This window comes from Hibiscus syriacus, unplaced genomic scaffold (assembly GCF_006381635.1).
Source record: "Hibiscus syriacus cultivar Baekdansim isolate YM2019G1 unplaced genomic scaffold, ASM638163v2 tig00004004_pilon, whole genome shotgun sequence".
Classification (NCBI taxonomy): domain Eukaryota; kingdom Viridiplantae; phylum Streptophyta; class Magnoliopsida; order Malvales; family Malvaceae; genus Hibiscus; species Hibiscus syriacus.
Genome location: NW_024061991.1, coordinates 471,562 through 532,663, shown reverse-complemented (window position 1 = coordinate 532,663; position 61,102 = coordinate 471,562). Strand labels below are relative to the sequence as shown.

General features: G+C 35.3%; 8 protein-coding genes, 1 long non-coding RNA gene and 4 pseudogenes across 10 annotated transcripts; 6 read left to right on the top strand and 7 right to left on the bottom strand.

Moving 5' to 3' along the window:
* Positions 1–4,080: 4,080 nt before the first annotated feature.
* LOC120185520 lies at positions 4,081–7,782 on the bottom strand (annotated as a pseudogene).
* A 305-nt stretch (positions 7,783–8,087) lies between these two features.
* On the bottom strand, positions 8,088–10,710 carry LOC120185995. 2 transcript variants are annotated; one of them, XM_039190062.1, is made up of 3 exons: positions 10,354–10,710; positions 9,284–9,513; positions 8,088–8,401 (listed from the first exon to the last, which is right to left on the bottom strand). In XM_039190062.1, exons 1-3 carry the CDS (start codon positions 10,588–10,590, stop codon positions 8,218–8,220), a joined length of 651 nt encoding a protein of 216 aa, XP_039045993.1. In that variant the 5' UTR covers positions 10,591–10,710; the 3' UTR covers positions 8,088–8,217. The 2 variants fall into 2 exon arrangements, with proteins under 2 accessions (XP_039045993.1, XP_039046000.1); XM_039190069.1 differs by having other exon boundaries at positions 9,284–9,510.
* Positions 10,711–14,393: 3,683 nt separating this feature from the next.
* Positions 14,394–18,375, top strand: LOC120186008. Its single transcript, XR_005522173.1, has 3 exons — positions 14,394–14,724; positions 17,759–18,042; positions 18,163–18,375. It is a non-coding gene; the product is annotated as an uncharacterized LOC120186008 (long non-coding RNA).
* A 1,521-nt stretch (positions 18,376–19,896) lies between these two features.
* Positions 19,897–23,248, bottom strand: LOC120185510 (cucurbitadienol 11-hydroxylase-like). The gene is made up of 8 exons (XM_039189710.1): positions 22,712–23,248; positions 22,477–22,629; positions 22,157–22,402; positions 20,978–21,079; positions 20,805–20,883; positions 20,622–20,728; positions 20,099–20,226; positions 19,897–20,005 (listed from the first exon to the last, which is right to left on the bottom strand). Exons 1-8 carry the CDS (start codon positions 23,246–23,248, stop codon positions 19,897–19,899), a joined length of 1,461 nt encoding a protein of 486 aa, XP_039045641.1.
* A 1,940-nt stretch (positions 23,249–25,188) lies between these two features.
* On the bottom strand, positions 25,189–26,385 carry LOC120185503 (annotated as a pseudogene).
* A 224-nt stretch (positions 26,386–26,609) lies between these two features.
* On the bottom strand, positions 26,610–28,433 carry LOC120185978 (pentatricopeptide repeat-containing protein At2g01860-like). The gene has a single exon (XM_039190043.1). It carries the CDS (start codon positions 28,242–28,244, stop codon positions 26,721–26,723), a length of 1,524 nt encoding a protein of 507 aa, XP_039045974.1. The 5' UTR covers positions 28,245–28,433; the 3' UTR covers positions 26,610–26,720.
* Positions 28,434–29,540: 1,107 nt separating this feature from the next.
* On the top strand, positions 29,541–32,645 carry LOC120185492 (MLO-like protein 9). Its single transcript, XM_039189695.1, has 15 exons — positions 29,541–29,662; positions 29,751–29,812; positions 29,900–30,183; positions 30,300–30,416; positions 30,518–30,575; positions 30,660–30,751; positions 30,857–30,931; positions 31,017–31,105; positions 31,184–31,233; positions 31,368–31,408; positions 31,495–31,668; positions 31,767–31,802; positions 31,884–31,951; positions 32,054–32,114; positions 32,187–32,645. Exons 1-15 carry the CDS (start codon positions 29,541–29,543, stop codon positions 32,406–32,408), a joined length of 1,551 nt encoding a protein of 516 aa, XP_039045626.1. The 3' UTR covers positions 32,409–32,645.
* A 650-nt stretch (positions 32,646–33,295) lies between these two features.
* Positions 33,296–34,836, top strand: LOC120185987 (F-box protein SKIP23-like). Its single transcript, XM_039190053.1, has one exon. The coding sequence runs from the start codon at positions 33,450–33,452 to the stop codon at positions 34,638–34,640; it is 1,191 nt and encodes a 396-aa protein (XP_039045984.1). The 5' UTR covers positions 33,296–33,449; the 3' UTR covers positions 34,641–34,836.
* Positions 34,837–37,331: 2,495 nt separating this feature from the next.
* LOC120185967 lies at positions 37,332–45,530 on the bottom strand (annotated as a pseudogene).
* A 1,953-nt stretch (positions 45,531–47,483) lies between these two features.
* On the top strand, positions 47,484–48,334 carry LOC120185724 (annotated as a pseudogene).
* Positions 48,335–50,670: 2,336 nt separating this feature from the next.
* Positions 50,671–52,747, top strand: LOC120185956 (calcium-dependent protein kinase 29-like). Its single transcript, XM_039190028.1, has 8 exons — positions 50,671–50,955; positions 51,198–51,341; positions 51,548–51,700; positions 51,820–51,935; positions 52,051–52,221; positions 52,312–52,439; positions 52,518–52,617; positions 52,697–52,747. Exons 1-7 carry the CDS (start codon positions 50,724–50,726, stop codon positions 52,588–52,590), a joined length of 1,017 nt encoding a protein of 338 aa, XP_039045959.1. The 5' UTR covers positions 50,671–50,723; the 3' UTR covers positions 52,591–52,617; positions 52,697–52,747.
* Positions 52,748–54,278: 1,531 nt separating this feature from the next.
* LOC120185945 (CO(2)-response secreted protease-like) lies at positions 54,279–57,323 on the top strand. Its single transcript, XM_039190022.1, is given in 10 exon segments — positions 54,279–54,352; positions 54,448–54,707; positions 54,871–54,982; positions 55,059–55,298; positions 55,300–55,576; positions 55,653–55,753; positions 55,843–56,085; positions 56,176–56,290; positions 56,375–56,585; positions 56,682–57,323. Coding segments are annotated over 10 exon segments (2,202 nt in total). The 3' UTR covers positions 57,251–57,323.
* Positions 57,324–57,585: 262 nt separating this feature from the next.
* Positions 57,586–58,260, bottom strand: LOC120185481 (GDSL esterase/lipase EXL3-like). Its single transcript, XM_039189686.1, has 3 exons — positions 58,080–58,260; positions 57,711–57,841; positions 57,586–57,618 (listed from the first exon to the last, which is right to left on the bottom strand). Exons 1-3 carry the CDS (start codon positions 58,258–58,260, stop codon positions 57,586–57,588), a joined length of 345 nt encoding a protein of 114 aa, XP_039045617.1.
* Positions 58,261–61,102: the final 2,842 nt, after the last annotated feature.

Below are 61,102 nucleotides of genomic sequence, written 5' to 3'. Positions count from 1 at the left end.
ACTCTAACTAGTTTCTATTATATCCATTTTGGGAGGAAAAAGTTCTCGGTAAGAATGTAAATGGAGACTGTATGCTCTTTGAGGCCAATGATTGCTAAAATTCTAATTAGCTTCTGAAACAAGGGGAAGAGGAAACATGAACTAGCAAACATACAATAAAATCACTGGAAAGCAAGGCACTGTTATCCTACTAGCTAAAGCTTACTAAAGGAACTGGAAGACAAAAAGAAGAAAAAGTTCAAATTCAAAGCTAAAGTGGAAAGGGGTTTTATAAACAGCAAAAGGGCAACATTAAGTACTTTTCCATTAGCGAACAGCAAAAAAAGAATACTTGGGAAAAAGAAAAGCTAGACCCTTTCAGCACTACAAATAAAGGAGAAATTTCGTAGCTATATTATGATAACTAAGACATCAGTTTCACAAGATTTCAGAGTCTCTCCTTCAAGTGAGTTTTTTTATCCTTTTGTTTCTTATAAGAGGGTAGAGTAGTTAAACCATCTAAAACTGCATTGCGCAAGAAACGAGGTGGAAAACACGAAAATGAAAGGCACATTTGGGCAAAAACAACCCCCAAAACAAGTGGTTTTCAACAAAAAAAATGAGAACTTGGAGAGCATAAAGAAGCCCACAAATTGTGAATTACCATTTACTAAAGAAATTTGAGTTGGTGTAAAAAATATATATAACATTCGAGGGACTGCGCATATCTACAGGCTTGATTCAATAATGAAACAAAAATGTACCTTTTTATAAAAAAAATGAATTTCAGAAGAAGAGAGGGAAGAATGAAACCTGGGGAGACAACTTCCAAATCCAAATGAGGACTTTATACAGTCTCGCTATTTTCTTAATAATACAATTTTGCAAGTTTATGTACGTTGAAGTTTGTCTGAATTAAAATGAAAGTGAGCTAACTTAAAAAATCTATCAACAATTAACCAGATGAAATCATTTTCATTGATGACAAATTCGGTCACGAAGTTCATTTTGATCATTTCTCATTTTAATTGGAACAATTCAATAGGTTAAAGCAGTCCAATAGGAATTTGATGTTAAACCTTACTCGCTAACAAGACACTTAGAAATGAATTTGATAATGGTATTTTTCACGTCAGGCTATATTGGATTCCTCCTTAATTGGAAATATTCTAGAAAATTCTAGAGTTTTATGGAGAAGTGTAGAATTTTCTAGAATATTTCGGAGAATTTTATAGAAGTGTAGAACTCTCTAGAAGCTTGTGGAAGAGTGTGGAATCCTCTAGTTATTTTGGAGATGTGTGGAACCTTATGGAAGAGTATGGAAGAATATGGAAGGGAGAGTGTAGAGCTTCTTAGAGTGTGGGGAGCATTCTAAATAATTAATATCCACATTGGATGTAAGTAATCTCCACCATTCATTGTGGAAGTGGAGTAAAATAAATAGGAGTGAGTGACTTCATTACTAAATATCCAAAAAAATCCAAAAATCCAAAAGTACTACCACTTATTAGAGTGAGAAACTAGAGAGTTAGAGAGCCTCTTTGAGAAAAGAGAGATAGCTTGGGAAGTCTTTATCCTCAAGCTTGAGTGAGCCACGAAGTGTGAGTCAAATTTTGTGAACACATCCTTGTAATCCTACTATTCTTTTATATAGTGGAAGAATCTCCAAATTGGTAAGAATGTCATATTTTTGCTCGATGATTAGGTCTGCAAATTTGATTGCAAAAATCGAAGAAGTTTATCGAAATCGATAGAGAAATTCGAATTGAAATCTTTATTCTGATCATGAATAGTGATCACACGGTAAAATAGATACCAAGTTTTTTTGTGGAAAAATCATTTTGAAAAAAAATAAAACTACAGGCAGAATAAGAAAATTTTCACTAATGTCGAAAATAGAAGAATACAAGAGGATTTTCAAAAACAACTTCTAACTCTAACTTTTAATACATATTTATAAACATAGTTACTTTTAACTAACATAAAAGTAAATATGTTTTCTAATTTTTTAAATTTTCTAATAATTTTATAATTTTATTGATTTAAAACAAATTAATTTCGAGGCACTCTAGCATCATTTGATTTGCAACTTTATTTTATATTTTAGGGTAAATTACACATTTAATATTTAAATTATTACTTTTTTGTTTTAATATATGAATTTTTTTTCTTTTCAAAATCATTCATAATGTTTAGTTTATATTTCAATTTAGTACCCCTCCGTTAAAAAAATAACAAAAATGCTGATATTATATATTTTTTTTATTTTTTCAATGATGAAGTGACATTACCCTAGGATGATACGTCAATATCACCATTAAATTTTTAACGACAGTATACCATAGCATAAATTAAGTTTTGGTATGGATTTAAAAAAATAAAAATTTAAATACTAAAATGAATCAAAAGTTGAAAACTTAAATACTGAAAGTATAGTTTACACTGTATTTTATTTCAATAGCTTTGTTTTAAAAGGTTAGGACTCCACTTTTGTAATATTTAATTTACATAATCTTTTGCAACCATTATGAATTATATTATTAGTTTTAAATTAAATTAAGGGTTCGTTTGTTTAACTGAAAACGTTTTTCGGAAAATATTTTTCGTAAAATGAATTAAATTTTTTAAAAAACATTTTTTGAAAAACGTTTTATGACATTTGGAAGATATTGTTTAAACCCTTTTCCACTAGTTGATGATTTTTTTAAAAATTATTATTAAAAAATATTAAATACAATAAATAATATTATTTATCAAACTTAATGTTATTATTTTTAAAATATTAAAATAATTTATTTATTATTAAAATTATTTTTATAATTTTATTAATAAAAAATATTAGTATTGGTATATTTTTTGAAATAAAAATATTATAACTTATTATATTATTAAAGTAATAGTGTTATATTAAAATATTAATTTGTATATTTTAAATATCTTTATTAAAATATTATTAGATTATTATATTAATATTAAATATATAAATAATATTATTCATTATTAATAATTTAATATTATTTATATGAAATTAATAAAAATATAAATTTATTATATTTATTATATATTATTAAAATAAAAATATAATATCTTATATTATTAATATAATTGATTATTTTATTATAATATTAAAAATATTATATTATATTATTAGAATATTAATAAATATATTTTAAATGTTTTAATAAATATTTTGATTAAAATGATATTAAAATATTTTTAATATAAATTCATAAAATAAAATTATTTTGAGTATTTATTCTTTGAAGTGAAAAGTTCGGAAAATAACTTACGGAAAATCAGACCTTAAGTCATTTTCCAAAAAGCACAATGAAAATTTTGTCGATCAAAAAAATATTTTAAGTTTATCAATCAGTTTTCCTCCAGCCAAACATTGAAAAATAAAAACAAAATTCCAAAAAAATGTTTTACATCAAACAAACAACCCTAAATGCAAGTGATGACTACCTTTAAATGTTTGCATATCAGGTTGACATTTGTATCAATTGTCGGTAACTTCGATATTTAATTTAAATGAATACAAACAAAAACACATAATTTTAAATAACCGAACAGAAATACAATTTTCAATTGTTTAACCAAGCATAAACATGCTTTGAACTAGAAACTAACAAGATGGACTTTAAGCTCGGTTAATTTGGTAATGCTAACACCAAGATAATCTAAATACGAAAACAATACAATCAAGTGCGAACACGATGTACCCAAATCAAATAACAAGAAAGAGGTAACATGTTAAAGTTTTCTCTTTCCACGTCTTCCACTGTAAATCAAGCAGCCTTGATGAAGATTGAACGGGCATTGGTGTTGATAAGCCAACGGATTCTGGGATGTCAAGATTGACTCTCATCGATTCGCCTGCCACTGTTCGCTTCATATCAATCTCGTAATAATGCTGAACTTGAAGTTTTACTTTGTCAATCTGCTTCCGCACGAAATAAAATGGTAAGTACCTTTAACCGATTAACGAGCCGCCTATCACTATAAGCATACGAGTCAAAAAGTGATTACAAGTTCAATATGAGGACCTGCAAAGCAAGTATACCTGTCAAAACAGACAGAACCCATATCTGAGTTGGGATATCACCAAGCTTCTTCGCCAAAGTGAGCGAGGATCTTAGGATCTTCTGGCTTGTCCAGTGTCATGCAGCAAGTGACAAATTCCCAAGAATGGTCAAAAACTGAGACTAGGTGAAGGTTTCCCATTGAACATGAGCAATCTGCAAACCTGGCCAGTCGATATCTGCGTCAAAGTTGTAACTAGAAAGAAAAACACTATACCATAAAATTAATTTAAACATTCTATAATGAACGGGAGACTATCTCTTATTTTTTTCGTTTTTTAGGTAATAATAAATTTTAGTCCGTTAAATAAGTTAATATATCAGTAGTAAAAGTTGTCTTTAACCTGAAATACTGAAACATAGGAAATACAACTTTAAACATAGATATCATCTGAAGCATAATGAAAACGAGATTCCCTATTCTAGAGAAAACTGTTCATTGCATTGGGTTTAGAGCATATGCCAATGCTCTGAGATAGTAATGGGGGAAAGATTAAGTAGTAAGAAGTAACAGGTCTTTTCAAATATACAAAATTGTTTAGCATCACCTTTGGACAGACTCAAATAGATGCTATAGCTATTACAGAACATGGATTATAGAAATGCTTGAAAACGGAAATTGGGTTGTTTCAAATGCCACATAAGACATGATGGACCGAATTACCTAAACCAAACAGTCAACTATCTCTCAGTTAAAATGAGACTAATCAAATCAGAAGCTCACCGTGCTTCCTGTAGGTCTTGTTGCTTCATCAATAGAAGGCCATAAGCAAAAAGGATGTTTGCTTCCTCTCGAATTCCAACAAAGAAATTCTTCATTCTGTAAACTGGTTCAATTAAATCAAGAGCCTACATTGCAATATAAATATCAGTAACTCCACAAGATAAACTAAATTACAGTTTTCAGCAACAATAAATTTTGTAGCCAGCAACTACTTCACCTGTGAAGATGATTCAGCATCACCAATGCAGAAGTATGAAATGGCTGCATAAGCTTGGCACATGATTTGCATTGATTTGCTCTCAGTTATCTGAACATGCGAAACAAAGTAGCCACTTTAAATTTCACAAATATTCATCTGGAAAACATGACAGAAGTAAAGTAAATTAGATGAAATCGGCTATAACAGATGAGCTTGCTTATATAAATTAGCATTTGACCATCCACCACTATTTTCAAAAGCAACAATTAAAATATGGAACTTGTACCTGGTGCCAAGTTAAACAGCATACCTTTGCAGATTCTACATAGTGAAAAGGTGCTTCATTATAACAACCAACAGAATGGGAATATTGCCCCCTAAGCATCTCAATGATGACCTCACAAGCCTGTAATATTGTTGGAAGTGCATAAACCAGTTCTTCATTTGCACCAATGCCTGTAAGATTAAAATGCAATCTTAGTAATTCAAATTCAAGAATTACTGATACAAGTTCCTGGCATGGAGAACATTAAGAAGCATTCTGCCAATCTAAAAGGTTAAATTGTACAGCACAGAGCATTTATGAGTCTAATCGAAAATGATAATCTTGTACAGGAAAAAGTCTGAGAAAGTCTCTCTACATGTTTCTGTACATAAAATACAAATAGAGGGTGGACAAAATAAGTATACAAGGCATATACCAAATTGTTTGAAGGAAATCACCATGATGCTCACTAAAGGCAAACAAATTAACATATTGTATATATGTACTCTTACAGTCTACAACAGTGATTTTCACTTTTCAATAAACATAAAATGGCAACTAACTATAGTCAATTCAACTTAGCTTAGAGAAGAGAGAGTCGGAACTGAAAGTCAAGGATCCTTCTTTTCTTTTCTTTTTCTATTTTTCATGATAAGCAAAGTCAAGGGCCCTTCAAACCTTGATAAATATTAAAAATATAAAATAAATCACATATACATGCATGCATATACTTTGTGATAACTAATCAAATTGTTCATTAAGGTGCTACCTAAATGGGGTGGGAAAGTATACCACACCCACAGCTGACTCAAAACAAAAAACTGGCAAGGGTTTTAGAGAGAAGCAGACAGTTCATTGGCAATAATTGGAAGCATAAAAATACCTCTTGAGCTGAAGAAATTCAGAACGTGTGAGCTCCACAGCAACTTTATTCTCAAGGAACTGCATCAATAGCATTAACTATACACCAGCCATCCATATTGCTGAGTGTTGCAAATCCACTTCTACTCAAGCAAAATCAAGAAAGTTAACAGTAAGAAATTGAAAATCACTTCAGGAAGACAAATGCAAGGTCTAAAAATAAGAAAAAAACTAACCTCTCACATTATCAGTTACCCCAAGCCTGACCAGTTCCTCTGCAATAAACAGCAATGCTTAGATTATAAGCATCCATCAATCATAAAGTTTAAGGGGCTACATAGGAACTCCACTTTTCTCTTTGAAATTTCCTTTTGGACGGCCAAAGATGATGATATAAGATGAACAAGAGCATAGAGAGCACTTTTTGGCAGTCATTCCCCATTAAAGGGAGGTGGTGTGAGGAAAAGCTTATCTTTCAACGCCCGTTTGACATTTCCAAAATATGTGGGTTTGAGGGAATCATTTCCAGCTGAAATCTGTTGGTTCATATTCTTGGAATCTTGTTTCATAGCAGCATCCAACTTATCCACGTGTTTGACAGCATTCTTGTAATCAGAGACACGAAGTCGATAGAATATATGCAGAAGCTCACTGTAGAAGAGTATGCCCAAGCAGTGGGCTCTCTTTGATAGGAAAAAGGAATTAGTACACCATATAGTATATAATCACAGATTAAAAAAGAAACAAAAATGAAAAACAAGACTTGGTAAATCTTAACTGACCTTATCTATGGGTAGTCTCCCAGACCTGATCACATCGCTGAAGACCTCGCTCAACCTCGTTCGCAGTTTGATCATCCCATTGCATAAGGAGACGGACATGCAGAATAGAAGCCACGAAGAACATCTGAAGCTCCGGATAAAATATTTGAGTAGCGGTTACATAACCTGATTCTAAAGTGGAGATTGAGTTCTGGTAGTCCCCTTCAATAATCAGAGCGTTTGCCAGCTGAGAGTTGAAGTTGCAACACCATAACTTCGCCGACACGCTACAAGTTCAAAGAGTGTTTAACACAAGTAATTTACCCTAGCAGATTAAGTACTAGTAAAAGAAATAGCATTAAACAAGAAAACCAAAGAGCAAGCATACTCGGCAGCCGCCGCGGAAGTAAGGTGAAGAGCCTAGTACAAGATCTGTTTCTGAGGAGGGATGCCCCAACGAGATGGTAGCACTGGCTGAGCAGTGAGTAGGTCCGGCACTTCAAGTCGAAGCAAGATGGTATGGAATTGAGGAGCAATTGTGAGCGTTCGAGGTGGTACTTAGCATGGTTAACGTTGTGCGAGTGGCGCAGCAGAGAGTAGCTATGCGGATCGAGTCTTCACTTCAAGCACTTCACCGCCTTCCCTGTCTCTCTCTTCTTCTCATGGTAATCTGCTAGTCCCCACAACCCTTCAGCTACTGCTTTCATTCCCCGGTTTTCACCATCTTCGAACCAAGATTAACCCGGTTCTACTTCACGACAAATCAGGAGAAAGAGAAAATAGAAATGAATTGAATCGCAATAAAACTCATGCTGAATCTCCCAATCCCAAATCCGAATTCTTCGCTCCTGTTCCAAATCTAACAAGTCAAAAACTCAGCTACCAAGTCGAATGGGCTCTTACCAACTTTTTCAAATAAAAAACGACAGCCCGATTGTAGGGTTTTAAATATATGGGCCGCCTTAGTCTGGTGCACTATAAAACCAGTGCTATTAAAAAAAGAAAATTTATATTAATAATCTTTATAAATATAATCAATTACCAAATTGGTCTAGCGGATACAACATAGATTTAAAGATAATAATATCATCCGAACTCGATAGGTTCCGATCCAACTCAACCTAATAGGCATATTTCTTATTTTGAAAAATAGAGTTTTAGACTAGTTTTTGATGCTGGAGGTTAAGATATTAGCTTCGTAGCTGTTGCAACCGAGAAATTAAAATTTTCGAATTGTCTGTATCGAGTACCAAATCGTACGCAAAATAGACAACCACATGAATCTCTCATTAGTTATAGAAAAAATTGTAGCTAAAACAACATTCCATAGCCAAAAATGCTATACTTCAAACTTTAACTCCATTTGGCAAGAAGGGCTCCCACCATCCAAATTCATATTTGGGATAGGGTGCCACCCAGTTTTCTGGCTTCTCAAACTCCAGCATTGTAGGATTTGAGGCTAAAGCTTCTTCAAGACTGTCAGCTTCATAGCTATTAGATAAAACTCTGTCCAACCTCAATTTCATAAACCTACCAGCAAAAAAGATGCAACTTACAAATAACATATATAACACAAAGCCAGTAGGGACTTGCCTGCTATACCAATATCTTAATACCATGCTAATTAAAACTATGGCCAAGTCATATTGATAAAAGGTTCAGAAATCATTTGAGATGTATTCCATATAATAACCACGGGGATGAGTGTTTTCAAGCCATTCATAAACTATGATGCACTTTTTCCTACAAGGTCAAAACTAAAACTATCCACCTCTGTGGGCAGAGGCGAAACGTTGGACGGACCTGTTGGGGCCATGGTCCCCCATAAGTTTAGACCTTTTAAATGTCCCCCACCCCCAGCAAATAATGTTGAGCATGATTTATGTATCACCAGACAATGTCACAAAGGATTCAACTATACACGATGTAAGGGTATTTCTGTACTTGCACCATTCTAGGTTTACTGTCTCCTAGAAGAAGTCCTAACCAAGGTGGCATCTATAATGAAACTTAGCAAATTATGGTTGTGTAATACTAGTCTTTCAATATTCAGGTTTTATGCAGTAGGCACATGGGAAGAAGATGTTGAGTTCCGCTACTAACCGTGGTATATGTTTTATTTTTCCTTTTAGTATGATCCGGCATGCAAGATTATGATTTAAGTATCACCAGATAATGTCACAAAGGATTCAACTGTCCACGAATTAAGTGTACATCTGTACTTGCACCATTCTTGGTTTACTGTCTACTGGAAGAAGTCCTAACCAGGTGGCAGGTATAATGAAAACTAGCAAATTATAGTAGCGTAATACTAGTCTTTCAATATTCAGGTTTTATGCAGTAGGCACATGGGAAGAAGATGAAGAAAACTGAAGCTAAAATAAAAACAAATATTTTGGGTTCAAGTCTTACGTAATCCAAGGGCCGTTAGTAGAAACCAGAGCAACAGCGGGCCTGTGCAACCTCTTTGTAATGTCAGGAAATTTTTCCAAGAACTTGGGCTCGATTAAAAGCCAGAAATCCTGTTCTTTATCGTGTTCTCCATAGAACCTAAGCCTCTCAAACAAGAGCTCCTTGAAGTGTTCCTCTTCATCCATGAACTTTGCATTCGCAACAACAAAATGGTACTTTTGCGCTTGTTGCTGTATAGGAAGAATTTCAGAACCGTAAAGCAACTAATAACAGCAGAAAATTCTCTTTAACAATACCATTCTAAACAGAAAACCAGCATTGTCTCTAGGCACTCCTTTTTTTATTAGTATTGTTTTATTTTTACACCACTATGAAACTTTTAATAAATAGAGCATGATTTCCAAGAAGATCTTCGTCACCACGATGAAAGAAAAAAAAATACAACGAGACTCATTTTGCTTGATTGGCAATTAATTGGATCCTCATTTTAACACTAAGCATCTATCTAGCAGAGGACACATTTTGATCTTCTATCCAATTACTTAATCATGAAAGATTACCGGCTTTAGGAAACTAATGTGGTTAAACAATACCCGGAGACAACTAGAATTGGAATATATGAATTGTGAACCACATTGTTTCTCCTCATTGCTGCTTGTTAAAGCTAGACTAGAGTGCAGTATGCATGGCTACATAAGATTAGAATGGTAATTGGCTTGGCATGAACACTATTACTAACATGGATGGACCCAAGGGGCCGACCAAAAAATTTCAAATTATCATATATTTTAATTTTTTTCTTTATATTTTGTATTAATAATATATTTTCGTCCCTAGAATTTTATAATTTAGCTGTCTCCTTAAATTTTAAAAGTTGATTCTAACATAAAATGATAAAATCTTGTGTCTCTCTAAATTTACTGAGGCAAACGGAGTAGCAGTTTACTTTATCTACACAGTCGGTAATGGACAGAAACATAGCAGTATATCATGAATCAAAATACCCAATTACACCAACTATTTGATATTTGATAGACGGTGGAGAAGAAACAATAGATACAAGAGATTACCTTCTCGGGACTGAGCTGGTCTGAGTCAACTGCAGCAACTGCTGTCCTAAAGGATGGTGCCGTCCTGGAAGTTGAAGTGAAGGAGCTCTTAACCAACAACTGGGCGCGGTTGCTGTTGCTGCCTCTGGGAAACGCTAAGGCTTTGGCGGCGCCATCATTGCCGCGTTGTGCGGTGAAAGGTGCTGGAGCACTACCCGGACCAAGTGTTAAACTTGCAGCACTGAGCGCACCTAACATTTCCTTCTCTTCGATATGCCTATCGGACAAGAGTAGCAGCTGCAATCGGATTCTTCTTTTGTAAGAAAAAAAAAGTTGTTACTTTGCGGAGGGAAGAACAAGATTTTGGAAATCCATTGGCCAATTAGTATGTCTCACAAGACAACCTTATCTTGTTACCTTTGCTACTTAAGTTACTTAACAAGACCCACGTAGGATGCAATAATTGGGGGGAAATTTTTATTTTTACCATCCACTGTTATCCATTCTCATTTTCTTTCCTTTTTCATCTTGACCATCAATTTTTTTTTTAGAGAAAATCACCTCAGTGACCAAAAATGCCTTATAATATACGATTTTAACCAACTTTTTTTTGATTTGCCAAAATGACCAACAAAATCGCAACGCGATATCAAAACCGCAACGCGATTTAGAAAAGCGCAACGTTGAAAAGAAGATCGCAACGCGATCATCCAAGAATCGCAATGCGATTCATAAAATCGCAATGCGATCTTCCAAGAATCGCAACGCGATTCAGAGAATCGCAACGCGATTCAGAGAATCGCAACGCGATCTTCCAAGAATCGCAACGCGATTCAGAGAATCGCAACGCGATTTAGAAAATGAGTAAATTCTTTCAAAAGCTGTTGCATTTGTTTCTTAAGAATTTTCTCTAAAAAGATAGTATCCGCGCGTACGTGTCGAAGACACGTATTACCACGACCACGACCACGACCACGACCACGACCACGACCACGACCACGACCACGACCACGACCACGACCACGACCACGACCACGACCACGACCACGACCACGACCACGACACGACACGACACGACACGACACGACACGACACGACCCGACCCGACCCGACCCGACCCGACCCGACCCGAGACGAGACGGCGGCGGCGGCGGCGCGCGAGAGTCCCCCTTGTTCTCTTTCACTCAACAAGGAAATGGGAAATCCAAGCCTTAAATACACTTCCCAATAGTGTTTCCAATACTATGTGGGATTGAGCATTACTCAACACTTCAAAGAAAATATAGCAATTTTTGTAGCATGTTTCCCGCTTAATCCATATTTAAAAATATTAAAACATTTTATCATATTAAAACTATATGTATAAGTTTGAATTGAAATGTAGATATCTACAACTCTTTTAATTCTCTTGATAAAATGTTTTAATATTTTTAGATATGGATTAAGTGGGAAAATACTACAAAAATTGCTATATTTTCTTTGAAGTGTTGAGTAATGCTCAATCCCACATAGTATTGGAAACACTATTGGGAAGTGTATTTAAGGCTTGGATTTCCCATTTCCTTGTTGAGTGAAAGAGAACAAGGGGGACTCTCGCGCGCCGCCGCCGCCGTCTCGTCTCGGGTCGTGGTCGTGGTCGTGGTCGTGGTCGTGGTCGTGGTCGTGGTCGTGGTCGTGGTCGTGGTCGTGGTCGTGGTCGTGGTAATACGTGTCTTCGACACGTCCGCGCGGATACTATCTTTTTAGAGAAAATTCTTAAGAAAGAAACAAATGCAACAGCTTTTGAAAGAATTTACTCATTTTATTAATCGCGTTGCGATTCTTGGAATCGCGTTGCGATTTTCTTAATCGCGTTGCGATTCTTGGAATCGCGTTGCGATTTTCTTAATCGCGTTGCGATTCTTGGAATCGCGTTGCGATTTTCTGAATCGCATTGCGATTCTTGGAAGATCGCGTTGCGATTCTCTTAATCGCATTGCGATTCTTGGAATATCGCGTTGCGATTTTCTTTTGACCGTTGCGATTTTCTTTTCAACGTTGCGATTTTCTTAATCGCGTTGCGATTTTGATATCGCGTTGCGATTTTGTTGGTCATTTTCGCAAATCACAAAAAAGTTGGTTAAAATCGTATATTATAAGTCATTTTCGGTCACTGACGCTTTTTTCTCTTTTTTTTATTATGTTAATTATATCATTTAACTATTTAAATTATTCAATCAAATCACAAACATTTAACATTTAACGAGAATATGACGTTACAATTAAAAATTTTGATATAATTATACATTTGGACCTTGTTACTTACACAAGGTGTTAATTTGATTTTAATTTTATTTAATTCAATAAATTTAATCTTCTATTTAGATTGTGACATATGTCGATCTCTAATTGAATAGTTAAATTTATTTTAATTTAGTTAATTAAATAAAATTTATTTTCCTCATATGAAAAGATGGAACTTGTGACTCTCAAATTATGTTAGAGGAATTAGAAATAGGAGCGCCTGAATTGTCAAGCTTATGACCAGCCAATTATTGGATGGTTTGCTTTATACAACATACAATATATATATATATATATATATTTTGTATATTGATCACTCCCAATATCTCTCGAAACACTCAGGTAGTGTTTGGTTGGCATGAATTTTTTGGAATTGGTGGGGAATTGGAATTCAATTCCTTTGTTGGGGGGAATTGAAATTTAACCATACTACCCTCATCAATCTTTTGGTAAAATGGTTATCCCTTGGTAAGATAGTAGGCTGCCCCCAACACTAGGTTGAGAGCAGCTTCCGTAGGAGATCTCCGAATTATGAAATGTCCTCCATGAGACTCGATCCCACGACCTCAAGGTTAAGAATCGTGTGCTTTACCAACTGAGCTGGATGGCTTTTGGTAACTTATTCATATATTGAATAAATTTTTTTTTATTATTTCGGGTCGGGTTTCTAATTCATATATTCGGGTCGGGTCGGGTGAAACTTTATTTTGGTCGGGTCGGGCTTTTTTAAGTGTGATATTCGGGTCGGGTCGAGTTCGAGTTTAGAGTGAAAAATAACCGACCCGAATATATATATAATTTTACCTTATATATTTAGGAATAATTACAATAATACCCCTCTATATATAATTTTTTTTCAATTAAGTCACTGTTTTTATTGAATAAAAATAATTTTATTATTATTTCGGGTCGGGTCGGGTCGGATTTCTAATTCATATATTAGGGTCGGGTCGGGTCGGGTCTGGTCTGGTGAAACTTTATTTTGTTTGGGTCGGGTCGGGTTTTTTAAGTGTGATATTCGGGTTCGGGTTTAGGGTGAAAAAAACCGAACCCGACCCGAAAAAAAATATAATTTTACCTTATATATTTAGGAATAATTACAATAATACCCCTATATATATAATTTTTTTCAATTAAGTCAATGTTTTTATTGAATAAAAATAATTTTTTTTATTATTTCATGTCGTGCCGGGTCGGGTTTCTAATTCATATATTGAATAAAAATAGTTTTTGGTATATTTTTTGGTAACTAATTAACATACTCCGATTGGAATGTATCGAAATATTATTCTATCTTTTGGTAACTTATTAACATATTTTGATTGCGATGATTTTAACTTATGATGTTTATTAGCATGATTTTTATAATTTATTGAAATGAATAATCAATCAATAAAATGAAATTTTAATATTTTTATAATATATTACTACATGTAAGTTGTAAAACAAACTAAAATAAAGCAAAAAAATAAGAAAGACAATTCTGTCATTTTATATTACTGAAATCAAATTCATCTAACATGTCTGCGAACTAAACAGAATATGAAATTAGATTCCAATTCCATTTTCTACCAACCAAACAATAAAGGCCACCTCAATTTAAGGCCCTGAAACTGTAAAGGGATTGTTTGGGTTGGAACTTGGAAGGGTGATCTAACGTGGGCTTCTTTATCCCAGAATTCCAACGTAAAGTGTGTAGAGATTGGCCCATTTTATTATTGGTCTCGTTGTACAAGTACTCAAGCCATTGCACAGTTCAATGGAAAACCCCTCAAACCCTTTCTTTTCCTCCATCTTCCCTCCAAACACTGACGCGACGCAACGCAACGCAACGAACCAACTCCCATCTCCATCGATCATTGATGCTCTTCCTTCCCTTTCTCTATCTCCAATTCGTACCTTATGTAACTCTATAACATTTTAAATTTCTTTTTGGGCTTCAAAGCCAAACAAAAGTTTTAAACGGAAAGGGGGGGGGGGGAAGACGAAGGCTAGCGATGATAACGCGATCAAATTTAGCAGAGCAGTTGAGGGAGTATCATATTCGATCTGACCACGATTGGGCCTCCGTTTCGTTATTCTCATCAACGTCTAACCTTACATCTCCAGGTAAACCTAATTCTTTGATTTACTTTTTTTAGTTTTTGCTTTTTCAGAAACCTGTTTTTAAAATTTAGGCCTTTTTTTCATATTTGATCCAATAGCAATATTTTTGTGATTAACGAGCTTGTAATGAAATGTGTTCCATATGATCTTCAATATAATCATTACCGGATTAGCTAGATAAGCTAGGTTTTATAGCATATTTAGGTTAAAAAGTCAGCAGGAGCTTATTATTATGGTATTTTTTTCTTAATTTCTTTTGGTAAATCCGCATTTTTAGTTGTTTCCACCTCAATCTGCCAATATATGTACACATGGTTCATGCTACTATTATCTTGCTAACCCCTGCTTTTTATATTTTCAGGCTTAATATAAAAATAAGTAATCAAACTAAATACTAAGTTAATTTTAGTTGTCTAAAGAAATTTCACTATCTGGCGTTTTAAAATTTTAAACCGACACTGCCGCTTTTAATTTTTTTAAAATTTTATTTTAAAAAAATTAAATATATACTTAAAATATATCTCAAATTTAGTTAAAATTACCAAAAAAAAATTAAAACCTTAAAATCTTTAATTTCAAACCTCCATTATCAGTCATTGCCGGTCACAACCACTGCTGCCGCTGCCGACCAATCACCCACTACCGTTGTTCGATCATTGCCGCCTAAATCAAACCCCTTTGAATCTCAATGTTACCTCGACAATGGTATTGCCATGGAGTTCAAAAGAATATACAGTGGTCCATCTTACATCCAACTTGAAGCTGGAAACTGACCTTGGCAATGGATATGAATTTCCTCCCCCCCCCTTTTTCATTCTCAAGTGCTAAGATATGAATCTAAACAGATAATATTAAGGAAATTGAGGAAATATCTCTGGTGAAGACAATGAAGCTCAAATATCGGCCTCCAATCTGCGATGTTATAAAATGGAAGCAACTAAGAAAAATATGCAGACTGAAAAATATCGGGGGGTTTTCGTACATATGAAAAAAACTAGTACTATACAAAAATTGATTATATGACTTATATCAGATCAAGAGAGCAATATGTCTATCTGTCCTTCCAACTTAAAGAATTTGAACAGACTCATAATAAGCAAAGCAAAAACCTTGGTTCGAATGGCATCCCCTCTTAGTTTCATGGAAACTGAGAGGCAATGATCAGGTTTTGGTATTTGGCAAACGGTGGCGATGGCAATGTGTGGGTGATTGGTTGGCGACGGTGGCAGCAGCAGTGGTGACCGGCGATGACTGGTTAAGAAATCGAATCGAGCTTGAGTCGAGTCTATTCGAGTTGAATATTTATTGAATTTTGATCGAGTCAATGTCGAATAGCTCGCGATCTGTCCATTCTCATTTACAGTCCTAATCATTGGTGAGGGAACTAACTTTATGATTGTAGGAGTGCATTTGTGTACTTGAATCTTGTCATTTACTCAACTATGATTACTGAGTACCATTTGTATCTTTGGGCTTTTTATGGCTGTTATCAAAGATCTATAAGAGCAGATTGCTGTCCATATGGTGATTGGTGCATTATAGAATTGTTTGGATTTTGCTCAAATGTTGGGCTTGTGGGCTTAGGCTAGGAGTCCCTTTCTATTCAAATGCTAGCTTACATTAAGAAGTGATGTTGTACTGGTTTGAAAATAATAGTCAATTGGCTCTGAACCAATTCTTTGCAACATACATGCATTAAGATTTTTGGGATACTTATGCCTGAAAATATTCATGGCCAATATGTTTGTGCTAAGGCCTAGTTCCAACAAGTTTTGACATGTTTGTAAGGTTATAATTTACATTAGTAAATTGCATGAGTCAGGTATTGTCAATCTTTTTTTTGGAAAAAATAAAATAACTTAATTTCTAGAATATTTGTAGTTTCATTAGTATCCATTCTTTTGGTTTTCTTTTGACTATTTGTTCTTCTCTGTCTCGGAATAAGACATTTCTAAACATTGTGCTTTGTGTACTGTTTTGCTGATGTAGGGTGGATGTTGTTGTCTTTGTTATATGGGAACTTGTTATTTTAGCTTTCCTGGTTTTCTCAGCCGTTTGTTAATACTTTAGGCATATGCAATTGGCCTTTATTCCATTATGCATAACAGTGCTATTGCTTCTCTGCATGAAAATCACAAATTATGTGAGATTGGCTAGGAAAAAGAAGAGACGCATGCTCCTTCCATTATCTACGTAGAACTATACCAAGCATGAATTTACTTAAAAAGGACTAACTTTGTTGTGTAAATTTGAGACTTATTGACCATTGCATTTGACCTGCTTCCTCTGGTCTATTGAAATATGTAATCGTGCCTAGAGCAAGTTTAAGAAATCTGATTTGATATGATCACCTCAAATGGCCGGCGAACCACTGTGAGTAATGGTTTGATGAGGAAAGTGGGTATAGTATACTTGAACTTGTAGCAGTCAGTTTTAACAAATGGTGTCTTTCTCACTACCCTTGTGCTGTATGCAGCATTGTGAGAAACTATAGTGAAGAATAGTTAATTTTGTTATGTTTTGACCTGACTATAGTTTATTCGACACCAGAGGGTTGAAATGGGCGTATGTGAGTGATTGAAACATTTTTCCATGTTTTCTCAAACAGTTTGTAAGATGATTTCAAATGTATTTCTAGCAATACACGAGTTTTGATATGTATTTACCATTCCCTAGTGTTTTTCCCCCTGAACAATATTATAAATCCGTTATATTAATTAATGTATGCCGTTTGATTTAGTTTATGTTGTATAGTCTCGTCTCGTCACAATTTTTTAATGATTTAAATCATCACATGCGAAAAAAAAGATTTGATTAGAGTTACTTTCGGATTTCTACTTTTATTAAATCCTTCAATCAGATCAAACAATGCTTCTTTCAATTAAGATTTAGATTAAACTTATCCTGAAGAAAGAGTAAAGTTTAATTTGCTAAATTATGTGATGCAAGCAAGACTATAGTAGACATTATTATATAAAATTTATTAAATTATATGTTATGCAACCTTGTTAAAAGTTCAGTGCCATTTTCTTTTCAGCTCTCTTTAAGTTAGCGAGGACAAAGCCGAACCGAGTGACTGACCTCAAAAGCTGGAAAAAGTAAACGGGAGGGATTCAATTGAAAGCTGTTATGCCATCAGCTAAACAGGCTGGTATCAACCATTTATGATTTCCATTCCCCAGGCATTGAGGTTATTTAACCATCAACTGCTAAAACAATGGCAGAAACACTTGATGCCTCTGTCTCAAGGGACAATTAATGTAACACCAATAATCTGCAGAGCAGCGCGGATCCCAAGTTCATTTCCATCAAGAAACGCAGGTATTTGAAATTAATATTACTAGCCAATCCGCACACATGCATAACACCCAAATATCACCATGACCAACTTTATTTACCTATCATATTCATTTTTATTTATTGATCTAACACCGTTTGCAGGAAGACGTGGCAAAAATCACCCTGACCAACTTTATTTACCTGTCATATACCTTTTCATATTTATTTACTGATCTAACACCGTTTGCATGAAGGCACGACCCATGTACCGTGTTTTACGTTGATTTGGTTTCACGTGGGATAAGACGTGGCCCATGCACCGCGCCTTATAAAACGTGTAAAAAATCGGGTGTTAGTTTTGTAAATACTTTTAAAATGGTGCCTAATATGTAATTAATTTCTGTTAGGGTTATATTGTGTAAAAACATCAACTTTATTTATTATTTTTGTGTGAAAAAAAATTATACATTAAAATCCTTAAATATTTTTTTACAAATTATTTTATAACTCGATAAATTTTGATTTTTTCATAAAATTACACCATACTTATAATTTAGTATATGAAAACTTTGAGGGTCAGTATTTTAAAATATGAATAATTTTATGAAAGTTTTATAACTAGTATTTTTTTTACAAAATGATAATGATGATGGTAATAAATATTTTATAATTTAAAAAATTATAATTTTTATATATTTTTGAAAAATCTATTGACTTTTAAAATTAATTGTTTAAAATATAAAAAAATATTAAAATAAACTTGTAATTACAATTGAAGGATCAAATGAATTATTATTCATTAATTATTATTTTTAACAACAGTTAATAATGTTTATTCATTTTTAATAAAATTATTTAGATTTTTGCATGAAATTATACAATATGTATAATTTAGTATAGAAAAATTTTGATGGTAAATATTTTAAAATATCAATAATTTTATAAAATTTTTATAACCATTATTTATTTTACAAAATGATGATGATGATGATGATAAGTATTTTATAATTTAAAAAATTATAAATTTTAGATATTTTTAAAAAATTTATTGACTTTTAAAATTAATTGTTTAAAAATATAAAAAATATTAAAATAAACTTTTAATTACAATTGAGAGATCAAATGAATTATTATTTTAACAACAGTTAATAATGTTTATTCATTTTTAATAAAATTATTTGATTTTGCATGAAATTACATAATACATATAATCTAGTATAGGAAAATTTTTAGGGTAAATATTTTAATAATGTTTATTCATTTTTAATAAATTTATTTTTTAACTTTACATTCTTTTTTTATTGAATTTTATTCATTTTTAATTCCTTTTTTATTGCATTTTTGTTGATTTTTTAAAAAGTGAATAATAATTCATTTAATCTCTTAATTGTAATTAAAATTTTATTTTAATATTTTTATATTTTTAAACAATTAATTTTAAAAGTCAATAAACATTATTAAATGTTGTTAAAAATAATATCACACAAAAAAATAAATAAATAAAGTTGACGTTTTTATACAAATATTACCACAATAGAAATTAATTATATATTAGGCATCATTTTAAAATATTTATAAAATTAGCATCCGATTTTTACACGTTTAACAAGGCGTGGTGTATGGGCCTCGCCTTCTGCCATGTGACGTAAGGCACGGTGGATGAGTCGTACCTTCTTGCAAATGGTGTTATCGGTAAATAAAGATAAAAGTGTATCGGACAGATAAATAAAGTGTGTCAGGGTGATTTTTAGGTGTTATCGCCCCGCACACATGGTGTATTTATAGCGAATGATTATTACATGGTGGGAATATCCAACAACACTTGATAAGTAAGTCTATAATATTGGGATTATTTCTAAGATAATCATCGAGTCGATCGACTGCCGGACTTGCTCCTTATTCTTCGATGTTTGATGCATGTTTTGGTGAAACGCTAACGTAGAAACCATCGGCAAATCCTAGAGTGGGCGAACGAACCACGTCTCCTCCCTTGATCTTTGTCCACCTGACCCAAATTTACATTTTCTTTTCAGGCTGATACTTCCGTAACGAATTGATTAACAGGTACATACATATATATATATAATGGTAAATATACCTGTATTTGGTGACCAAGACATGTAAAAATACAGCCATCAGGACCTTGCTGAAATCTGCTCCTGCACATGTCCTACCGCCTCCTCCAAACGCCATGAAATTTTTGGCCTTGGCATTGCTTCCCGTGTTCTTAAAAAAGATACAATGACAAAATTACCCCCAACATTTACACAAATATTCACTTTGAGTTCTATTCTTCTTTTTAGAACATTTTAGTCTAAATGTTTTAATTTTTCTGTCAAAACATACCATGTTAGACGAGAATCGTTAGTTGACTAACAATTAACACATGTTGTTGATGTGACATTTCACATGTGTTATCGAGTCTCATGCATCCAAAGTGATGATATGGCATATATCATGTCACCAATTAAGCACATGCGAAAATACCACGTAAGTAACATGTGTTGATCGTCAATTAATATGTAAACGTTGAGGGATTAAAATATTCTAAAAAATAGACCAAAATAATTATTTGAATAAACGTTGGACTAATTTCATCATTATATCAAAAATAAATATACCTTCCATCTTGAAGGGTCGAAGGTAAGAGGATCTTCAAAGGTGTTGGGATTAAGATGTTGAGCTGCAGACACAACCATAATAGCCCAACCTCTCGGTATTGTGTATCCTGCAAATTAATAAATGCCAAAAATTAATATTTTAATAATTTAATTGAAGAAATATGTGTGTTGGTAGATAATTACCGTTAACATGAATGTCTTTTATAACCCTTCTTAAGATCCCAGGAGCAACATTTGCTAGTCTCAGCGACTCATTGACCACCTTTTATGCACAAAATTGCATGAATTAAACATGATAAAACTTAATTAAAGGGAAAAAGAAATTAAAATTAACTAAGGGATATGATGAGACTAACGTCATGAGTAAAATTCATGGATCTGTAATCTTCCCATACAAGTCCATCTGTACCTCCAGGATTGCCACCTCTTCTCTTATTAAGAATTTCCTCGTGCTCCTCCTACTCAATAGTTTCTTAAATGATAAATAAATTCAAGTATAATTTCACCTCTAATTAATTTTAAAAAATTATTTTCTATATTAAAGTGAGTAAAATTCTATCTAATTTAAAATAATTTGAAATTTTGAGTTAATAGAGTTGAGTTGAATTTTGAAATTTGAATAATTTAAATAAATCGAGTTATAAATTTATGTAAATACCATTTTCATAATTAATAAATACAAAAATATACAAATTAATCCCTCTCAACAAAATTTATAAAAAATAAAAAAAAATTATATATATACAAAGGTTTAAAATAATTAAAAATTATATGAAAAAATATTTAAAAACGTTAGATTGTAAAAAAGTCCTAAATGATAAATTCGAGGCCTTAAAATGCATTATTAAATTTAGAAATCTTATTTTTCTCTTATTTTGTTTGTATATGATCTTAAATTTATATATTGTAATTTAAATTTTAGTCATATTATTGATTAGATTTTAATTTGATCTATTAGATAATATAACTTGAACAAATTTATTTGACTCGAATTTTATTTCACTCTATTTGATTAAAAAAATTACATTGAGATAGAATAGTATAATATATTTTGTCAATTCCACTAGCTCAATTTTTTTTGAATAATCATCCTCTAATCGAATTATACTATTATAATTTGAGTTTCATGTTACACATTCAATGATATAATCACTTTAATTACTAAAACATCTTATAAAAATAATTAAATTAAGTATATAAAAATAAAATAAAAATTATCAACTTTGTACTATGAAAAATTGAGTCTTAATTCAATTTCATCTATAAACTATAAGATAATGTGTGTTTGATTTGTTGGTTGAAATTCACATCTTGTTACATGTTACAACAATAATGATGTCAATCAAATTAAGACTTAATTTTTTAATAAAAAGAAAAGAGAAAAACACTATGTAAGAATCAAATTCAATGTCGGATGTCAACCAAAGCTTAATCTTAAATGGAATCCAATTTATCATTGCAGGCTGCATCAATTACTAGATAAAAGAAAAGATTAGATGTTAATCAAGTATCATATATGTTGATAACGTACGTACCGTAAGTTGTTGTAGCAAAGAAGGATGTTCAGATAAATAGTTGATGGCCAAGGCAACAGTGGAAGAAATAGTCTCAAAGCTGGCCAGGAGGATTCCAAAAAGAACATGACTAGCAAACTCCTTGGTCATGAATGTTTCTGTCCTCATGTCTTCCACCATTTCGTCCACAAAATCTCCTTGGGAATTTGACCTTTTCATCCTCTCTTCCACTATTTTACTTATTACTTTCATCACCTTCTGCTGCCTCTGCATTATTTTTACATGTATATGAATTTCGATTTTGTTGTGGGAATAATTTGCTTTCTTTCTTGAATGATTACCTGTCTACATCTATAGAACGCAGTGCCGGGTATTCGTAAAGGAAATGACATCAGTCCTTCCAGAAAGTTTGATAAATTCCCCACTATATTATCGTCCGATGATCTTTCAGGATCATAACTAAGCATGTGCTTTGCAGTAAACTCAAATATCATCTGCAAATGTTTGTTTATGGTAATTATAGTATTTTATTTGGTGAAAGTAGTAGAATTACTGATTAGAAATAAGTAAACTTACAGCAGCGGTTTGGTCTTTAAGTTGTACATTAGGCTGCTTAGCCCACTCCTGCAATCCACGGTTTATGGCACATTCTAGTTGAGGCAGCAGCCTGGTTTTAAGCGTTTCAACGCCGAAGTGGCTCATGACAAGGTGCCTCAGATATTTGTGGACGTGGCCACTTGCTGCTGTTGTATCTTGGCGAAGCAGCTTCGCGAAGGAATCCATGTACCACATCTCAACTAGTTTACCTTCTTGTCGGAACACGAAGTCATTGAAATCGGGATCCGTCGACACCACTATCGATCGACCTGCTATGCTTGTTTTGAACAGCGGACCGTACCTGTTCATTCTTTTCCTTACAAAAGGATGGATGTCTATGGAGTTGGCCGTGACAATAAAACTAAGGGTCTCCCCTAGGAGTGGGAGCCCCATCGAACCTGGAGGCAGTATTCCTTTACATTTAGGGTTCCTCCACCTATAAATCCACCTGATTGTCTCACTAATACTTATCACGAGTATCGAAATGGCGAAAAACCAACCCGACATCATCATCATCAACTTGATTAACTCGAAATATTTAATGTTAAGGATGCGAGACTGGTACATTATATATAGTTTCGGTTTTATGAGGAAAAGTAATTGGTCCTAACTTATATAGACTAACTCCATTATCTTTATGCTCAACGCCAGAAATCTTCATTTGGAAGAATTATTTTCATAGAATGGACATAGAAAGTTATGTTCGTCCACTGGAAAAAAATAACACAACAGAAAAAGAAAAATGCCAGGTTCATCGAATCCTGGCACTGGGAAAGCCCTAAGAAAATCATCCCACGACTTTTTTACTCTTAGAAGAAAAAATGTGATTAGTGTAATCGGTATGCATGAAGTTTATTCGAGTCATTTTTTTCTCAAGATAACATTAAATGGAATGACGTTAAGACGGATTCGAGATTTTAAATCAAAAGAGATAAAATTGTAAAATTTTATAAAGTCTACTTATAAAATTCTAGAAGAGTTATAATAATTATCAATAAAAATATAAAAAATAAATTATATGAAAATTTGACTGCCTATGTGCCTGAAAAAAGTTGGAAGAGGTTGTTAAAGGGTTAAACCATTGACTGATATAAACTGAAGATCAAGTTCTTTGTTATTTTAAGTGATTTCTTTTAGTCTTTAGTACATTTTACAACTAGTTATTAAAAAAATGAGTTTTACATTATTTTTAATGCACATTTTTTATGAAATAAAGTTTTTGCAAGATTCTTTTGTAGGCAATGGAAAGAAAAGTGGATTCGGAGAAAGCAAAATAAAAGAAAAGCTAGAAACTGAAGCAGGACGCCGCCAAGGAAGACCAGGATACTCGAGTCATGACGCTGACCATCGGAGAGGATTGTTTCATGGACACATGAGACAGATTGTGAGTTATTTGAATTCAGTTCAATTAAAGTTTGGTTATTACTCAAATTAAATGGACTAAACTTAAATTCTTAACGAGTCGAAGTAAGCTACTCGATACTCAACTCGAAAAGTTCACGAACGACTAAAAAAATATAATATATTAAATTTTTAAATAAATTATTAGTAATATTGACATTTATATATTGTTTTCCTTTGTTAAAAATACAATATAAAATTTTCATTTATTTAAGGTTTATGTTCAAATTCGAGTTTAATCTTCAATCGAGCTAGGCCTAAAAATATTTTAAATTCATCTTTTTTTCGAACTTGAAAATAATTTAACCCGGAAATACAAAAATATCATGAACATACTTCGACAAAAATATTATGAACAAACTTATACTACCTATTTCTCTTTGATCCAACCGGCAACTGTGATAAAAAAAAAAAGAATCATCAACAACAAAGTTTTTTTTTATTGTTGATTTCTAGGTGTAGTGTAAAAGGATCGATTGATCTATAATACAGATTTATATTAAATATTTCAAATTATGCTCAAATTTTATATTAGTTTCAAAATTTTGAAATATTTTGAACTAGTCTATAAACTATCAATTTTATTTTAACATATCCTTCGGTTAGTTTAGTAAATTATTTGAGCACTAAATGTCAACCCAAGTTGGAAGTGTATCCTATTCAAAATTTATAGACCAAACGTTAAATACGTGTGCACATATTGTATGGACAGTTTGAATTTGTCATCAAAATCTAATATGTTTTTTTAACATATTAGACCTAAAGTGTCTATATATACGATGTCTAAAATTTGATTCATGTGTTTTAAATATGCATCGCAACATAACCAAGTTGGCATTTCATGCTCAAGAAGTTTACTAAACTAACAAAATGGTATGTTTAAAATGATATTGATAGTTTGGAGACTAACTTGATACACACAGCAGCAGAAATGGCAACTGCATAGCTCAAGCAACGCCGACAATACTGTCTTCGCATTGAAGGATAGGCCGGTAGCACAGAAAACATCAGAATTCAGTGATAGAATATATTCAGCTACTCTGTTCAATTATTACTTACCCACGGAACCAACTTTTGCCCTTCATGATTCCTAGACTCCTAGTAATGTCTATTGCCCTGCGTCCCGCTATCAACTCCAGTAGTGCCACACCAAAACTATATATGTCAGACATGGGAGTTAATTTCCCCCTCATGGCGTACTCCGGGGCACAATATCCATAAGTTCCCATCACCCCAGTTGAAACATGAGTCTTGTCACACACAGGTCTGAATTTTGCTAAGCCGAAGTCAACAGTTTTGGGTTGAAATCATTATTATCCAGCAAAATATTTGCAGACTTCAAGTCACGATAAATGACTGGTAGATTGGCCTTGCAATGTAGATATTTGATTCCTCGGGAAGCAGCGAGAGCAATCTTTATACATTTCTCCCAACTCGGAGGCTCTTGACCAGGTTCTAGATCTGCAAACATATTTAATTGGTGACATTTGAGGAATGAGAATTATTTTTGTGTTTCTTTTCTTACAACAAAACCATCTGCAACAGTTCCTTTACATAAGAGAATACTCTGATCAACACTACATGAAACATCCAAGCCAAATTACATAAATACAACGGGATAAAACAAGGTGAAATACATCCAACTTGGTGCCAAATTCTAAATATTTGCATTTCCAGTTCCAATTTCTAGGCATGCTAGATATACAGTTGAACATGAATACCACCCCAACAAGGCAACAACTACATGAGAAATCAGGGGAGCACAAATGATAGGTAAGTAATCCTTTTCTGCTTATTAACCTCAGGACTACAAGATCGACAATAAAAAGAAAACTTGAATGAAAACCAGCATTCTTCAGTAGTAAACAAGTAAAGGCATGCCCTAAGGATATACAGGGAAGCGAAAAGTCTACAACATAAAGAGGGACACCATAAAAGGAAAAAAGATTCAGTAGATAATGCGGAAGTAAAAGGATTACGTATTCAATAAAACTCTACACCTAATAAAAAGGGGAAAAATTACCAAAAAGATGATCTTCCAAGCTACCCATTGGCATGTATTCATAAACCAAGAGCCTCTGATCTCCAGCAGAACAATAGCCTATCAAGGTGAGCAGATTAACATTGTGTAGCAGGCTCAGCATAAGAACCCCCACAATGAATTCCTGATTGCCCTGAAGACCGTCATGAGTAAGTAGTTTAACAGAAACAACCTGTTTTTTTATCACAATAAATTGAACCAGAGTCAAATTTAAAATTTACAACAGATTCTGGAACATGGTAAGAGATATGAAAGAAGAGAAAAATAAAAAGGAAGTAAAGCAAATAAAAACGTTAATAGTGGAACAAGAAAATTACTACCGATTCGTACAGGATTACAAACGAAGAGAATAGATTAGGATAATGAGAAGGCTATAATAATAATCATAGAGAAAACAAGACTATTATGGGAATTGAATTAATGAGCTAAATTTATCGAGACCCTTAGGGGCCAGATTAATAAATGAGATTTATGTCACAATGCACAGGAAACACCAATTTATACATATATTCTAAGATATAATAAGCATGAAAATGGTGAAGTAAATTAATACCTAAATTCATAATCTAAAATGTCTTTCTCCAGTTGTGACAAAATTGACAAGGTTTCTTTATCCAATGAAAACCCCGCCATCTTCGCCTCCTTACAAACCTCCTTACACTTGCTCACTCTCCCTGAAACCATATACATATTAATAATGTCTCGATACATGTCGTATGTTGGAGAGAAACCAGCTTCCTTGAGTTTGGAAAAATATCTCACAGCTCTCGACACATCTTCCAGGCAAATAAAAAGCTTTATTGCTACACGATAAGCAGGAAGATCCAAGAGACATTCCCTGGCCTCCATTTCCCAAACAACAGCTAATGCTTCCCTGTATTTCTTCTCGGAATAACGACTATGAAGCAGTGTTGTGTACATCACCACACTCGGCTCACGCCCTGATTGCTTGAACCAGTTAAACAAACTCTCCACAATCTCAAACTTCCCATGCCTAACGCAGACCTTCATGATCGCTGTACAGTCCTGCTGACTCAAATTCAAATCATCTCTTTCTCCAAGATCATCCAGTGAGTCCACTACAAGCATGTGTTCATCAGGATTCTTTCCATGCTCCAATATTAACTTGGCGTAAATGCTTGGATCCAGCACTCTTTTACTTTGCTTAGCAACTGAAAAGAGCTTCCAAGCAAGGTTCAAGCTTCTACCCTTGATGAACCCTTTCACCATCGCCTCAATCAGACTACGATTCGCGGAGATAGTGAACTTCTCCAAGTTGATGGGCAGTTTTAATTCACGCGTCCTAGCCAATACTTCAACAGTCGAAGTCAAAATCCTATCGTCCGGGTACAACTGAGGCAGCTTCAGAGCCCAACAGAAAGTTTGCAGAGCTCTTTGTGGAAGACCCATGTGACCCAATTCTCGAATTGTCATTGACAACGAACCCTTAAGCAAAAAAGGAGCCCACTTATTGAGGACTGCAGACACATCGTCATCGGAAGCCAGGTCTTTAATCTCTCTGGCTAAGCCAATAAGAAAGGTCGGGTTCTTGTATAATTGTTTGGATACAGAAGCGCGAGAGGAGGATACCTCAGGAGAAGCCGACTTAACGTGTTTCTTTGGCGTAGGAAATCCAAGTGGCCGTAGCTTGTAAGGAAGTGGGAGAGGAAGAGGCCTCTCTCTGCCTAATTTTCCAGGCTTTTGAGGGATCCTTCCCTGAAAAAGTGACGATATTGCTTCAATCTCATATGATTCCCAAACAGGATCAATATTAACACGATCTTCTTGTTCTTCTTTTTCTTCAGGGGATTCATTGTGATCGTCAATTGAATTTATTTGTTCAGCGTCCGTGGGCGTGTCGGTTCCATTTGTAGGTTTCTGCAAGAACAAGTTGACGCCAAAGTCAGGAGGAAGTTTGGTGCGACGCGGATAACGGCGATTCTTGGGTAGCTTCCTATAGCAAATTCTTGTGTTAGGATGCGCCAGGGTAGTAACACAAATTCTCTTTTGTACCTTTCCTTTCAGATTCATGAAAGGATATGTGGTGATGGATGACAACATGCAATCCATTTTTTTAGTATTAGCGTTGTTTGTGGAATGAAACTTGTGCAGCAAAAAGGGGATGTTTCAATGTCTAAGGGGACTTTCTTCGAACGGTTTATCGGCGTCGAAAGTTACTCACTCAGAAACTCATTGGAAGCTCTACGGTCGTAGGCTTGAGAGCTGAACCGAATGAAACTATATAAAGGTTTCGCAGGAGGAGATTTGGCATCGTTCTATCCTCAATTGAACCAACTATAATCGGCAGTGTGAGCCTGCGGCGTCCTGCGTGGTTGCTTTATGTATCGCTTCTGGGCTGGGGCAAGCCCAGGGTCTTAGACGGATGTACTAATATCGACTATGAAATTGAGGCACTGTGAACCTTACACCATTTGTATATTTTTTATTTGATTATGAAATTGTCACATCGTTAAAATAAATAGTATAACATATTAAACTAATAAATAATATTCTATTTGATCCCTTGATTATAATTAAAAATTTATTTTATATTTTATAATATTTTTAAATAGTAATTTAAAAAAATCACATGATTAAAAATATTAGGGAAAGTGATTCACATAATTCAAATATTTATTTTGCTTTTTTTTAGTAATTTAGACGGATAAAATTTGAACAAATAAATGAAAACTAAAATATTAAAATTAGAGTACGCCTATCAACTATCAATTATCAATTGATAAGGTGAAATAGAATATTTGGTCTCTTAAATAACATGTAGGTTTTGAATTCCACGTTATGAATTAAATAAATTAATTTTGAAGGATCAGTTTTAAAATATTTGATATAGATTAATATAAATAGAATATATGATTATAAAAAAACTATTTTTAATATGAACTTTCCTTGTTGAGCTTTATTTTCTCAATTTAATACTTCAATTCAAATCCTGTGTGGAATAACAATCTGGGGAGATAAGAGGCTACAGGCTCGTGAGTAGTAAAGAGTAACAAAATTACGAGCTGCAAGGCGTTAAAAGGGTGAAGATGTAGAGGCAAGAGCGGATTTGGATGATCAACCGCCACTTGTCAACGTCAATACCGTTGGTTTTACAAGGAAAACGAATGAATCCTCAGTGGCAGATGAAAATTTATAATGATTCCATATGTCGAGTTTAGGGTGAAACTTAATTGGGTGTCTGGTTTACGAATAAAGCTAATGGATATACGGGTGCATGCTAAATTAAGCGGCACCATAGGTTTTCCAATTTTCCTTTTCATTTTCTTTCCCTATGAATAAATAAAAAGGAATCATATTATCTTATTTGAATCGATAATTGTAAAATCTATAATATAAATAAAATAAATGAGTGGAGGAGGAGTCTCCGGCAGGGAGCTTGATCAGACTCCCACCTGGGCTGTGGCGGTGGTTGTTGCTTTGATCATCCTCATTTCTATCGCTCTTGAAAAGATTCTCCACACAGTTGGACATGCATGTCATCTTCTGCGTTTTTGATTTGTTTGTCTTTGCCTTTTTATTCATAGTAATGAAATAAAACAATTTCATTTCATCATTGCAGGTATTCGAACATAAAAAAAAGGAGGCTTTATTAGAGGCTCTTGAAAAAGTTAAAGGCGGTAATTAAAATCAATCACATTTCTTCTGCTCAAACTCATAATTTATTTCTGCTTCTTCTACAACATTATTATTGTTTTTGTTGGCAGAACTTATGGTGCTGGGATTCATTTCTTTGCTCCTGACATTCGGGCAGAGTTATATCTCCAAAATCTGTATACCAGAGGAGGTCGCTGATACAATGTTGTTTTGCCCCAAAAGACATGCGGAATCGGCCCACGGTCAAGGTGGCCATGGTGATCATAAGGAAGAGGGTCATGGTGATCATCATGAAGAGGGTGCCAGAGGTGAGGAACATCATCGGAGACTGCTTTTTTATGATGATGCGCGTAGATTTTTATCAGGTCATGACAACACTGCAGCTTGCGACAAAGTAAGTAGTGCATATCTTCAATAACATATATATATATATATATATATGTATGTATTAGGGTTGAATTCGTTGCATCCAACTTTGAGACTAAAGCAGTTGTAAATGATGAACTGTAGGGGTACGTGCCACTTATATCAGTGCATGCATTGCATCAGTTGCACATTTTCATTTTCTTTTTAGCAGTTTTTCACGTGGCGTATAGCGCCACCACGATGATGCTGGGAAGATTAAAGGTTGCTGGTTATCCTTTCACTTTCTTGAGATTTCTCTCTATCTTTTATTAATCATATATAGGTGTAGTGTTCCTGAATCTCTTATTATTTATGCATTGCAGACACGAGGCTGGAAGGAGTGGGAACGGGAGTGCATCAATAGTCTTAATGAACTTAACGGTATAATAACACTAGTTAATATACATACATACAGCATGCATGCATTCCGACTGATTAAAATTGCTGTATTGCTTGGTAATTTAGATCCTTCAAGATTTAGGCTCACTCACGAGACATCTTTTGTGAGAGACCACACCAGAGGTGCCTGGACAAAAACAAAATTCTCCTTTTATTTCGTAAGAATTAATCAACTCTTCATTTTTTTTTTCCAGTTTTGTTTACCAGCTTAAAGGTTTAAAACAAAACGATGAGATTATAGGAATGAATGAACTTTTTTCCAGGTATGCATGTGGCGACAATTCTTCAGGTCTGTTACCAAGGCTGATTATTCTACGATGCGTCACGGATTCGTCAGTGTGAGTTTCCTCTGCTCAACTTCATTTTTGTTATTTATTTCTCCATCTGTTGCAACAGTTATAATGCCTTCGAATTGATATATAGGTTCATTTAACACCTGGGAGTAAGTTCGACTTTCAAAAATATATCAAAAAATCATTAGAAGATGACTTCAAGGTGGTCGTCGGGATTACGTGAGTTTCTTTTTCTGTAACTTTTACCGGTGGTGCTCTCATCTTTCATTTCTCTACTAATACTGGTGGTGCTTGCAGTCCAGCATTATGGGGTTTGGCAGTGCTCTTTCTCCTTTTTGACGTCCATGGTTAATTCCTGTCTTTTACTTTTTACAGACATACATACTGGATCTTGCCCTGTTTTTTACCCCTCTGTATTTATTTGTTTTATTCCTCTTATGCAAATATATTCATTCATGCATGTTTTTTTTTATGCTTTCAGGTTGGCATATTATGACTTTCATGTCCATGTTGCCTTTAGTGGTAACACATTGTCCATGAAAACTTAAATCCCCATTTATGAATTTTGTTATATTACGTAAATGACCACCTTTTTTTTATTATTAAAGTTAACTTTAGCAGTTGGAACCAAGCTTCAAGCAATTATAGCACGAATGGCACTGGAAATAGTAGAAAAACACGCAGTTATACAAGGGATGCCTCTTGTGCAAGTCTCTGACAAGCATTTTTGGTTCGCTTATCCTCCCTTGTGCCTTCATCTTATCCACTATGTCTTGTTTCAGGTTTGTTTTGCACACCCTTCTCTTCCTTCTGATCATTGTCATAATTGGCAACGCCTTATATTCTGACATTCTTTACTGTATGTATGTGTCATCTTCAGAATGCATTCGAGATCACGTATTTCTTTTGGATATGGGTAATTTTATTGTTCTTCATATTACGACAACGCCTACAACAGGTGAAACCAATGTTTCTAACCATCTCTTCTAATATACAGTATGAGTTCGGCCTGAAATCATGCTTTCATGAGGATTTTACACTTATAACCATAAGAGTTTGTCTTGGGTAAGTTAACTGAATTAGGAATGTATATTAATAAACAAATAAATATGTGAATTCATATGTATTTTGCTGCACATATGATGATGAAGGGTGAATTTTTGACAGGGTGGTAGTCCAATTCATATGCAGCTACATCACACTTCCACTCTATGCCCTTGTTACTCAGGTAAATCCGACCCTAACACCCTAAACCCTAAACCAAGTCATGCCGATGTTTGATTGACCGTTGAATTTGCAGATGGGGTCGACCATGAAGAGGTCAATCTTCGACGAGCAAACTTCCAAGGCCCTAAAGCAGTGGCACAAGAAGGCTGCCCAGAAGACTGATCTTGGCCACGGTCATGAGAATGGACATGGTCATGATCATAGACATGGCCATGACCATGGGAAGAAAGAATCCTCTCATCATGAAGAAAAAGGAGAAGAACATGGCGCTGAGGGTGCTACACCAGCACATTGACGCTCTGGCTCTGGTGAGGCCACCCATCAGGATACCAATGCTGATCGAACAGTATAAAAGCTTTAGGCCACAACAACTACCTGCTAGATTAACACAAACTACATCTATTAATTAATTCCTTACTCGTTTAATTCATGTTATTGTAACCAATGGAAGCCTTTTTTTGTAATGTACTATTCACATAATACTGTCATGTAGTGTTAATGCATACGTTGGGTTACATCAGAATTAGTAAGAGATGAAACCCAACTAATTGCTTGTAGTTATGATTTTTGTCAATGAAAGTCTTCAAAAAATTACCCGTTATCTAGCATGAACAAGCAAATAAGTAGGAATCTGTATATAGCTTATCGATAACACCAGCTCCAAATTCATCGCCAAAGCTTGCTTTCTCAAGGTAATAAGCTACCCTATTACTCTTAACGCCAGATTTGCAAATCTATTTGCCAAAAGTATGCATTCTTCTTCACCAGAGCTAGGGACCTATTATAAGCACTCTGGTCCTTGATCATATTAACCACATTAGCAGAATCCAACTCATACCTCATTTAGAGAATTATAACTTTCTGAAATTACTAGTCTAATAAATTATACTATTTTGTTATAATTATCCAAATTCAGACTTCATTTCTCTCATTTACAAGATCTACAAAAGTTAATATTTTACTCTAATTGATCTGGTACTTTATGAAGTTTAAAAGTTTATTTGGATGAGCATGTAAAATTGACCCGATGATTTTTTTTTCAATTTATTGTATATTTTTAAATTATTGAACTGTTGAGTGTTGACGATAAACTTCAACAATTTCATGTAATTAAACTATTTTTTTTTTTCATTTTCGTAAAGCAGAGGTGTGAAAGTCAAATTAAACCAAATTTCTTTATATGGTTTAGAATCAGACTCTTCATGACAACCACCCGATTATCCAAAGAAATCGTATTTCCGACTGAATATTGTAAACCCAAATTTTCATCTCTCCCAAAATCCCTCTGATCTGCGAGAAAAATTTGTTTCCAGTTCTATCCATAAATACAACAAAGATGGTGGGTGTGGCTGACTGGACAAAACTCCCGCCAGAACTCCTGGAATCCATCTCCGAATACCTGAAACTCTACTCCGATTACATCAGTTGCCGAGCGGTTTGCCGCAGCTGGCGGTCCTCAATCCCTAAAACCCCCTTACGTCTCCCTCCTCAGCTCCCCTGGCTCATGCTCCCTCCTTCTCAATCCCACCAATGCCTACGCGCCTTCTACGACCTTTCCGCCAATAAACTCCGATTCCTCTCCGTCCCCGAATCGTCCAACCCTAATAAACGCCACTGCGGCTCTTCCCACGGCTGGCTCGTTATCCTTGACGAATCCCCTTCTGTTCTCCTCTTAAACCCCCTCTCCCGAGCCAAACTCCACCTCCCTCCTCTCTCTTCTTTCCCCAACGTCCACAGCTTTAACTACTCCCACATCGGCAAGGAATACTCCTTCCTCTCCCCTTCCGGTGATCGCTACACTCGTAATTTGCGCCAAATGCGAGACTCAGTTAAAAAAATCGTGCTTTCCGCCAATCCTTCCAAGGAGTTACGTTTCGTTGCAGTGGCGATTCTTAATCAAACCGGCGAGTTATTTTACTGCAGAAACAGCGATGATTATTGGCGCTTTATCCCAGGTACCCAATCTTATTCCGAAGATGTCATTTATTGTAAGGGGTTGTTTTACGCTGTGAATAAACATGGAGGAATTGTAATCTGTGATGTTCACCATGATTCGCCCCGGGTTTCCTTTGTCCAAATACCGACACAATTGGTCGGTGATATGCAATATTTGATCAATTCTGGAGATGAACTATTACTCGTTACCCGTCACCTTGATCTTGAATTCAATTTCGAGCCTGATCAGCCCTATTTGGTCTATAGGACGAAGCGATTCCAGGTTTCTAGGCTAGTTTGGAGTGGGCCTCATTGGGAAAGAGTGCAAAGTTTGCATGATAAGATGGTTTTTATTGGTGAAAATTCTTCATTATCGTTGTCAGCTACGGATTTTACAGGTTGTATGGGGGATTGCATATATTTCACAGATGATTACTCTGAAAGTAACTATGATGGTGCTTTTGGGGAACATGATATTGGTATTTACAAGCTATGGGATGGGAGCATTGAGCCATTGCCCTGTTATCCACGAAATTCTCTCTTTAGATTGCGTTGGCCTACACCACTTTGGGTTACACCTAGTCCATGCTAATGCGACTTGAATGGAATATACATGAAAGTGATCCCGTCGCTATGTTTTTTTTGGAAAAATCTGCATATAAAATGTGGTCTTCTGTTGAACGATTAATGCCTGTCTGGTTGTGATGATTAAGATGTTTGTATAGATATGAATATCAGCAAACTATTATTGCTTTTGTGAGACCCTATAGATACATGAAAGTGCTTCCTTTGCTTTGTTTATTTAGAAAAATCTGCATATAAAATGTGGTCGTCTGTTGAATGATCAATGTCTGTCTATTTGTGCCGTTTAAGATGTTTGTGTAGATATGAATTTCAGCAAACTATTATCGCTTTTGTGAGACCTTATAGATTTTAATATCATTGTAATTTTATCTGAAACGTATTACTTTGATAATATCCATGAACCGTATAGCATGGCATGAGCATATATTAATGTATGAATGGTTGTGATGATAAGGTTTCTAATAGGATGTGAAAATGTCTGTGTTTAAGGCAAAGCAAGGCATGGAAATGTTAGACCTTCAAAATTACTCGATACCTGAAAGTCTGTGATGGGAGAGAGCCTAAACCAGGAATCTTCTAGGCAATTTCTAGTAGCAGTTTAACACGTGGTTTCTGCGGTTAGAAGATGGGACAAAAGCTATTTTTCTCTCATCTCACATTTACAACAAATAATATTTTAGACTTGTTTCTTGTATCCCCTAAATTAGTACTAAACGTTACGGCCAACTTTGGAAGGTTATATTGATTACCAATGTGATCAAAAATTAATTCAAAATTTTTAACACATGAATTCAGATTTACAAATAATTTATATAGTTATCATCACTTTATCAAAAAATATTTTATCAATTTATAATTTAAATTAGAGACTTTGATCCTAACTTTCTAAAATATCTGAAAGGAAAAAATTAAAGGGTGAGCAATAGAGCTTAGTGTAGTCAACAGATAAACATAGTATTCAGGAAAATCAACAAACATAATCATAGTATGAGTCATAATATTCAAAATATGAAAATGTAAATACACTCATACATTGTACACCGTCCGAAGAGTAAGTTCCTATAACCACTCTCTACTTCACACCATTTGATGTGGGGTCTGTCACAAAAGTAGAGGCCACTTGATCCTATGTGAAATTCACCCCATCGGTGAACACACTGAACTTCTCCTATCAATCCCAACCCAATATTTCATTGCATCAAATATGCATATCCGAATTCTGATCTGATCCGATTGTAAAAACATTTACATAAATTTCAAAAACCGAATGGATAGCATAAATTCCAAAGTCGATCTATAACATGCGTCACATAATATGTTTATCCGAATTGAATTTAATACAATAATGTCACAAAACAATCACGCTTCAAATCAATTTTTAATCAATCAAACAATTATTACAAAACAAAATTTAGCACCAGATAGAGACACACAAAGATTCAAATACATCACCACAACATTGATCAAAAATTAATTATTCCAGATTCAACAAAAAAAAACTATTAAACTGAATTAAAACGGTTGTAGCACAGTAAAACACACACCTTAAATCATATAACAATAAATATACTAACGTGTAAAGACATTTATGGTTGAAATCTTGAGTCGAAAATTTAGTGGAGAGAGGCCACACGGTTTTAAAAAAACTAACTAAATTAATAGTCAAATAAAAATAAAAAAAATGATCGAATTATTAAATAAGATACGACAAAGATTCAGTCAAATAAAAAATAATTTTAATATTTGATTGATAAAAGCAATATAAAAGAGGTTTAAAAAGATATGTGTTATTATGAACACGAATATTAATTGGATGAACAGTGACAACGACACTCACGTGTATATTTTTTATCACTTATTATTCAATGTAGATAAAGACAGACTGGTATAAAAACTTTTTACTAAACTAATATTTCATTAACGTGTGATAGAAGCTATTTTTTGCATTATATCATTTTACCGATAAGGGGACTTACGTTGGTAACCTTGATGACAAGAATAGGATCAAAAAGATCAACCTTTATACAAAAGAGTCTCAATCCAAATCCTGACTCTTCACAATATAGCAGCACATTTCAAAACAAAATCTAATGCCCATAAGACCCATTGGGCATGCTCCACCATAGCGGCAACACCGGCGGCCATCGGGCCATAAGTTTAGGCCCAAATCAAAGGACACTGACCCAATTCTCAGCCCTTAACTTTCTTGTCTCGTCTTCGGCTCCATCCATTTGAAGGATGCTCGCTTACATGCGAAGATGCGCGAGTTTAACCATCCATTCGATGCTCGTTTCTAGAAGCGACGTTGTCTTCATCCAGCGATTTTAACATGAAGGTCCGGACACCTTGGAAACTTGACAGACACGTGGTGAAGTAGGAGAAATCCCTAGATGATGAGGAAGAAGTGTCGCTGAATCGACAGCGTCTCACCAGCACTCTACGAGAGGCGCTGGGTCTCTAACGCGACATCCTTCGAGCTTCCTGACTCTTCATGTGGAACGATCACGGTAATGATTGTGCTTTGGTTTTGTATTGATAATGAATCAAGTATGTGTTAGTCTTGTTCAATCGAAGATTGTGCATATGAATTTTGAATTCCATATCCATAAGTTTCATTTGTTTGTGTCTTGGCTGAAATCAATTTCAATAAACGATGAATTTAAAATTATGAAGATGCATAGAGTCTGAAGTTTGACCTTTTCCAGTTAGTTCTTCATCTGTCTTGAATTCCCCTTTTCATCATGGCCACGAATTCCTCATAATTGATCCTCTCGTCCTGTCCATTAAAATCAAGTGAAGCAAAGAAAGCAACAGAAAGATAGACAATTTTCTTAAATAAGAAGCGAAACTAAAACCTTATCAGTATCAACATCCTCGATAACTTAATCAATGGTAGCCTCGTCTCCCATTCCATACTGCATCATAGCTTGGCTTAGTTCATCTCTTGTAATAAACCTGAATTAAAGAAGACAAAGTCTGTTGTTCAATCAAGTATTGTTCAAAACTGGAAAGGCAGTAGTGCAACACACTAACCCACTGTTATCCTTGTCAAAGAACTTAAAGGCCTCGACTATATTTTCTTCCCTCTCAAGCCTATGTCGATGCATTGTTGCAGTTATGAATTCAATGTAATCAATGGTTCCACTGCTGTCAACATCAGCCTGACAAAATAAGGTTTAGGCTTGTTTCATTCTTATGTTAATGGGAATATAGGTGGAAAGGAGGGACCATATAGTTGGATAAAATCTTACAGCTTCCATAAGTTGTTTTATTTCTGGCTCAGTTAACTTCGATCCCAATCGAGCTAATCCATCTCTGAGTTCGTCTGGTGTTATTGTACCACTTCTATCGGTGTCGATGTTTTTAAACATATGTTTCAGGCCCTTGATCTCTTCTTCTGATGATAGGCTTTCTGCTATCACCTTCCGGAAATCGAATTTACAGATGAAGATATCACTTGGTGGGAAAATAAATGAAGTTTTTGCTTTTATGGACGACTAAAATTGTAACATGAAAAACCAGAGGCGTAGGCCATACCTTTAGGGCCAGTTTTTTTAGCTTGTTCATTATTCTGAACTGCTTTAACCTACTAAGAACAGCAGTATTGATAGGTTTGTCGGATGCATCACTGCCCTCCTTCATCCATGGATGGTCTGGTTCATATACACAAAATGGACCCGATGTTCAATGTTGCCAATTCAATTCTTCCCTTTTTCCATTATCTTGAAGGGATTTGCCTAATAAAATTTCCAGAAACATTAACTTTTTTTACCTAGGGCTTCAGTAGATGTAATCCGTTTCTTGGGGCACCTTGCCAACATCTTCCTGATAAGATCCTTTGCACCTTCAGATATAGATGGCCATGGCTGGCTTTTTAAGTCGAGGTTACCTTCTAAAATTGCTTTGAAGATTTCTTTATCTGTCTCTGCAATAAAATCATTCATCAACATTAGAAGAGATATCAGAACCAAAAGCAAAACTAAGCCAATCCTTTCCATATGAAAGTTTCCCTAGAGCTATGCTGGAACATCTTTGTGTTTCCCTAAAGCTGTCTTGTTGTAACAGAAATCTATATTGGATTAATGAAGAATGTATACAAATATAAGTAAATAAAATTTTCATGTAAAATACCTCCGTAAAATGGAGGCACCCCTCTAAGAAGAATGTATAAAATGACACCGGCGCTCCACACATCTATCTCCTTGCCATATCTCCGGTTTAATACCTCCGGTGCAACATAATATGCACTTCCGACAAGCTCCCTATACATTGTGCCTGAAATATTTGGTAAACTTTAGGTGCTCTGTTTAGATTCTTGATTTCACGCAAATGAAATTCCATAAAGAAATGAGGCATAAATAGGTCGACTTCAAGTGTTTTGCTTTTCTTTTTATTTTTCTTTGTAATAGCAATTTCACAATCATGAAAAAGAAAACATAAAGAGCTCAATACATAAGAAAATAAGTCCTAAGTTATGCATAGTAATATCAAAGGGTAGCAATAGAAACAGAACTAACCTTCCTCAATGAAAATGGAGAGTCCGAAATCTGTGGCCTTTATCGGAGAATTCTCATCCTTGTTAACCAGCAAGAAATTTGCAGGCTTCAAGTCCCTATGCATAACCCCCATAAAATGACAGGCGTGCACCACATTCACTATCTGCCTGAAAATAGAAGCCGCTTGACGTTCCGAATAACTCCCTTTGGCTATGATCCGATCAAAAAGCTCGCCACCCCAGCACAGTTCCATCACCAGATGCACATTCTTCCCATCTTCATAAGCACCTTTGAATTCCACAATATTCGGTTGCCCTTGTTAGGTGCTGTAGTAGTGAAACCTCTCTTCTAACATCCTCTCTGTCCTTTTCAGTGGTTAGTTTACTTGTTGAAATGGATTTGCAGGTGTATTTTCGTCCCGTTGCCTTGTGTCACGATGGAAGGGGAGTTAGGGTTTGAAGGTTTTAATTTGGGGAAAAATCGAAGAAGGAAGTTGGGGAATCATCAGCAGAAAGGGGGAGAGGAGAGAAAGGAATTAGGGATTGAAGGGGATTAGGGATTGAAGTTTTATCTGAAGAGGGAAAGGCAAAAATAAGGACAGGAGAATGGGTCATATGGGATTGGGTATGGGTTAATAAGGTAACTGGGCTTTATTACTTAGACCCAATTAATATATCAGTAGGCTTATGAGTTAAAGGGTGGGGCAGGTCTGGATCTAAGTCAGAAGTGAGAGGGATGGAAGGGTGAGTCATCATTTTAGACGGTTAATTTGTTAGATTGCTGAATTGCCAGCTGGAGGTACTGTCTATATATAATTGTACCCAGAATCTTTGAGGATTTTATCTTGGGAAATGAAAATGCACACTTTCTGTAACCTATTCTCTCTATTTTCTTAAATCCCTAAAAAATTCTTCTATCATTCTATCCTAAACCATAACAAATTGGTAATCAGAGCTGAGTTATGTGATCCAAACCATTTTTCACGCTGGGAAAGACAAGAAAGATGCAAAAGACTGGAACCATTGAGGTACCAGAACAAGCAGCAGAAGTGAAGGAAGAGACCTTACCATCTTGGTGGGTGGGGCAGAAAGCAGAGCTGGAGGGAAGGATACAGACCTTGGAGGAAGGAATGACTGAGAACTGGGGATATTTGCAGAGAATCCTACAGCTGGTCAATCAAGCAGCTGAGGAAAAAGACTCACCTCAGTCAGCAAGAAGTCATCCACCAGCAGCTGAAAAACAAAACAGAGGTGAAGGTAAACAACCATGTTTAGTTACAGTTCTTAGTGAGCATGAGAAGTATACTTTTAGACCTAATGAACCGGGGATATTAGCTGATAAACCTGCGGGGTCTACTGATCTTCTACCTTTTAATCAGAAATTACAAGAAGAAAATATTATGGGCAGTTCTAGTGAGGTTAAAGTAGACAGTAAAGGTTTATTTGGGAGTTCAGGGCTTATGTTACCTCGACCTAAATTAGAACTACAGATGTTTGATGGTAGTAATCCCAGAGGATGGGTGAGAAAATGCCAAAAATACTTTAATCTTTTGGGAGTCCCTGAGGAACAAAAAATTGGATGTGGCTGCAATGTATTTGATGGGGAAGGCTGAGACATGGTTTGATGGCTATATTATGCAGAATCATAGAGTGACTTGGCATGAATTTGAGGCTGATTTGTGTCATAGATTTTGTGACAGAAACTATTCAGATATCATTGAAGAATTTTTAATAAGTTAATGCAAAAGGGTAGTGTAGAAGAATATCAAGAAAAGTTTGAAGAGTTAAGACCCTATTTGCTACAACAGCATATGCATTTAGGGGAAGATTATTTTGTTTCCAGTTTCATTAGTGGTCTGAAGGAGGAATTGAAACATAAGGTGAAGGTGTTGGAGCCCAGAAATCTGTCTGAGGCTTATAGGCAGGCCAAACTTTATGAGTTGGCTAATGAGATGGAAGGAAAGAAGTATAAATATTCTCAAAAACTTTTTCCTTATACTTCTTCAGGTGGTCAACAGAACAGTGGGACTAAAAGTTTGCAGCCTAAGACAACTCTTCCAAATTCAAATACAAGGCAGAGTTTACTGGAATATAGAAGAGCAAATAATCTGTGTTTTAAATGTAGGGAAAAATTTACTCCTGGACATCAGTGCAAAGTTAGACAGTTGAACAGTATGGAAGAGGAAGAAGATTCTGCTGATCAGGAATTGACAGAAGGAGAAAATGGAGAAGGGAATGATGTAGCTAAAGAAGCACTGGAAATTTCTATCAATGCTATTACAGGTAATGTGGGGCACACTACCTTGAGAATTCAGGGTTTTATCAGATGAAAACCAATTAATGTGCTAATTGATAGTGGAAGCACACATAGTTTTGTGACTCCTAGGTGGGCCAAAGAAGGAGTGGAACTTGTTCAGACTCAACCATTAGTTATTACAGTAGCTAATGGGGAGAAGCTATTCAGTACTGCCAAAAGTAATCAAGTAAGTTGGAAGATGCAAGGCTATGAATTTCAGCATGATTTTAGAGTTTTGTCTTTAGGGGGCAGTGATATGGTACTGGGAGTGGACTGGATGGAAGAGTTTTAGTCCTATAATGATGGATTTCAAAGCCAAGACAATTAGTTTTGAAAAGGATGGAAAGACTGTTATGATTAGAGGAACTCATAAATTGCCAACCATCAAAACCATCTCAGGTGAAAAATTACAGAAGTTAGTGGAGAAGGATACTGAAGTAAATGGAGAAATCTATTTGTTGAATGCTGAAGTGGAGGAAAGTAAAATTCCTCTATCTTTACAAGATTTATTAGAAGAGTTCCAGGAAGTGTTTGAGGAACCTAAAGGGATGCCTTCTAGCAGAAGACATGATCATGCCATTGTTCTGAAACAGGGGACACAGCCAGTCAATTTAAGACCCTATAGATTTGCTCATCATCACAAGACTGAAGTTGAAAAACAGATTGCACAAATGTTAGCCTCATCTATCATACAAGTGAGTAAGAGTCCTTTTGCTTCTCCTTGTTTACTTATTAGAAAAAAAGATGGAACTTGGAGGTTTTGTGTGGACTATAGGCAGCTTAACTCTTATACAGTTAAGAATAAATTTCCTATTCCTATAGTAGAAGACTTATTAGATGAATTACATGGGGCTAAATTCTTTTCAAAGATTGATATGAGATCTGGTTATTGGCAAATTCGGATTAAAGAGGAGGATGTTCATAAAACTGCTTTTAGAACTCATCAAGGGCACTATGAATTTAAAGTTATGCCTTTTGGCCTGACTAATGCCCCAGCTACTTTTCAAGCTTTGATGAATGACTTGTTTGGAGCATATTTGAGGAGGTTTGTTCTTGTGTTTTTTGATGATATTCTGATTTACAGTTCCAATATGATAGAGCATAAAAATCATTTAAGAGTGGTGTTGGAAATTCTCTGTTGAAGAATAGTTTGTATGCCAAAAAGAGTAAATGCTTTTTTGGCCAACAGCAAGTAGAGTATTTGGGACATTTAATTTCAGCTAAGGGAGTAGCAACTGACCCTGAAAAAATAAAGGCTATGCAACAGTGGCCTTTACCTAAAAATCTAAAAGCTTTGAGAGGATTTTTGGGTTTGACAGGGTATTATAGAAAATTTATCAAAGGGTATGGAGAATTGAGTAAACCCTTGACTAATATGTTGAAGAAGGAAGGATTTCATTGGTCTCCAGAGGCTAAATTATCTTTTGAGAATTTAAAAAGGGTTATGTGTGAAGCTCCAGTTTTGGCTTTACCAAATTTTTGAGCAGAATTTTTTTTTGGAAACTGATGCTAGTTCCAGGGGCATTGAGGCTGTTTTATCTCAAGCAGGAAGGCCTATAGCTTATTTAAGTAAGGCTTTGGGGCCAAAGCATGCAGACCTCTCTATCTATGAAAAGGAATACTTGGCCATCCTAATGGCAGTATCCCATTGGAGGCATTATTTGGAAAGTGGCTCATTTGTGATTAAAACAGATCATGAACCCCTAAAACACTTATTAGAACAAAAGCTGACTACTACAATCCAAAAGAAAGGTCTGACTAAGTTACTTGGATTGGATTATACAATTCAGTACAGGAAAGGCAAAACAAATAAGGTGGCAGATGCACTTTCTAGACAACGATTGGATTCTGGGGAATTTTTGCAAATGGGGGTTACTGTTGTAATTCCTACTTGGAGACAGGATATTGAGCAGAGTTATGAAGGGGATCTACTAGCTCAAGAGAAGATTCCTATTTTACTTATTCAGACTGACAAGATTGAGAATTGGAAGAGAATTAAAGGAGTTTTATACTTCAAAGACAGAATTTATGTAGGCAGCAAAGGAGATCTCAGGCAGAAAATTATGGTGGCTTCACATGATTCACCACAAGGGGGTCATTCAGGTATTCAAGATACTTATCAGAGGGTTAAAGCTTATTTTTATTGGCCAAAGATGAAGCTTATGATTCAAGAATATCTACAACAATGTGAGGTTTGTCAGAGAACTAAAATTGAACACATTTCTAAGCCAGGTTTACTACAACCTATTCCAGTTCCAAATAATGCATGGGAAGTTATAACAATGGACTTTATTGAAGGGTTGCCACCTTCAACAAAGTACAATTGTATTTTGGTAGTGGTTGACAAATTTACTAAGTATGCTCATTTTATGCCATTGTCACATCCCTACACAGTGGTACAAGTTGCTAAGCTGTATTTGGATCAGGTTTATAAGCTTCATGGTCCTCCTAAGGTAGCTATTTCTGATCGGGACAAGTCTTTTACTAGTCTATTCTGGCAAGAGCTACTTAAACAATTGGGGACAACTACACTTTTCAGTACTGCTTATCATCCAGAGACAGATGGGAAAACTGAGAGACTCAACCAGTGTTTAGAACAGTATCTCAGATGTATGTGTTTTTTAAAACCTACATCTTGGTCAAAGTGGTTAGCCCAAGCAGAATGGTGGTATAACACTAATTACCACTCTGCTATCCAAATGACCCCATTTGAAGCCTTATATGGTTATAAGGCACCTCTTCTGAGTTGGTCAGGGGATTCTAGAGTGGATGCAGTACAAACTATGATGCAAGATAGAGAGCAATTTAATGCTTTACTACGTGAACAACTACTTAAAGCCAGTAACAGAATGAAGCAGATTGTAGATAGGCATCGTACAGAAAGAGATTTTCAGGTTGGAGAGGAAGTTTACCTGAAACTTCAGCCTTACAGACAGACTTCAATCGCCTTAAGGAAAAACCTAAAGCTTGCTGCTCGATATTACGGTCCCTACAAAATACAGAAAAAAATTGGTCAGGTTGCGTATCAACTGGAATTGCCAAATGATTCTAAATTACATCCAGTGTTTCATGTTAGCTTATTGAAGAAGAGAATCGGAAAACAGGGACTTATCTCGTTGAATCCTCCTGAAACATCTTCAGATGGTCAATTGAAAATTTACCCAGCAACCGTGTTGAACCGACGCGTGGTGACACGACAGAAGCAGAATGTTACTCAATTGTTGATTCAGTGGAAGAACATGGGACCAAATGATGCAACGTGGGAAGATGTTTCAGTGTTGCAGAACCAGTTTCCCGATTTCGATCCTTGCGGACAAGGATCGCTTGATGGAGGAGGTATTGTCACGATGGAAGGGGAGTTAGGGTTTGAAGGTTTTAATTTGAGGAAAAATCGAAGAAGGAAGTTGGGGAATCATCAGCAGAAAGGGGGAGAGGAGAGAAAGGAATTAGGGATTGAAGGGGATTAGGGATTGAAGTTTTATCTGAAGAGGGAAAGGCAAAAATAAGGACAGGAGAATGGGTCATACGGGATTGGGTATGGGTTAATAAGGTAACTGGGCTTTATTACTTAGACCCAATTAATATATCAGTAGGCTTATGAGTTAAAGGGTGGGGCAGGTCTGGATCTAAGTCAGAAGTGAGAGGGATGGAAGGGTGAGTCATCATTTTAGACGGTTAATTTGTTAGATTGCTGAATTGCCAGCTGGAGGTACTGTCTATATATAATTGTACCCAGAATCTTTGAGGATTTTATCTTAGGAAATGAAAATGCACACTTTCTGTAACCTATTCTCTCTATTTTCTTAAATCCCTAAAAAATTCTTCTATCATTCTATCCTAAACCATAACACCTTGTTGGTGCAGAGATAAGTGATGCCGAACTGGCCTCTGCCTAACTCTTTGTTAAGATCATAAATGATGGTGACGTTAACGTATGGTTTGTGCAAAACGGTACCGATATGGGATGAGGAAGGAGTTTTAGAAAAAGAAGGGGTAAAGTGTTGTTGGGTGGTTTTGGGAAATGGTTGAGATGGAGGAGGAGATGAGTCGGATGAGGAAGAGATTGGGATATAATAAGAGTGGGATCTTGTCAAGCAGAATCCCATAGATGGCTGTTTTCGAGTTTAGAACTTGGATTGTTATGATGTGTTGTAGGGGACAATATCATTATTATTGTTGTTTTAACATAAGAATAATAGCTTAGGTTACATTTACGTTGTTGCTTTCTTAGGTGAGCTGTTTTGCTTTTGCTTCTTGGATTGTCTTGAGTATCATTCCGCACCTTTTTTATTCCACTATATCTATGTTGTGCTTTGATTGTGGGTGCTAAACCGGTAGCATCAGTTTGGCTTATGGTTCTCAAGTTTTTTGCTAACCGATCCACTATGACTGTGATGAGCCTCCATTGTAAGCTCAGGGCAATGCACAAAGGAGAAAAGGGCATAAGATCTCTTATCACACAAGTCAAAGAGGCGCCGTTGGACATCAGTAGTTGTGCGTTGAAGGAGCATAATCGTCTCTTTCTATGCCGTGTGTGCAAGAACCACGTCCTCGTTGCCTCCGGCGACGACTTCTTTAGCTGCATCCGAATGGCGGCGGAGGGCGGAGAGGTGGTGGAAGGAAACCTCTGCCACAAAACTGTCAATCTGCGGTTCAGTGGTCATACTACATATCACCATGGTAGTTTAGTGGAAACTGTCCATTGCAATGACATCGACTGCGACCTTGTCCTCGGCAAGAGATATGTTGCGAGTGGTCAATTGCTGAGGGAGCTTCCAGTTATGTTTTTTGTATGGGAAGAACAAGAATCGGCCATTTTTCTTAAGCTGGACATTTGCTGTATTGAAATGGGTTCCGTGTGGTTGGCCCTGAGGAGGCTTTCGTTAACGAAATCTAGAGGAAAATTCAAGCCAATTTCTACACCGGAAACTACTGCCGTTGGTTTTGTTTTTCAATTTTTTTTTGTGGGAGAATATTTGATCTAAACATGATTTTACACTTTGTTTAGAAAACAAATGCTCGTTTTTACTAAAAAAAAGTCTGTCAAGGATCCTTGTATAAGAGGATGAAGAAGAAAGAGATGAAGGTGAATAAGAAGAACGAAATGAAGCATCGACACTTTCGATTCAAGTGAACGGAAGGAAGCATCGACACTTTCGATTCAAGAAGAACGAAAGGAAGCATCGGCACTTTCGATTCAAATGAACGGAAGGAAGCATCAACACTTTCGATTCAAATGTTCATCTTTTCATCAAGAAGATTGAGAAAATAGGGAGAATATTAGAATGTTAACTGTGAATGTTTGCGTGAGATAGTTAGCATTGTTAGCAGGTTGTTATGATGTTGTTTGAAGTTGGTTAAGGTTGTTAAAACTGCTGTGCAGTTACAGCCAGCTCAACTATGCAAACTTGTATATAACACAGCTGGTGTATTGCAAATAATGACACGCATTTCTGTTTAGTATCCTTTTATCTTGGTTTTCAACATCTTCCACCTAAGACGATCATGAAACAGATTATTAACCGAAAAGCAGTCTAACAATCCAATAAAGCTATTTAATTCTTTTATCAAATTAATTCAAATGTGAGGGGACAATAACAATATCTATAAGCTGACGTCAATTATTTTTGTATTTTTTTCACATGAAAAGATATAAAAAATAACCAATTTATAATTACTAAAATGTTTATATCAACTTTTCTTCTTCTTATTTTTATATTTTTTGATTATTTTTGATGATGTGATAGAAAAGAACAATATGACTTATATATATATGCATGCAAGATCGATATTTTAATATCATGAAAGCAAGTGGAGTAAGTTGAAATTGACTAGTTGTAGGTCAATTGTTTTCTTTTTCACTGCACTGCACCTGGGTTGGATATTTTATATAGGGAAGTGGATGTAATTTCCATTTCAGTTAATATAATACGCATAACACCGCGGCGGCTTTCCCATGGAAGAATTTGAGAATTCAAATCTCAGACCCTTTATAAGGAGGGACTCTCCTTATGTTTCAGTGTTTATTTTGTTCCTTCTCAATTTTCATCTGCCCCTTATTTTCAATGGACCTTACAATCTGCCCTTGTTTTATAATGTCATGTTTTTCAGCTGAAGAGGCAAGGGAATTGTGCTGCTCAGCAGCTTCACTGGTTAATTCTAAGTTGTTCTGTGCAATCATCGTCTTTATATTTGCAGTGGGTTAGTGACGGTCTTCGTGGTGCCATTTGTTTTACAGTTTTTGTTCCTTTCCCTTTTGAACACAAGACTGAAGTAATAAGAATCTGGGTTTTGTCTGCAGTTGGAGCAACTTTAGGAGCCTAGGTTAGAGCTTTTGTTGGAGCAAATAAAAGACCGGTTGTCTCCATGGAGCAACAGTTGGAGCCATAAGGGGCTGTTCTTTCTCAATCGACTTGTTTAAAATTTCACTCTTGATTTGCAGTTCCGATGATACGGGGACCAGTTATTTCCTCCCACCGGTAAGACATTACAAAACTTGTACTTATTTTCTGGAAAAAGTGTTACTTATTTTAATGCTTGAATTTGGTTTTTGATTAGATAAACGCATTTAACTCTCGTCATTAATGAAGGACTGTCAAAGGATGAAATAGAGAACATTCCAAGCATCAGAGTCGCAGAAGAAGACGTGAGGGATTCATCCAGGAACCCAGTCTACTGTTCCATATGCCTTGAGGTTTTTATCAAAATTTCACCCACTGACATTTACTGCTATGTAATCCAAATAGCTTTCATTGCTCATTCTCTCTTGTTTATGTTTTCAAATTTCCAGGACTTGGTACGTGGGGAAATAGTTCATAGCTTGCCAAACTGTCACCGTAAATTCCATATAATGTGTATTCAAACGTGGCTAAATGGGCATAAATCTTGTCCTTCATGAAGGAGAAGAATTTGACGGACAATTATACTTTTTCCATATGTATTGCCAGGGAAATCTATATATATATATATATTGTTTACAAATACGTGAAGCATGCATGCATGCGATATTAACTTCAAAGTTCAAACCAGTTGCTTTTGGGTTCCAAATCTCATCTTCCAAGTCATTCGCATCTTTTTTAAACGAAATTTCCACGTAAAAGAAGCAGCTTAAGACGCCTAATCTGACAACACAAATATTTCAAACGATATTGGAAAACATGGTGCTTACAAAAGTTTAGATTTTGAGAAAGGATATATATCTCCAAACCCTATACGAATATTTCTAACGCTCAAACCTAAAAATAACTTAATTCGCGACAATCGGATGCAGGGGCGGACCCAGGACAAAAATTCAGGGGTTGCACAAAAAAATTCTTATAATTTTTTTTAGGGGTTGCACAATATTAAAGGTGATACTTGTATTAATTAGAAAAAATTAAAAAAAAATTAACACTAAGTAGACAATTTTATTGCAAATTTTTTTTTCTATAAGAATTTAACTGAAATATGGGGATTCTACCTAAAAATCACAAAATATATATATATAAATACTAAAATAATATCATTTGATCAATGTTCCTCACAATTTGAGGGGTTGCCCGGGCTACCCCTAGCAACCCCCTGGGTCCGCCCATGATTGGATGCCGATTAGTTTGTGACTGCCTGACTGGATAAGGAAGATGAGATAAACAACATAAGCATTGTTGACTATGCACCGAAAGTGTGCATAATAAATGCAACTTTCGGTGTTGCTTGAAAAAAAGGGGCATCAGCTATTGTTGAATTTTCAGCAATGGTAAAATCTCATTTTTAGCCATTGTAATTTAGGATATTTACAAATTAGTCCTTAAAACTTCAACTATAAATACCCTAGCTCATTTGGCTTCAAAATCATTCCAAAGCATTCTAGCTTTCTTCCAATACTAGAGAGAATTTAGAGATTTTCTTGAGAGTTGTTTTCTCTTTTTTTATCAAGAGAGAATTATCATTATTTTCTCCTTGGTCGATCGAGAGAAGTTGTAATTCCTATTTTCTCATAGTGAAATTCTTCTACTGTTGCCCGTTGCTTTTACCCTATATTATTTAGGGGTTTTCCACGTAAATTTTGTGTCTCTTTTATCTTCATTTTTATTTTCTCAAATTATCAGTTGCGATTTTGCTCTATCCGATAGCCGTCTTCCGCAACAATTGGTATCCGAGCCAGATTTGACTGTGTAATATATGCTTATTATCTTTGTGGTTGCCACCAAAAGGTGGATCCTCCAACATAAGAAAGTAAGAAGGTATTACCCATTATTTGAAGGTTCCAGAGAACTATTCACGATAGTGAAATAGTGGGAGCTATCCGTAAAAGAAGTTATGGCAACGAAATTTGATATTGAAAAATTCAATGGGAGAAATTTCTCATTGTGGAAATTGAAGATGAAGGCCATCCTGAGGAAAGACAGTTGTCTAGCAGCTATCAGTGAAAGGCCGGTGGATTTCACAGATGACAATAAAATGGATCGAAATGGACGGGAATGCTATGGCAAACTTTCATCTAGCATTAGCAGATGAAGTATTATCAAGCATCGAGGAGAAAAAGACAACTAAGAAGATATGGGATCATCTCACCAAACTGTACGATGCCACATCGCTGCACAATAAAATTTTCCTTAAGAGAAAATTGTACACTCTCCGTATGCCAGAATCTACTTCAGTGACGGAGCACTTAAATACACTGAACACTTTATTTTCTCAGCTTACATCTTTAAGCTGTAAAATAGAAGAACAAGAACGTGTTGAACTTCTACTTCAAAGTCTACCGGATTCGTATGATCAACTCATCATTAACTTGACAAACAGTAATATCACCAGTCTAGTCTTCGATGACGTTGCAGCTGTTGTTCTACAAGAAGAAAATCGGCGCAAGAATAAAGAATACAGACAAGTAAATCTGCAACAAGCAGAAGCGTTAACAACGATGACAATGATGAGAGGGAGATCAACAGAACGTGGCCAAAGCAACAGTCACAAACATGGTAGATCGAAGTCGAGAAGCAAGAAGAATTTAAAGTGTTACAACTGTGGAAAGAAGGGTCACTTGAAGAAGGATTGTTGGAGTCTAAATAAAAACTCCAATCCACAAGGCAATACCGCAAACACTTCAGATGATGGAGATGCTCTATGCTGTGAAGCGTTAACCACCGTGGAAGGAATAAAATACACCTGCAAATCTATTTCAACAAGTAAACTAACCACTGAAAAGGACAGAGAGGATGTTAGAAGAGAGGTTTCACTACTACATCACCTAACAAGGGCAACCGAATATTGTGGAATTCAAAGGTGCTTATGAAGATGGGAAGAATGTGCATCTGGTGATGGAACTGTGCTGGGGTGGCGAGCTTTTTGATCGGATCATAGCCAAAGGGAGTTATTCGGAACGTCAAGCGGCTTCTATTTTCAGGCAGATAGTGAATGTGGTGCACGCCTGTCATTTTATGGGGGTTATGCATAGGGACTTGAAGCCTGCAAATTTCTTGCTGGTTAACAAGGATGAGAATTCTCCGATAAAGGCCACAGATTTCGGACTCTCCATTTTCATTGAGGAAGGTTAGTTCTGTTTCTATTGCTACCCTTTGATATTACTATGCATAACTTAGGACTTATTTTCTTATGTATTGAGCTCTTTATGTTTTCTTTTTCATGATTGTGAAATTGCTATTACAAAGAAAAATAAAAAGAAAAGCAAAACACTTGAAGTCGACCTATTTATGCCTCATTTCTTTATGGAATTTCATTTGCGTGAAATCAAGAATCTAAACAGAGCACCTAAAGTTTACCAAATATTTCAGGCACAATGTATAGGGAGCTTGTCGGAAGTGCATATTATGTTGCACCGGAGGTATTAAACCGGAGATATGGCAAGGAGATAGATGTGTGGAGCGCTGGTGTCATTTTATACATTCTTCTTAGAGGGGTGCCTCCATTTTACGGAGGTATTTTACATGAAAATTTTATTTACTTATATTTGTATACATTCTTCATTAATCCAATATAGATTTCTGTTACAACAAGACAGCTTTAGGGAAACACAAAGATGTTCCAGCATAGCTCTAGGGAAACTTTCATATGGAAAGGATTGGCTTAGTTTTGCTTTTGGTTCTGATATCTCTTCTAATGTTGATGAATGATTTTATTGCAGAGACAGATAAAGAAATCTTCAAAGCAATTTTAGAAGGTAACCTCGACTTAAAAAGCCATCCATGGCCATCTATATCTGAAGGTGCAAAGGATCTTATCAGGAAGATGCTGGCAAGGTGCCCCAAGAAACGGATTACATCTACTGAAGCCCTAGGTAAAAAAAGTTAATGTTTCTGGAAATTTTATTAGGCAAATCCCTTCAAGATAATGGAAAAAGGGAAGAATTGAATTGACAACATTGAACATCGGGTCCATTTTGTGTATATGAACCAGACCATCCATGGATGAAGGAGGGCAGTGATGCATCCGACAAACCTATCAATACTGCTGTTCTTAGTAGGTTAAAGCAGTTCAGAATAATGAACAAGCTAAAAAAACTGGCCCTAAAGGTATGGCCTACGCCTCTGGTTTTTCATGTTACAATTTTAGTCGTCCATAAAAGCAAAAACTTCATTTATTTTCCCACCAAGTGATATCTTCATCTGTAAATTCGATTTCCGGAAGGTGATAGCAGAAAGCCTATCATCAGAAGAAGAGATCAAGGGCCTGAAACATATGTTTAAAAACATCGACACCGATAGAAGTGGTACAATAACACCAGACGAACTCAGAGATGGATTAGCTCGATTGGGATCGAAGTTAACTGAGCCAGAAATAAAACAACTTATGGAAGCTGTAAGATTTTATCCAACTATATGGTCCCTCCTTTCCACCTATATTCCCATTAACATAAGAATGAAACAAGCCTAAACCTTATTTTGTCAGGCTGATGTTGACAGCAGTGGAACCATTGATTACATTGAATTCATAACTGCAACAATGCATCGACATAGGCTTGAGAGGGAAGAAAATATAGTCGAGGCCTTTAAGTTCTTTGACAAGGATAACAGTGGGTTAGTGTGTTGCACTACTGCCTTTCCAGTTTTGAACAATACTTGATTGAACAACAGACTTTGTCTTCTTTAATTCAGGTTTATTACAAGAGATGAACTAAGCCAAGCTATGATGCAGTATGGAATGGGAGACGAGGCTACCATTGATTAAGTTATCGAGGATGTTGATACTGATAAGGTTTTAGTTTCGCTTCTTATTTAAGAAAATTGTCTATCTTTCTGTTGCTTTCTTTGCTTCACTTGATTTTAATGGACAGGACGAGAGGATCAATTATGAGGAATTCGTGGCCATGATGAAAAGGGGAATTCAAGACAGATGAAGAACTAACTGGAAAAGGTCAAACTTCAGACTCTATGCATCTTCATAATTTTAAATTCATCGTTTATTGAAATTGATTTCAGCCAAGACACAAACAAATGAAACTTATGGATATGGAATTCAAAATTCATATGCACAATCTTCGATTGAACAAGACTAACACATACTTGATTCATTATCAATACAAAACCAAAGCACAAACATTTAGCTTACAAAGTAAAGAAATGAATGAATCATTACCGTCCATCTTCTGGCTCCTTTTGAATCTGCTGCCTCTTCTTGTTAACACATTTAGCTTGTTGCAGATTTACTTGTTTGTCTTCCTTGTTCTTGCGCCGATTTGCTTCTTGTAGAATAGCAGCTGCAACGTCATCGAAGACTAGACTGGTGACATTACAGTTTGTCAAGTTGATGATGAGTTAATCATATGAATCCGATAGACTTTGAAGTAGAAGTTCAACACGTTCTTGTTCTCCTATTTTACAGCTTAAGGATGTAAGCTGAGAAAATAAAGTGTTCAGTGTATTTAAGTGCTCCGTCACTGAAGTAGATTCTGGCATACGGAGAGTGTACAATTTTCTCTTAAGGAAAATTGTGCAACGATGTAGCCTCGTACAGTTTGGTGAGATGATCCCATATCTCCTTAGCTGTCTTCTTCTCCTCGATACTTGACAATACTTCATCTGCTAATGCTAGATGAAAGTTTGCCATAGCATTTCCGTCCATTTCGATCCATTTGTTGTCGTCTGTGAAATCTACTGGTCTTTCGCTGATAGCTGCTAGACAACCGTCTTTCCTCAGGATGGCCTTCAACTTCAATTTCCATAATGAGAAATTTCTCACATTGAACTTTTCAATATCAAATTTCGTTGCCATTGCTTCGTTTACGGATAGCTCCCACTATTTCACTATCGTGAATAGTTCTCTGGAACTTTCAAAGAATGGGTAATAACTTCTTACTTTCTTATGTTGGAGGATCTACCTTTTGGTGGCAACCACAAAGACAATAAGCAGATATTACACACTCTAATCTAGCTCTGATACCAATTGTTGCGGAAGACGGCTATCGGATAGAGCAAAATCGCAATTGATAATTTGAGAAAATAAAAATAAAGATAAAAAGAGACACAAAATTTACGTGGAAAACCCCTAAATAAAATAGGGTAAAAACCACGGGCAACGGTAGAAGAATTTCACTATGAGAAAATAGGAATTACAACCTCTCTCGATCTACCAAGGAGAAAACAATGATAATTCTCTCTTGATAAAAAAAAAGAAGAAAACAACTCTCAAGAAACTCTCTAAATTCTCTAGTATTGGAAGAAAGCTAGAATGCTTTGGGATGATTTTGAAGCTAAATGAGCTAAGGTATTTATAGTTGAAACCTAAGGACTAATTTGTAAATACCCTAAAGTTTAATGACTAAATTATGATTTAGCCATTGTCCAAAAATCAACAAAAACAACTCATTTTTTCGATGCATTTATTATATGCACCTTTCGGTGCTTAGTCAACAATATATGGGGGTAGCGCCTTCGACCAAGGGTTCATTAAGGGACGATCATGCTCAACTTATGAGCTCATTGTTGAAACGGTGAATGCACTAAAACATCTATTGTTTCAAATATTTTAACTTTCTTATATTTTAATTACTCTGACGACAAAGTTGAAAATATTTCATTTGCTCAGGAAAAAAAATGCCCTGGTTCACAGCTATAAAAATGGTTTCTCTGGGTTTGCAGCATATCTATCAGCAAAAGAGGCTCATTCAATTACCCAGAGACAAGGAGTTGTTTCAGTATTCCCCGACCCTGTGTTAGAACTCCACACTACTCGCTCTTGGGATTTCTTGAACTATCAAACATCCGTCGTGATTGACTCGAGTCCCATCTCGAACTCGAACTCCACATCTCATGATTCGGATTCCATCATTGGCATCCTAGATACAGGTGAAACAAACATGTTCGCCAATCTGTAGAATTCCATCACATTGGTTCTCTCTGGATATTGTTTTGTTGTTTGTAAGATGTTTATCACGCAATTGGCAATGCAAATTTCACTTCTTTCCTTCAACAAGTTACGTGAGCACTAACATGAAACACGATGACATAGGGATTTGGCCCGAGTCGGAGAGTTTTGGCGACAAGGCCATGGGTCCAATTCCATCACGATGGAATGGCACTTGCGCAGCTGCTCAGGATTTCAACACCTCCAACTGCAACAAGTAACCTCTCAGCCGTATGGTTAATTAAAAATTTATTAATCTCTTAAACAAGTCCTAATCGTTTGTTTTGAAACAGAAAGATAATTGGGGCAAGATCCTATGACATTGACGAAAGGTCGGTAATAAGGTACCATTCGCCGAGGGATATGGTTGGACATGGTACCCATGTAGCATCAACGGCAGCAGGGAGTGAAGTTCAAGGTACATCTTACTACGGACTGGCGGCAGGGACAGACAAGGGAGGATCCCCAGGGTCAAGAATAGCTGTATACAGAGTATGTTCCCCTTTTAATGGATGTCTTGGATCCAGCATATTGGGCATTTGATGATGCAATAGCCGATGGGGTTGATGTTTTATCAATATCCCTTGGGTCACCATCGTTTCTAAAACCACAAATCACAGATGATCCCATTGCCCTCGGAGCATTCCACGCGGTGCAAAATGGAATCACTGTGGTTTGCTCTGCAGGCAACGATGGACCGGAACCTGGATCAGTTGTGAATGCTGCACCTTGGATCATGACTGTTGCCGCTAGCACAATTGACAGGGATTTCGAGTCTGATGTTATACTAGGTGACAACACAGTAATTAAGGTAGTAATCATCTTCCTTGTCCTTTTTCTTGTTTTCTATTTGGTGGGTTTCGTCGCTTCTTTTAACCCATACACAGGGTGGAGGCATTCATTTTGGCGACATTCAAAAGTCTCCCGCATATCCGATTATATATGCAAAATCAGCCAAGAAAAAAGAAGCGGACGTAAATGATTCAAGGTGATGAACTATGAATAAATTTATAGAAACTTTATTAGCATACACCAAAATGAAATGGAGGGTTATTCTAATCACTTGTCTTGTTCTAGGAACTGCCACCCAGATTCCTTGGATCAAGAACTCGTCAAAGGAAAGATTGTTGTATGCGAGAATGTAGATAACTTGTACTCACCGAGTGAGAAAAAGGATGAAGTGAAGAAGCTTGGAGGTGTTGGGGCAGTCGTGATTGATGATGAATCAAGACAGATCGCTTCCTCATATGGTACATTTCCGACGTCGGTTATCCGTACAGAGTACAACCCCAAGGTTATTTCCTACATCAACTTGACAAAGTAATACGGCTACCCTAGTCAAATTAATCTCAAGAATCTCAATTAGATCATGTTTGAAAGTACTAATATTATCCTTTTCGAGATTTGTAGAAACCCAGTTGCCACAATCTTGCGTACTACATCACCCACAAATTACACACCGGCGCCTACCATAGCATATTTCTCATCTAGAGGCCCTTCAACTATCCCAAAGAACATTCTCAAGGTAACCCTTGTCTGGTTCATTCTTAAAGAACTTGTTTCTTCCTAAGCTGATATTGATGAAGCTATAAAATTGAATGTATTGCAGCCCGATATTGCAGCACCTGGGGTTAATATTCTTGCAGCATGGATAGCAAATGACACGGCTGAGGCACCAGAAGGTAAGGAGCCGCCATTGTATAATGTGATCTCGGGAACCTCTATGGCATGTCCCCATGTTTCCGGGATTGCTGCCACAGTCAAATCAAAAAACCCAACATGGAGCCCTTCTGCAATCAGGTCGGCCATTATGACAACAGGTGAGGAACGAAACGAACAAATATATACTTGCATTTACATTGTAAAAACTGTACTTTAGTTCGACTAATACATGACTGCTTCCAACCTAATTTCAGCAACTCAGATAAATAATCTGAAAGCCCCAATTACGACTGAGAAAGGTACACCAGCTACACCTAATGATTTCGGGGCAGGAGAAGTAAGCCCGACAGGGCCATTGGAACCAGGCCTAGTTTACGAGACTACTGCTGTTGACTACTTGAATTTCCTCTGCTATCACGGTTATAATATAACTACAATAAAAAATATCGCCAAAACTGTCCCAGAGGGCTTTACTTGCCCTGAGGAGTCGAGCATTGATCTTATATCCAACATCAATTATCCATCAATAGCGATTTCCAATTTCAATGAAAAGGCAGGTAGGAAAGTAAACAGAACTCTTACAAATGTTGCCGGCGATGGTAAATCAGTGTATACTGTAAGTATCGACGCACCTGCAGATCTGGATGTTCAAGTGATCCCAAACAAACTTCAATTCACTAAAAATGGAGACAAGTCATCTTACCAAGTGAGCTTCTCAACTGCAAATCCACTAAAGAAAGATGCATTTGGATCCATAACATGGTCGAACGGAAAATACAAAGTCAGAAGTCCATTTGCTGTAAGTAGTAAAAGCAATGAGTAGGGGCTAATATCCTTAATAAGCATTAGAGCAATGTGTTCAACATATATAAAGAAAGACAGCAGGATCCCCAAGTAGGCCATTCCACTATAATAAATGACTTTAACTCCCTTTTACCCTGGTTTTAGCATAATCTTCTATGTTTACCCTACATGTTTCACATCAACACATGCAAAATCGCACCAAAAAAAGAAATTAATTAAATAAAAACAACATTTATTAACACATTAGAAACAGATAAAATAAGTAAATACAGACGGGGATAGCAGAAACATGCTCTTTGCCAAGATGAAGTGTGTTTTGTCTTCTCCAACAAGGGCTTTGAACTTGGATATGTATTAGTTTAACTGGTTCCCCAATGGTATAACTGACTGATAATTTAGACAAAAGTGAAGGAGCATTGATAATTTATACAAAAACATTTACAAAATATATTAAACAAATAAAAAAAGAAATTATGTACCGCTAGTTTAGGAGTCATAGGATCATATCCGGTGCCACCAGAAGCGAAGGTTACTCCAGTTATGAGATCTTGGGGTTTCAATGTTGGATCCATATATGCTGGCACTATACCTTTAATTCCCAATTCTTCAGCTGAAATAAATTAATTAAATTTATATTGCTATGGATTCGGGTTATTAATGATACTTTGAAGACTCAAAATATTTTTAAAATTTAAGGATTAATTTAAAATCACTGTGATAGTATGTGGATATTTGGTGAAATTAACCCAAAAAAACAACCAGAGTAGTTTTTGAAGAAGCAGAGAAAAAAAAATACATATAGGCTATTGCATGTAAAAAAAACACGAGATTTCATGAACTAATTCTACCTATCAAATCAGAAGGAATTCTGCCATTGCAGAACCTTCCGGTTGGAACACCACCGTCAAAATCTTGGCCGTAAGGGAGGCAGTTGCACTTGATAATTGTCTGGATATCGTTGTTGTTACCGGTGTCAACAATGGAATCCCCAAACACAATTACAGCAGGCGTCGTTTTATTTTCCGGCATCCTGATCAACGCTTTTGCAGCGATGAAGAGAGCAAAAACCAAGAGGCAACAGAAACGTTGAGGAAGAAGGAAAGGCAACCATTCCCACCATTTGATCCTTTTCTTAATTTCTTTAGCAGCACATTGTTTATGAAAGAAATGGAGTTGTTTGTCTTTCCGACTCATGTTTTGTGGTTATTTATATACATGCATATAACATAACGTGATTAAATGCTCATACATGCAAAAGGAAATCCCGCAGTTAAAACAAGTAGAATCTCCTTCTCGAAACTAGTATATGTTATAAACTTTGACAACTGTTTTATGATGTTTTAATATTATAATTTTAAAAATAAAATTATCTAAAATGCATAAGTACTGTGGGAAGTTATCTAAGGTAACGGTATTATCCCTATTCTCTCACAGGGTGTTTTCGATTAACGATCTTAAATTATCTCTATTAAATAAAATTATTTTATTTAAAAAATCTTATATTACTAAAAATAATTTTTAAATTATTAAATGAAATGTCCTTTAAATGTTTAGAAACTTGAAAGACTCGATGAGATTAATCTAAAACAACCGATTCAAGATTCATGGAGATTATTACAGTAAAAATTATACATGAATAGTTCGTGCGACACTATATGATTTTGTGAAAATTATATTCAGTGGCTTTAAGTTTTAAACAGCGAAGCTATACAGAGAAAAACAGAACATATCAAATTAAAGGGCCCCAAGCCAGTAAGAGGATCCAAGGTCTAAGTCAAGTATGAGATATAAAGGGTCAAGCAACAATGAGATTTAAATGTCATCCTCTTGTTGTTTCATTTCCTTTTAGTACATCTAAATGTGGGTGTTACTGAACTTTCTGTTCCTTCTTGTTTACACAAAAACGGGACACTCTTAATTCTTAATATCTTATGCAATGAATGAAAATAAATGTAGCTAATAGATGCCAGTTAATATATTATTTATCCTCAACTTAATAAAATCTCTAGATATATGGAGGTGTCTACTAAATTATTGTTAAAGTAATTTTTCGGTACTCTTTAATTAAGATTTCGTTCAAAATCAAGGGCAGACAGGAAGACCAAAACAAAATTAACTTTTTCAAATACACTTTGTTTAATTTTGAAGTTATTTTTACAAACATTTCCTTAAAAAAATCAAACAATAGAATAAGTATATTTTTTTGGTATAGTATCAGGATGAAGTTATTTTACAACAGAAAAAGCGCGTACGGATGAGGATTAACTGATCGAAAGACAATGACAACTTAAACAAACTAATACAAGTTTAACTGTAAAGCAATGAAGCATTAATAAGGATGGAAGTAAGTAGTTGCACTCTGAAGTGTAATTCAAGCCCTAAAAATGACATGAAATTGCATGCCCGTACGGATGCGGTACACGACTACAATGGCATTGATAAGTTCTTTCTGCTGCCAATCTTATTTCACTTATTGGATCATCATCTTACATATATTAGATTAATATAAAGACAAATATAGAATTTTATGTTAAGAGGTGAGTTTATAAAATTTTATGGGGAGCGAATATAAAATCCATAAAATTTTAAAGGGTAAGTTTATAAAAGTTTAGGAGAACAAAAACATATTATCAATAGAAAATAAAAATACACAAATTTTTAATTTTTAATACGAGTGATTAGAATCTTTCAAAATCATTATAATACATATACCTTACAAATATAATTACTTGAACCGAAACATCAAAAAAATTAAATAATATTCATTTTTACCACTCAACAAATCGCTCCTCTAATTTGCGACTACAAGTAGAAACTACTTATATACTGTAACAACAATCTCAAGTAGTTGCCTAAAATATTGACTATCATTAAAAATGAATAGAACGTAGCGAATGGCTCTAGAACCAAAAGAAAACATGCTATTGCATAAAACTAGTCGACATTGTTTTCTATTAAACTACTTGATTATATTATTTTTCTTTTTTATATTCTCGATTATAAAATTGACATAACAATAAATTTAGCGTCTTCATTTTTATATATGTTTTAAGATTTGAATAAAATTATATAGTGCTTTAAAAAAACGAAGAAGAAGAAGAAATATTAAAATATTATTCAAACCGAATTAGTTTAGAAATAAATTCTGACATAAACTTTTAAATTGAAATTGAAGTGGATGTAATACTTCTTAAAATTTGATATAATACATTAATTTTTTGATTGGAGTATGAGCCAAAAAAAACGACCCTGATCGATTTGTGTAGACAAAACCCACATTCAATAGGAATCCGGACCTGCAATATTTCTCAAAGACTAGGGTACGAACTAAATAAGCTTAAATGGACTAAACACGTGCAATAGAGGGACGGCCAATTCCCTTTATACACAAAATCAAACGTTTTGGCAAAGGACACAACGATGCATTAGAATTCATAATAATATTCAAATTTAACATCCACGGCAGAAGTATACTACTGGTAAGATATTGATGGACTCAGCAATCTGTCCCATCTCACTTCCCCGTTCAAAAACTAAATTAAGGCCCCCCACTAATTAGCTTCTCTCATATGGTATCTAAATTTTTTATTCAAATCTTAAATGGATTCAATTTGATATTTCATCTTACTCAAATTTATAGGAATCTCATTCATCTCAAACCTGATTTAAAACTTAAAAGTGAAGATTCATCTTAATTCGATTCGACTTGACATCACTTCAAAACTCCTAATTGTTAAATCAAATGTTAAAATTCTACACGAACAAATAAACTAAAAAAACATGTAGAAAATCTTTTAGAAAAAATCAAAACCTTTAAAAAGAGAATAAAGAAGGAAAAGAAAAAGAAACATATATTTTTGGTTTTCAACTA

Coding starts and splice junctions, on each gene's coding strand:
- LOC120185987 (XM_039190053.1), top strand. CDS start 33,450: ATGGTGGGTGTGGCTGACTGGACAAAACTCCCGCCAGAACTCCTGGAA.
- LOC120185510 (XM_039189710.1), bottom strand. CDS start 23,248: ATGATGATGATGTCGGGTTGGTTTTTCGCCATTTCGATACTCGTGATA. Junction 21,080..22,156: donor CTTTGCTACAACAACTTACG/GTACGTACGTTA, acceptor ACTATTGAGTAG/GAGGAGCACGAGGAAATTCT. Junction 20,006..20,098: donor GTCTTGGTCACCAAATACAG/GTATATTTACCA, acceptor AATTTGGGTCAG/GTGGACAAAGATCAAGGGAG.
- LOC120185481 (XM_039189686.1), bottom strand. CDS start 58,260: ATGCCGGAAAATAAAACGACGCCTGCTGTAATTGTGTTTGGGGATTCC. Junction 57,842..58,079: donor AATTCCTTCTGATTTGATAG/GTAGAATTAGTT, acceptor AATTTATTTCAG/CTGAAGAATTGGGAATTAAA. Junction 57,619..57,710: donor CTATGACTCCTAAACTAGCG/GTACATAATTTC, acceptor CTAAATTATCAG/TCAGTTATACCATTGGGGAA.
- LOC120185956 (XM_039190028.1), top strand. CDS start 50,724: ATGGAACTGTGCTGGGGTGGCGAGCTTTTTGATCGGATCATAGCCAAA. Junction 50,956..51,197: donor CTCCATTTTCATTGAGGAAG/GTTAGTTCTGTT, acceptor CAAATATTTCAG/GCACAATGTATAGGGAGCTT. Junction 51,936..52,050: donor TAAAAAAACTGGCCCTAAAG/GTATGGCCTACG, acceptor GATTTCCGGAAG/GTGATAGCAGAAAGCCTATC.
- LOC120185995 (XM_039190062.1), bottom strand. CDS start 10,590: ATGTTAGGTGCGCTCAGTGCTGCAAGTTTAACACTTGGTCCGGGTAGT. Junction 9,514..10,353: donor ACCAGCTCAGTCCCGAGAAG/GTAATCTCTTGT, acceptor CTTCCTATACAG/CAACAAGCGCAAAAGTACCA. Junction 8,402..9,283: donor ACTAACGGCCCTTGGATTAC/GTAAGACTTGAA, acceptor TTTTGCTGGTAG/GTTTATGAAATTGAGGTTGG.
- LOC120185492 (XM_039189695.1), top strand. CDS start 29,541: ATGAGTGGAGGAGGAGTCTCCGGCAGGGAGCTTGATCAGACTCCCACC. Junction 30,417..30,517: donor TGATGCTGGGAAGATTAAAG/GTTGCTGGTTAT, acceptor TATGCATTGCAG/ACACGAGGCTGGAAGGAGTG. Junction 31,669..31,766: donor TCCACTATGTCTTGTTTCAG/GTTTGTTTTGCA, acceptor TGTCATCTTCAG/AATGCATTCGAGATCACGTA.
- LOC120185978 (XM_039190043.1), bottom strand. CDS start 28,244: ATGGATTGCATGTTGTCATCCATCACCACATATCCTTTCATGAATCTG.